The sequence below is a fragment of the Gymnoscopelus microlampas genome (assembly GCF_963454915.1).
Source record: "Gymnoscopelus microlampas genome assembly, chromosome: 13".
Taxonomy (NCBI): domain Eukaryota; kingdom Metazoa; phylum Chordata; class Actinopteri; order Myctophiformes; family Myctophidae; genus Gymnoscopelus; species Gymnoscopelus microlampas.
The window spans coordinates 50,806,363-50,867,310 of record NC_139950.1 but is presented as its reverse complement, the minus strand read 5'-3'; the positions used below and the strand labels follow the sequence as shown (position 1 = coordinate 50,867,310).

The window sequence follows — 60,948 nt, the reverse complement described above, 5'->3', positions numbered from 1 at the left end:
TATTATTATATTAAATACATTATATTATATTATTATTATTATATTAAATACATATTATATTATTATTATTATATTAAATACATTGTATTATATTATCATCACTTTATCCAACTACATTATATTATATTATTATTATATTAAATACATTATATCAGTGGTTCTCAAACTTTTTTGTGTCAAGGACCCCCAAATTGACACTTATTAGCCCGCGGACCCCCATTTGAAAAGATAAGCCAGGGACCCCCATAAGAGAAGATTTTTACGGCTCTATAGCAGTGATTCTCAACCACTTTTCAACCACAAGGACCCCCAGTTTGACATGCATTAGGCTAGGGACCCCCATTTAATGACATTTCTATCTCTGGGACCCCAACTCATATTGTAAAATCAATGTTAACTCTGAGAGTGTACAAATGGAACCAAATGGACCCTAACGGGTCCATTTGGTTCCATTTGTACACTCTCAGAGTTACAGACCCATAAGGGTCCATTTGGTTCCTGTCCATCATTTAGCTGGGTACCCCCTGGAACCCCCTCAAGTACCCCTGGGGGTCCCCGGACCCCACTTTGAGAACCAACGCGTTATATGATATTATCATCACTTTACCCAACTACATTATATTATATTAAATACATTATATTATTATCCTTTATCCTTTACCCTGACATTGACAGTTGCTACCATCATCTGAAGAGTAATTTTGCAATTAGATTATGTTGTCCCTGAACATACAGGAGTGTAAATCTTTTGTTGTTGCCCTACATGCCAGATGGCATAAAGGGCAGTAAATAAGTATATAAGTATTAGAGTAGACTAATTAATTAACTAGAATGTGACTAGAACAATTTGTCACACTGTGATGAAAGATAAGACTAAACTAATGGCAGAATATAGTGAACTAGTAACGAAATAAGTCGTTTAGAAGCATGTTGTTTCAATTATATTTCTTATGAGAAGATGCATGAATGAAAAGTTGAATGGTAGAATGTGCAGTTACTTATAACAATACAAATCCTATCTAACTTCTCAGTTAAGAGCTACGTGATGGACAAAGTTATTGACAGTTATTATCTTATCTCAGCAAACTATCCTGGTTAATTTGAGTGTTGAAGGGATTACATGATGGCACACAGACCAGCAATCTTATGATAATTAATTATTCATAATTCATTCAAAAAAGGAAAAATACTACAATAATAACTTTTCTTTTTATGATTTTATAATTTGTTCAAAAAGAAAATAAAATTACTACAAATATCCTATTTCGTTTTTGAACAAATTATAAATAATCCCTTACAAAAAATAAATGAATAAAAGAACATAAATCCCTTACAAAACGAGGAATATAAAACAGGGCCGTTTCAACGGGGCCAGCAGACGTAGGGTCTGCTGACAGAGAAGGGCTTTGTAGAGAGGAGGCCGAGGGCCTTTTCATCAAGTCTGTGAATCTGAGTCTATGAACACCTGACCCCCCCCCCCCCCCACCCATCAGTGTCGCTTCATATGGAGGAGGCGGGGCTAAGATATATTTATTGAATATAAAATTAGCAATATATTTATCATGGTATGGTGATTAATTGAATCTGCTTTTAGGAACTCTGATAAAGAATTTTTTTTAAAGAACATAGGGACCCCGAATCCCCCGTACATAAACAGCAGATCCAAAACGACAGGTAGTAGCATGGGGTGGTGGAGGGTGAGCAGCAATTTAGCACAGCCATGAACAGCAGCAGGAGGAGCAGCAGCAAGCAGGATGAGAAGTGCAGACTTCCAGCTTAAATAGAGCGGTCTGAGAATGAAATGACTGTGAGTGGATGAGTGGATGTGAACGTGGAGCTGATGCGGTCCAATGGCAGGCCACCAACAACTGCACGGAGTTCCCTGACAGAACGTGCTCTGCGCATCATGTCTGTGACAGGCACGACGCTCATTACTCCTCCTGTGAGAACTCTGCCGATTCGGAGGAGGGGACGATGACAGCGACAGAGGCCCGCATCCAGGCATGGTCGTAGATCTGCTCCAGCGTGGGCCGGTCAAAGGGTCTCGGAGCCATGCACCACTTGATCAAATCCTGGCACTCGGGAGAAACCCTCCTTCTGAAGTGCAGCTCTCCCCTGAGGATCTCCTCGTCCAACTCGAACGGGCAGTTCCCGAACACCATGCTGTACAGCAGCGCGCCCAGCGTCCACACCGTCGCCGAGCGGCCGTGGTATCTACCGTGGCGGACGGCCTCGGGCGGGTTGTACTGCGGCGTGCCGCCGAAATCCGTGTACGCGGTGTCCTTGAGGACCGCCGCGCCGCCAAAGTCCAGCAGCTTGAGCTCCCCGGTGCGGAGGTCCACCAGCAGGTTCTCGTCCTTGATGTCCCTGTGCACCACGTCGCAGGCGTGGCAGTGCCGGACCGCCTCCAGCACCTGGTGGAGGAAGCCCCGGGCCGTGTCCTCGTCCAGGTGGCCCCGCTCGCCGATGAAGTCGAACAGGTCCTTGGACGGCTCCGGCCGCTCCATGACGATGAGCCAGCGGTCGGGCTGCTCGTAGTAGTCCAGCAGGCGGATGACCCCGCGGAACCCCGTGGCGCTGACTTTGTTCAGGAGCAGGACCTCCAGGGGCACCGTGGAGCCGTCAGCGATCGCGCCCCAGTGGTACACCATCTTCTTGGCGACGTGTTTCACCGCGACCGGGGTGCCGTCGGATATCCTGCTGCCCGCGTACACAGTGCCAAATCCCCCTTTGCAGAGCACCGAGCCCATCTGGTAAAGCCTCTCAAAAGGCTCCTTTTCCACCTTGACAGGCTGGACCTGCTGCTGGATTCTCAAATGATCCATAATCAACTTGGTGGCCAACCAACCACTGACCTTCCCTCCTCTGTTCCTCTGTATAGTTTAAATGCTGACATCGTCAGCCCTGCAAGTGCATTTTATAGTCGGTTCTCTCAGCCACGCCCCCGGGGCCTCTGGCCGTGACATCACACGTGTACACACTGTTTGTTGACTACGCTGATTCTGCAGCTTTTAAAGTCTGGTGTGATGTCACATATACAAACGGTTTCCTTGGCAACGCCATTTTGCGCAGACTTCCCGCAGCTGTGGGAAATATTAACAGTTGGCTACTTTCACACAATCTTTGATGTCTTGTCTGTGATTTAATCTGGCATTTAAAACGTAACATTCTCATTTGCAACTTTTGCACGCGTTTTTCTCTATAAGTGGCTCTGCTGGATCCGCTGAATTTGATGACACTTGACTCTCCTGACGAAACTAATGTTATCGGCAAGTTAAGGACGGGGTGCCGTGATTTTCAGTGATCCCCCCCCCCTAAAACATAATCATCAGGTATTATGGTTATACTAGGAGGAAGATTGTTTTCAAATAAGTGTACAGAAATAGTTAAAATTATGTTTTTATGTGGACACGCCTCCAGTTCATTAAGTATACCTGGTTCTCACCTTAGCACCTCCTCCAACACCTTAGCACCACCCACCTGTTATGATAATGAGGGGGAGGGTATGTTTTTACTATGTCACTAAAGCGCTGTTTCTGTATTGGCACGTTTGACCCTGAAGGTTTCAGCCTCCAGGTAGAAACTCAAAATAGTCAGAGAAGACATAAAACACCATAAAAACACCAGGGGGCTTAATGAAGTTCTATCAACCTCATAGACACATGAAAAACAGAAAAAGTGCAAAACCATGGCACCACCCCTTTAACATCACATGGACATGGTAGATCACTGCCAGTGCGAGTGTGGTTCTATGTCGACCTAGTGGATTATTTCTCTGCTGTTCTCTTTCCTTGAAATGAAAGAAGTTTGGATTCATTCATCCAAGTTGGCTAAAGACATGTATGTGCGTCAGTGGGTGATCATGCATTCTGAATTTCTGCAGCAGACAAATCCTGGAATGGCTTTAACAGGTATCCTATTCCCCACTCTTATCCCGGCGTCCATATTCTGGGCACAATTTAGAGAAATAATCCCCCCGCCCCCAAAGGGTAAACATTATGCAAATAGCCTCTCTATAGCTTGTAGACCGTTGTAGATAGGCAATGTTTCACATTGGCCTTTTATAGCGCCACCATGAGGCTGATTTTTGCATATTCCTTTTTTATATATGAGCTTGATTGTATTTGGCTATTCTTTTCCGTCACTAGAGGTCCGGGCCGCTACACAGCCCTCATACCTACGTCGCACCTCCGATCCGACTGATATGCCCATATATGGAGATTTCTGTATCTATCAGTCCATGTCCCTTTATGCCCATATATGGAGATCCCTGCTGTCATCAGTATATGCCCATACTGTATATGGGCACACCCCCTTTGTGCCCATAGGCCTATATGTAGATCCCTGATATCAGTATATGCCCATATATGGGCATGTCCCCCTTTGTGCCCATATATGGAGCTGACCTATTATGACGACACATTGAGATTAGACAACACACTCCATATTTGGGCGTAGCTGCATTGGGAACTCCTTATATGGTTATGGCTGGGTCATGGTGACATGAGCCTGACTGTCCTCCCTTAAACCAAGTTTGATATAGGATTATGCTGATGGTAACTATTTGTAGTGAACATTTTCACAAAATGTTCAAATATTTATATATATATATATAAGTGTTAAAAAAAATCACACCCAGTGTGAAGTGGGCGGTGTGTGGTCATCACAACATGACTCACTTTAAAAAAAAAAAGGTTAAATGACTTTTTTTAAAGTCCATACTGCTATTCATAGGGCTGCACATGTGTCATGTGTTTCGCTAGCCAATCACAGTCCTGAATTTGCAAAGTCAGCCAATCACATTACAGCTAGTGGTGATGACACTAGCTGTAATGTGATTGGGTGACTTTGCAAAAGTATAGATTTGCATTGACTGTGGAAGGGTTAGGGTTGTAGACTGCGTTGTAGACTATTGGCCAATCACGGTGCAGGATTGGTCAGTGTCCAAAACTCACTTATAGGGGGCGGTTACACCGCCCCAAAAATAGCTGATCTACAATCTCACAACCATTGCAATTTGAGCTTGTAAATCGGCTATTTGAGAAAGAATTTTAATAGGGCCTCAAGTGTTTAAACCTAAAATTGTAACCAGGCAATATATATTGTCACAATGATTACATAATAAGTTAAAAGCAAAAGTGCATTACTTATGGAGGTTAGACTACCAGAAGGACATGTCACTATAATACTTAATATGGCTCTGGAGCAGATTATCTCCAATGACTGTATACTATCTAACTATATAAATGGCGAGCAACTTCCGCACCCTGGGTGCGACACCCCACAGCTCTGTTATCGAATAAACAACGCACCGCCAGACCACATGTCGCCAACTGACTCGCCACGGCGGCCGCGCTGAATTTACGCGTCGCGTAGGGGACCTCTCATTGCTCACTACACCTTTTCCACCGCGCAACATAATTAATTCTACTCACCAAATGTCGGACAAAACGGAAGGGGAGGCAGCTTCGTACCGTTTACCGTGCACACCACCGACACCGCACGGCGACGGGTTTCGCCGAAACAACACGAGCGGCCGCCATTGCACTCTGCCCATGTCCTCCACAACAGCACACACACAGCTCCTTTGCTTCAACCCCCCCCCCCCCTTCTTACGTACCTCCTTTGTTCCACCCAGGCCGTTACTTTCACTTCACTCATGTCTCGATCACAATATGTCCGTCCTTCACGTGCCATGTTCATCCCAAACACAAAAACAAACAGCCACCGCCACAGCACAGCACGCTGCCCAGGCTAAGCTGGTAAACAAACCTGCCTAGGTTCATGACACCACAGGACTCGACAGTGATGTCATCATTATGCAACCCGGAAGTACAAATACCAAGGATAGGTCAGTGATGTCAGTCGGGTTGCCAAGTTTGCTGCCAGGTTTTAAAAAACAAGCGACAGAAACAAGCAAACCGTGCATGAAAAAAAAAAAACTGCCGAAGGGGTCCGCCATGTTCCAGGGGGGTCCCCGGGGGTCCCAACACTCACAGGGGTCGGCGGACCACCAGGGGGTCCGCGGACCACCAAAGTAACAATCACTATTAACATTTTTTCCAAATTTTTTTTTTTTTTTTTTTTTTCCTTTTTGGACACTTTTACTCCGGCGATTTGGGTACCCCAATATACACGCACCCACGCTGGGCCCCGTGCGCGGCTGGGGTTGAGGGGGGCGTAGCCCCCCGAAACTCTAGTAGGCTATATTATAACTGGGCTGTATACTCTATGAGAAGAATTACCCCAAGTAAACACAAGAGGCCAGTAATGAACAACACGGAGAGGACACAACTACACCCACATTGATGGCTGGTTGCTGTCACCTGGCTGCCAGCTCAGCTGCCTTGATTACACAGCTTTGTTTTTCATGTTGACATCTTGCCTTCAAAATGTAGACAATACACTCTTGTACTCTTCAAAATAATCCAAAACGTTTTTACATTTTAAAGTGCAAACACAGACATGTTGTGCAGGGATCAATGAATTCGTTTTAACTCACCAAAACAGTTCTGTAGAAACACTAACTGGGTGGGTGCTGCTCCCTAGTCTGACCAAACTCTTCACAATGGTGTTAGACACTCTTTAGGTTTGAATCAAACGTTTTATTTATTTAAAACAGTTTTTTTTATTTTATTTCATGTGATCAATTTATTTACTTTCTGACATTCTCTGTCTCTTCAGCTTCATAAATGACAGCCTCCACACACAGTGTGTTCTTAAAGGGGAAGTAACGTCGCCTGCCTGCCTTAAATGGATGTTTTTTTCTACTATACAGTTTTACTATTGACTCTAAACAATATCAAACCATTTCCATTCTAACCCTTATTTGTCAATTGTGTATTTATGAATTACTTGTGTATCTTTAATGAATTGTTTGTGATTTTAATGAACTATTTATGCATTTCAATCAGTTGTTCATATTTATTTTCTGTCATTATGTCGTTTTAAATGTGGTTATAGGCAAAAGGTTTTGATAGAGCATAAGAAACATTGTAAATTAAGTGAAATACTTTAGCATTAACAGTGACTGTGAGAAGTTTTAATTATTGTTTAAGCAATAATGAAGGACCCACATTAATATGTATTTGTCTGTAGCGCAAGGGTCCATTTGGTCCCCTGGTGGGTCCAGGACCTGAGGATACTGTAGCACCAAAAGAGGTTCCTCTATATGATTATGAACCAAAGAAGCACTTATAATGCTTTAGCACCACTTTAGTCAGACACAAGGCAGTATGAAAAGTACAATAAAATACTAATAAGTAATATTATAACTTCAAACATAAAAATGGCCTCAAGCAGCAGGACAGGCAAGGGAATGTTCATGAATGAGTTTAGAGAAGGGGTCTTCAACAGGGGGTCCGGGACCCCTAGGGGGTCTTCAGAGTTACTACAGGGGGGCCGCCAAATCTTTGTGAGATTGGAACCTTTTGAACCCTATAATTCCTTTTCTGAGGGGACCGTTAGCCAAAAATAGCAGATATACAAGCTCTCTGCTATTTTCACGAAGAAGTTTGATGTAGGGGGGGAAAAGGAGCAGACCAAGTACTAAGTATTGAAGGTTTAAGTGGTTAAATGACGCTATCAATGAAATCTATGAAAAAGTTTAATCTGCAACACAATTGTAAACAATGTTGTGGGGGTCCCTGCTTCATCTCTCTCTCAACTAGGGGGTCCTTGGCCTGAAAAACCTTGAACACCCTTGCTTTAGAGGCAAAGAAAGCAGTCCTTCTTTAGTTGAAGTGAGTGCCCCCTAGTGGTAATAACACTGCATTAAGGGCAGCACTTTTTCCAGAACATAATTATGTAGGCATAAATATCCCCCTTTTTTATTTTTTGTATCTTTCCTGGTTTTCTTTTTGTCTGTTTGTATTGACCCCAGAGATGTTTTAACACCCATTGTAAGCTCATCTGTGAGCTTACAATAATAATAATAATAATAATAATAATAATAATAATAATAATAACATGTAAGCAAAAGACTTTTGCACCCCTGAATGAAGTGAAGTATCTACACCTACACTGAATACAAAATAAAATAAATAGTCTCTCACTAATAAAATAAATAGATAATAGATAAATGACCCAGACATTATATCTATGAGATAAATGACCCATTAATATTCTGTGATGCACATTAATGCTTTTTTCTCATAATACTGCATGTTCCATATATGTATAAAAACACATCATCATTGGTCTTCTAGATGTATTATATTAAACATAATCAGAAACACATAAAGTTTTAATATGAGTTTATTGAGAGGCTGAATATGAACATTATGGGAGCTCTTTAAAGCAGTGGTTCTCACACTTTTACAAGTCAAGGACCCCTACATTAATATGTATTTGGTTGTGGACCCCCAACTGAAAATATGTTTTGCCAGGGACCCCCAGAAGAGAAGATTTGTGTTTTTTTCTCAAAGGTTTCCAATACTTTCAAGATTTTTACAAAAGGTTCAAAAATAGCAGATGTACAAGCTTGTATATCTGCTATTTTTGAACAGTCTACGTATAAAATATGGATGGAGTGGTTAAAATGATTGTGACACTATATTAACTAATTTAGCTGGAGAACCCCTGGACCCCCCTGACCCCCAAGGACCCCTAGGGGTCCCCAGACCCCACTTTGAGAACCAATGCTTTAAAGTAATCAGTCCCAGTGTTACATAGAATAGAGCAGAACACCACTGAATGTGACGTGGTTCTCTGAGGTATCATAGAGTCTGTAGGGAATACCAGGTAAACGCATGTGAACTCTGTCTCCCTGCTCCAGCTCTAGGATCATTCCATTAGACATGTATATATTATAGTTACCATTATTACTTGAACGGTTAGCAATGAGTTTCTGCTCATTTTTATACATGTAGACGTACACAGACTCTGAATTCCACCAGCCAACTGCAGTAAATCTGAACTGATAGACTCCTTTCAATGGCGCTGAGAAGAGACCTGACACACACACACACACACACACACACACACACACACACACACACACACACACACACACACACACACACACACACACACACACACACACACACACACACACACACACACACAGTGAATAATGTGTTAGTAAACCCTCTTATCATATAGGACCACAATGGAAACAAGTCCACAGGACTTTGTTTGTGTTTTATCTTTAATGTCTTACTGTACCACATGCTGTTTACATTTATGACTGATAAAGTATTACATCAATCAATCAATCAATCAATCAATCAATCAATCAATCAATCAATCAATCAATCAATCAATATTATGGACAGAAGCCAGTGGTTTCAACCAATATTTCATTCATTGATCATGATTTAACATTGTGATATTAAAGTTCTCTCATCCTGACTATTAATGTCAATTACACAGTTGAAGATGTATTTAGATTACTGTAATTAATGTATGTCTGATAGCCTGATAGATGAGTTGTGTAATTAGTTAATGGTAATTGATTGTGTAAAGTTAATTAACATAATGTAATCTCCACCTACCTGTAGATGGATCGTATGCGTTGCCGATGTTAGTGTGAACGTTCTTGTAGATCAGAGTGGTTTCAGAACTAAATGGTCCAACTTGTCCATCACCCAAACCAACAGAGAAGGCCACCTTTGGTTTATCTGTCAACACAGAGAGCATTATCATATTGTTAATAATATTATAAAAACATAATAAGATACAATATTATAAAATCATAATAATATACTATTAACCCTACTGTATTATACTCTGCTCCTCTTTTCCCTCAATACCAAATCTCTTCACTGAACATAGCAGATACAAGCTCACAACGAGTCACAACACAATGCACTGTGAGCTTGTAGATCTGCTATTTGTCAGAATGTTTGAAGACACTATAGGTTCATGTGGTTAAGCCAATACACCAAATGTATTAAATCTAGACAAAGACATAATAATAATAATAATAACATTATTATTATCATCATCATCATCATCATCATCATCATTATTATTTTATACACATGTAAACAACAGCATAGGAGACAGAAACCCCACCCCAGCTAATGATTGATGGTTGGGAACCAAATAGACCAATACAGCTCTGTAACTCAGAGAGTGTACAAATGGAACCAAATGGACCCTTACAGGTCTGTATAGGGTCATTCACACTGAACACTATAACTATACAAATATATTTTTGAGTCAAGTGGAATGCAGAGTTCAAACCAACTATTAAAAAAAATACAATATTGTTATAGTGTTCAGTGTGAACAGCGCTTTATAGAATGTCCAAATGGCCCCTTACGGGTCTGTAACTCTGTGTAAAATGTAACCAAATGCACCCGTATGGGTTCATTTGGTTACATTTTGCTGTTTGTACTTATAAGTTAGTGACAAATAAAACCTTCTTGATTCTAAATGTGTAAACTATCAGAGTTATGAGTTGTTGAACCAATCTGGAGTTTTAGAACCACTGAACTGTATGTCAGAGCTAGACCAGAGTGTTCAATGTGATGAGTACATTTTAAATACATTCTAAAAGAGACAGACAGACAGACAGACAGACAGACAGACAGACAGACAGAAGTGCAGTCATGCTAGGAGGAGAGAAATGTGTTCAATTATTTAGTATCAGTTAAAGACAGGCTGTCTGCACACATTTCAGAAAATGAGAGACTTTAGACTAAGACTAGATTCTGGCCAGAAAATATTACATTTAGTCATTCAAGTCTTTTGTATTAAAACTAAACGAGAGACTTCCTTCCGGTGGCATGGACTGAACGCAGCTCGCGTCGTGTCGCAGCAAACCCTCGAATATTATCATTATTCTAAACCCATAAAGAACAAAAAAACTAAGTTGACTTCTCGACGTTTATCAGCTCTTTTTTTTTTTGTAAGCAGATTCGTTCAAAACAATCTAATCGTTCTTGAACAAACACATGTCCACGCGTGCCCAAACAAAGTTCACAATGGAGAACGCTGAAATAGCGACGCTCATGAGAACAATTGTACGAGAAGAACTGGCTACAGGACTCGAATCCAATCTAAAACCGATCAAGGACAATCTAAACAAAATCCAGCTAAAAGTAACATCATGCCTGGACAAGATTGATTCTCTTGAAACGGCTGCCAATGCGACGGATCAAAGGCTGACACAACTAGAAGCGGAGAACAAAGCACTATTTGAGGAAGTTAAATCATTAAAACAGAAGACGGAATCGCTCGAGGATTACAGCAGGAAATTAAACGTGAGGATCTACGGGATAGCAGAAGGAACCGAACAAGGCAACCCGACATTGTTTGTAAATGGAATGCTGAGCGAGCTTTTTGGCCACGATATAGGTCCTCCTCACTTGGTCAATATCGCTCACCGCATCGGAGCAAACAAAGGCAAGACGCGATGCCTAATCGCCAAATTTAACAGCTCTGATATAAGACAGAAGGTTGTACGTCTCGCCGGTGGGAAAGCCAGAGAACCAGGCGGGCTGCAGTATAATGGACAAAAAATCAGCATCGTCCGTGATGCCACAGCAGAACAACGCAAGCAGCAAGCCTCTTTTGACGAGCTTAGATCACTCTTACGCAAGACCGATCTACGTTACGGGGTGGCTCACCCAGCCAAGCTGCTCATTACCTTCAAGGATAAGACCCACTCCTTCACCGAAGCTTCAGAGGCAATGGACTTCTACACAACCGAGATCAAGCCCACGCTGGACGCGGGGCCAAACTCATCATCAGCCTCCACCTAGGACGAGACTGCCTACTACTGTATATACATATCATACAGAACACAGGTATGCCTATGGCCGCGCTGTACACACTGTTCAGCTGAAATAATGTAAACATTGAGAAAAACGTGGCCACATGGACTTGGAGTAACATAAAAACCTCTTCTGTTTGGATTTGCTTATGGGTTTAGAAAAACGAACTTATTTTTTTTCTTTCTAATTTCTTCCTTTTTTTATAATTCTATTTTTTCTCAATTAATGTTTATCATTATTATTATTATTACTATTATTATTATTTGGTTAACTTTTTTTTTTTTGTATTAGTTTCTTATGGTTTACTTTCATTTATATTTTGTGTGATTATTATGATTAATATTATTAGTGATAGTTTGGTGGTAACTGTTAGGAGAATGATTATTGCTAGTATTTTTACTCTCTCTAAAATGTATCATTTGCATCTATTACCATTAGTGCTACAATGGATGTTGTTGCTATCATCAAGATGAATGGGGACGATAATATTACCCATAGCATTACTTCTTTTACCCCTGTTTATCACTGATGCAATCATCATTAGTAGATTATGTTTAATACATAATTTGTTTTAGTTACTTATAGTTTATATACTCATTTATTTATTTTTGTTATTATCATTATAATTAATGTTATCAATGACAGTATTAGTGGCAGCTATGATAGTTGAATTATTATTTCTGGAATTTTTTACTTCCTATCTTTACTACCACTAGTGCGGCTTTGGACGGTGTTGTTGGCATCATGGTTAATGAGGACGATAATATCACCCAGGGCACTATTTTCCTTATCTAATATAATTTATCATAAACTAAAGAAAGAAAGAAAAAAAAAAAAAAAGAAAATTCTCTCCCTCTGTTTCCCTTTCAAAAATGTTTGTTTTTCCTCTTGGTAATACAGATAGTTAATAACACAGGGAGACCAGTAGAGGGAGCTGTTTGACCAGCCAACATGTCACAACTCTGCAATAGGCAGAGAATGGGAGGTAGGAAGGTGGCTGTGTGGAATAAGAATACTAAGGTATTCTATCCACGTGACCGTCTTCGGGGGGGGAGGGTGGTGGGAGGTTTTTGGGTTGATGCCAGACCAGGGAAGAGTTACATGATGTTTATATATTATTTCTGTATTTTATTTCATTTTTTGATTCTATATCACGACATTTTAATGCAAATAGAAACCCCCTTGTTACTGTGTCATGAATAATTCCAAGATATATATAATAATAATTGCCAAAGCAAAATTAAACTTACAGAATATATTATGGCAAAAATAAATGTACTCTCATGGAATGTGCAGGGAATAAACAAGAACATTAAATATAGTAGTTGTCTTGAATATCTTGACAGAAAAAGGATTGATATAGCTCTACTACAAGAAACTCACATAATGTCACAAGACTTGGAAAAATTAGAAAATAATAGATACATGGTTGTTTCCTCATCATCCGCTACTAATAAAACAAAAGGAGTAATAATTCTAATATCTAGAAAACTTAAATTTAACTCTATTGAGAAAGGAAACGATTCAGATGGCAGAATTACTTATGTAAAAGGTATTCTAGGTGACAAAGAGATACTGCTGTTATCAGCATATGCCCCCAACACCTATGACTCTGCTTTTTATGCTCAACTAACAATAGTCTTACAAAAATACTCAGATTGTGGGATTATTTTTGGTGCAGACATGAATACAGTTTTATCACCAGACTTGGATAAATCAGGTCCTACTATAGTTAACTCATCTACTACAGCATTTAAAAATCTGGTGTCAAATCATTCATTGATCGATGTGTGGAGAAATCATAACCCAAGTTTAAAACAATACACCTTCTTTTCAAATAGACATAAAACATTTTCAAGAATAGATTATATACTAATATCTGCTAATATTTTTCGTTGTGTCAAAAAGACGGACATTTTTAATATGTCCCTATCAGATCACCATGCCAATCTGTGTGCATTCATAATTGAAAATTGTCCAAAACGTGCTACTAGATGGAAATTTAATCTAACATTGCTGCAGGATCCATCATTCTGTGAGCAATTTAGATCGGACTTCAGCCCTTTCATTAATATCAATAAAAATAGCGTTACAGATGTAAGATTTTTATGGGATGCAACTAAAGGGTTTATCCGGAATAATACAATATCATTTGCCTCAGCACGTAATAAAGCCCATCACCAAGAAATATCCAGATTAGAAAGTAGACACTCCTTGCTAACCGCAGAACAACAAAACAACTATGATCAAGAAAGAGAAAGGAAGCTTTGGAAAGTGAAGTCCGAACTAAATGCTCTAATGGCACAGAAAGCAGAGTTTCTAGCTCACAGAGCAAGGCAAACTGAGTATCTGAATGGAAATAATCCAAGCTTCGTATTGACTAGGAAAATCCAATATAATGAACAGAAAGCAGAGATTATATCAATCCAAAATAAAGAAGGAGTGATGATAAACGATCCGGTCAAAATAAATCTTGAATTTAAACTTTTTTATCAACAATTGTTTTCATCTGAAGCTCAATTCTCAAAAACTGATTTAGACGCCTTTTTTGAAGACTTGGATCTACCAAAACTAACAGAACAACAAATAACTTTAATGGACTCTCCCTTTACCCTGGAGGAACTATACGATGCACTGAAAGAAATGAAACATGGGAAATCACCAGGTTTCGACGGTATCCCACCGGAGCTGTACTTGACCTTTTGGGAAGAATTGGGCCCAATACTACTTGAGATGTTCCAACAAGCCTTTATGAAGGGGAGTTTTAATAGAGACATAAGTACTGCAATTATCACTCTGATACAGAAAAAAGGAAAAGATGGAAACATATGCGCTAACTATCGCCCACTGTCACTTCTTAATGGAGACTTAAAACTATATGCCAAGGTCCTCGCTCGACGTTTAGAGACGATACTGCCAATAATGGTCCACCCAGACCAAACAGGATTTGTTAAACAAAGATTTGCATCAGACAATCTAAGACGACTTTTACATATTATTGACAAGGCTCCTAAAACATCACCATGTGCAGTGTTGTCTCTCGACGCCGAAAAGGCCTTTGATAGGCTGGAATGGGGGTACTTATGGCACACCTTGAAGAATATGGCATTTGGGGACACTTTTATAAATATGCTCAAAATTTTATATCATAATCCAACGGCCATGGTTATTACATCTAATCAGGTTTCCACACCCTTCCCCATTAGACGTGGCGTCAGACAGGGATGTCCCGCCTCCGCACTATTATTTGCGTTATCTCTTGAACCCTTAGCCCAAAAAATTCGAAATTGTGCGGAAATAAGACCCATAACAGTAAACAACACTCACCATAACATTTCTCTGTACGCAGACGATCTGTTATTATTCCTAGACAATACACCACGGTCCCTACCTGTAGTCCTAGAGACCATTAAAAAATTTAGCTTCATTTCAGGTTACAAGATCAATTTAAATAAATCCATTTTACTCCCGCTAAATACAGCAACAAGTATTTCCCAGTTACACACAGAAATACCAGTGGGTTCTTGTTTCAGATATTTAGGTATAGATATATACCCATCGATTGATAGAATGGTGTCAAAAAATTACAAAAGTCTAAAGAAGGCAATATCTGACGAGCTAAACCGTTGGTCACTATTATTAATTCCATTTTCAGTCAGGCTCTCAGTGGTTAAGACCCATATTCTCCCCAAGATCAATTTTCTGGTAAGCATGATTCATTTACCACCACCCCCAGGATTTTGGGAGAAGCTACAGGGGCGTATATTCAAATTTATATGGCGTGAACAGCATCCACGAATTAGTAACACCACTCTTCAAAACAGTAGGAAGGCAGGAGGGCTATCGGTTCCTAATCTTGAACAATATTATTTCTCCTTTATGCTTAGGCCGTTACTAAGATGGTTCAATAATGATTCTGAAGTACCATGGGTAAATATGGAGAAGCACATTGTATCTCCATATACATTCAAAGATATTCTCTTTTCTGGTCTGTCTCAAGGCCTTTGCCAGACTAAATTTGGCCCAATTATAGCACATTCAATCCATGTTTGGAAATATATTGCCGAAATGGGACAGTGGGACACAAAATGGCACATAGATACCCCTATTTTCGATAACAACTCCTTACTGTTGGGTGGGGAACCAGTTACATTTCCCAATTGGCAAAGACGAGGTATTCACAAACTATCCGACATATTCAGTGAATATGGTCTTAGATCCTTTCAAGAGCTCAAACAAATCTATAATGTCCCTAGTACATCCTTCTTTTTTTATTTACAGTTGCGCACTGCAATGCGCACATATGGGGTCCCATGGAATCAACCTTTACTAATCCATCCCTTGATGCGTATAATTAGAGGCATAAATGTTAAAAGTGGCTTTGTTTCTGGGATATATAATAAAATACAAGAAAAAATAAACAAAATCACAGGTAATATCACTGTCTGGAACATAGATTTAAAAGACTATAATGCCTGCATAAATTGGCAGAATGTATGGGATAATATTCCGTTAACTTCCCGTAATTATAATAACCAACTAACCCATTACAAACTTATACAAAGATTTTATCTGTCACCCAGGAAACTCTGCCAAATCCAACTTTCACAAAGTCCTCTATGTTCTCTATGTCCGCAAAGAGCCATGGGAACATATGTACATATGATGTGGGAATGTCCAGGAGTACTAGCTTTTTGGGCCAAGGTTGCACTATTTCTCACTGATATAACAGAGATAAATATACCTTGTCTGCCACACATTTTATTATTAAATGATGATTCATCTCTAGGATTAACACCTCAAAAAAAGAGAGTGTTTTTGGCTGGTTTAACGGCAGCAAAGAAAATGCTTGTAATGAGATGGAAACCACCTCATAATCTCAATATTCACCGTTGGAAGTTGTCCTTCTACGAAGTCTTGAGATTAGAGGCATCTAGTGCTAGAGCACAGGGCGCAAGGACAGAATCGATTCAAATATTGCTCACTGCGGCCCAGAAGGTTAAATCAGTACTCCACCAGGCTGAAACACATACTGACATCTGAGACTAAACAAAAAATAATGTCTTATTTATTTATTTTTTCTGTTTTCTGCTGTTGTGTTTTTTTTGTTTTGTTTTTGTTTTGTTTTTTATTTAGTTATTTCTGTTTTTCCCTTCCACTCACTCTGTAACAAGATTAGAGGGTATCTAACAAACACAATTATGATTTACTTTGGTCTTTCACTTCATTGCATTATCAAAAAAAAAAAAAAAAAAAAAAAAAAAAAAACTGTATTATTTAAATTGTATTATCTACATGTATACATCATGGTTTTTACCGTTCCTATAATGTCTGTGCGAACCCGGGGGTCTGGTAGGGGGGTAAAGAAGGGACCTGGGCTGTTTAGCAGCCTCAGGATCAGAGGTAACGACTGCCACAACTGCCAACAGGCAGACTATACAGTACACAATAACGGACAATCTATGTACTGAAAAGACACTTTCGTATCCCATTGTGAAAAAATGTATGATCTGCTTGCCTACACAGCAATGTCATGTAATGTCTGTCACCTCTGAAAGCTTGTTTTAAAAAGAAAATAAAAAGTTGGTCACAAAAAAAAAAAAACTAAACAGTTGTTATATTACTGCAGTGTTAAATACAGAGCAGAATATTATATAAACTAAACAGTTGTTATATTACTGCAGTGTTAAATACAGAGCAGGATATTATATAAACTAAACAGTTGTTATATTACTGCAGTGTTAAATACAGAGCAGGATATTATATAAACTAAACAGTTGTTATATTACTGCAGTGTTAAATATAGAGCAGAATATTATATAAACTAAACAGTTGTTATATTACTGCAGTGTTAAATATAGAGCAGAATATTATATAAACTAAACAGTTGTTATATTACTGCAGTGTTAAATATAGAGCAGAATATTATATAAACTAAACAGTTGTTATATTACTGCAGTGTTAAATACAGAGCAGAATATTATATAAACTAAACAGTTGTTATATTACTGCAGTGTTAAATACAGAGCAGAATATTATATAAACTAAACAGTTGTTATATTACTGCAGTGTTAAATACAGAGCAGGATATTATATAATGATGCTGTCAGGTGGAAACGTCATACTGTACTGTATGTCCAAAACCAGAATTCAAGCAACAAAATTAAAGCAGATCTACAATATCACAACATGTTGCGATGCACCACTTTTTGAGCTTGTAGATCTGCTATTTGTGTTACTTTTGTGTGACACTGTAGTATGATCAAATAGTGCAAAAAACATAAAAAGTTAAAATAAGGAGATAAGCTAGTGGTATTCTGATGACCAGTGCTGTAAAGTAACTAAGTACATTTACTCAAGTACTGTACTTGAGTACCATTTGAGGTACTGTATCTTTACTTTACAGGAGTGCTTCCAATTAACAGTACGTTTACTTCTACTCAACTACATCTAAGAGGCAAATATTGTACTTTTACTCCACGACAATTATTTGAAAACTTTAGTTACTAGTTACTTTGTAGAATTTGATTATTATTACAAAACATACATTAACCACTTCAGCCCAATATACAGTTCGGCCATTTGAAAATAGCAGATCTACAAGCTCACAATGTGTGTGACACATTGTGAGCTTGTAGATCTGCTATTTTCAAAAAATATACATTTGAATACTTGAAATCGGACATTCTGCAAAATGAGTACTTTTACTTTTGATACTTTAAGTATATTTCGATGCCAATACTTTTGTACTTTTACTCAACAACAGAGTATATCTACATTGCAGTATTGATACTTTTATCAATACTATATTAAACAAACTGAGTACTCTTCCCACCACTGCTTATGACTTTGAGTTTGATTCAATAGGGTCTTAGTTCACTAAGTCAGGGGTCTTCAATGTTTTTCAGGCCAAGGACCCCTTAGCTGAGACAGATGAAGAAGGGACCCCCACTACTTGTATTACATTCTGTTTGCAGATTAAATGTTTTCATAGATTGTATAGATAGCTTCATAGACTCAATGTGTAGCGTTGTTGGATTCATGGTTACGTGTATTTAAGTTAACCACTCAACAGTGGTGGAAAAAGTACTAACCATGACATTTTTTACTTCAAGGGTATATATATCATTATATCATGTGATCAGTGACATATGCAGGGTGTACTTTTGGCTGAGGGGGCGGAGCCAAAAGTACACCCTGCATATGTCACTGATCACATGACCTCAATCAATTATCCTTTTCTAGGCAACACAGAAGAGGGGGGATTTTTTTCCACACAACAGCTCTAAGGTGTATTAAAGACATAGTTCAATGTTGAAAATGAGTGGTCTACCCCTTTAAGTACAGTATTTGAGTAAATGTACTTAGTTACTTTACACCACTGCCAATCAATACAAATTGTTCCCCCTGCACAAAACCTCTTTAACGAAAATAGCCGATCTACAAGCTCTCAACACCTCGCAGCACGAGGCATTGAGAGCTTGTAGATCTGCTATTTTTGGCTGCTGTTCTCCTCAGAAAAGGGAGGCTAGGGTTCAAGTGGTTCATGTAAAAATATGTTCCTAGCACACAATGATCCCCCCCTCCCCCTGTAGTAACTCTGAGGACCCCCTAGGGCAGTGTTTATCAACCCTGGCAAAGGGCCCAATTTTGGGCCGCGAGTACTGCTGAGGTGTGCCGCGACGTTTGAAGATAGTGTGAACCCAGCCCCTTGAGAACAATAGCGGTGATTGTCCGTCAATCGATACGGCCATTCAGTGTAGCGACCATCACCCATAGGAATGCAAATATGTTGTCCTACCTGGTACTGTATAAAAGGGGCACAGGGTACATGCTTTGGCACTCAGTATTATTACTACAAGATGATGAGAGCTCCACCAGCAAAGAAGAGATGCACCCAGGGCCAGCCGCTAAATTCTAGGTGTGCCCTGGGATATTTTGGCTATGCCAGGTGTGCCTTGGCACCAAAAAGGTTGATAAACACTGCCCTAGGGGTCCGCGTACCCCCTGTTGAAGACCCCTGCACTAGGTTCAGAGTGGGACAGGCATTCTGATATACTGGATGTGGGGATAGATCATTCAAAGCTTCAATCAACTAGGATCTTTGAATGTTTTCAGTTTTTTTAATACAACCCTTCTGCATCTATAATCTTAATGTGTGTTAAACATACTTACTCAACAGTTCCTGAACTTGACCCTCAGCAGCAGTCAGCCTGGTTTCTACGGTGGACAGCTGAGCATGGTGGGCTGAAACCACAACATTAGCATTAAGTCTGATCCATCACAAATACTCCTGCTGTTTCATTTAAAATACATCAACAAATACAGTGAATTACATCAAAACAGCATCTAGGGTATGGGCACTGATTACGCGGAGGAGAGGACACGCCCCCAGCACCCACAGCACCCCCCCTGCGGGAATTTAACCCAGGACCTTCTAGCTGTGAGGCGACAGCACTACCGACTGCGCCACCGTGCCCCCCATTCTGAATTATCAGACTTTTACTTGTAACAATGAATTTCTACATTGCAGTATTGATACTTTTACTTCAGTAAAAAAATGTAGTACTTTTTCCACAACTCTTCAACACCATCCTCTCCTAGCTGCATTCACTGAACATCTCCTGTTCAAATTACCTTGGATCTGAACCTCACTGGCACTGATTCTGGTCTGGTGGTCTTGGATCTGAACCTCACTGGCACTGAGACTGGTCTGGAGCCGTCTGACCAATTCAGTCAATTGGGCAGCCATGACTGAAAGATATCACAGAGAAACACAAGTTAAACTATGAAACATTTTAAACACATTTCATCCTGTACCTTTACAACTTCTTCTTCAAAACAGATTTAGAACATCCTAGCCTGTCACTGACATCCTAACTCTAAAGGGCCGTTAACACTGAACACCATAACTATAAAAAATATAGTTTTAAAAATGGTTCTAAGTCAAGTGGATGGCAGAGTTCACAACAACTATAAAAAAATACAATGATGAATGATATAGTTATAGTTATCGTTATAGTGCTCAGTGTGAACAGTGTTTTAGAGTGTTCAAATGGAACCAAATGGACCCTTACGGGTCTGTAACTCTGTGGAAAATGTGACCAAATGCACCCGTGTGGGTCCATTTGGTTACATTTAGCTGCTTGTACTTGTATAAGTTAGTGACAAATAAAACAATTCTTGATTCTACATGTGTCTCAGAGTCATGAGGCTGTGTTGGTCCTGAACTGAACTGTATGTCAGAGCGAGACCAGAGTCTTCAATTAAGCAATATTACACGAGAGGGTGTGCTTTACCGTCATTATTGGCACGACAGTGATGCGGTCAGGAACGAGGCGCCAGCCGAGTTCCGCCAGCATCACTGAAGTGCCAATAATGACGGTAAAGCACACCCTCGAGTGTAATATTGCGATTATACAACAGTTACCAACAAAACACATCCACATGTATTCATATTGTGGGGCAATTCATAATAAAAATGTTTCGCTATTGTCCGTTTCCCTGTAAAGAGAAGAGTTTTTGACTGAGAGACATTAAATAGTCCCTGTAGCAGTGCTTTGAGTTTGAGGCACCATCTCATCAACACAGCTGAGCTATCAATGCTTGCGCAGTGGAATGAATTCCAGTAGGCTATATGCTCCGTCGTACGACCGTGTCACGCGGCCAAAATAACTGATCTACAAGCTGACAACGCGTCGCGATGGCGACGCGTTGTGAACTTGTAGATCGGCTATTTTGGCCGCGTGACACGGTCGTACGACGGAGCATATAGCCTACTGGACTGTTAACGAAATGGGAGTCATTTTACTTTACACAGGAGGATATTTATAACCTTCTAACCATTGATCAACCGTAAATCCACCAAATTAACAACATAGTCCATTTTGCATAGCTGTTTGTTCTCCGGTGGCGGCGGTGGGTCAGGCTACTGTCTGTTTGTTTTCCTACCGTGGGACAGAGTGACTTCACAGCACAGCTGTGCCATATAATGGTCTAATCAGGTGCGGACTGGACTGCACTGCGGAGTGATTTATTAATGTGATTAGGCCCGTGCTATGATGCTGGTTTGAAGCACGGCTAGAAAGCTATTTCAACCAATCAGATTGCTTGGTCGGAACTACCTGTTGTATAATGTGTCTTCAATGTTTTTCAGGCCAAGGACCCCTTAGCTGAGACAGATGAAGAAGGGACCCCACTACTTGTATTACATTCTGTTTGCGTATTAAATGTTTTCATAGATTTTATAGATAGCTTCATAGACTCAATGTGTAGCGTTGCTGGATTCATGGTAATGTGTATTTAAGTTAACCACTCAACAGTGGTGGAAAAAGTGCTAAAATGTTTTAATAAAAGTATCAATACTGCAGTGTAGAAATACTCTGTTACAAGTAAAAGGCTGGTAATCAAAATATACTTGAGTAAAAGTACAAAAGTATTGGCATCAAAATGTACTCAACGTACCAAAAGTAAAAGTTCAACATGTATACAAATGTTTAGAAAATAGCAGATCTACAACATTTGTAGTGGAGTAAAAGTAAAATAACTGCCTCTGAGGTGTAATGGAGTAGAAGTAAAAGTACTGAAAATGGGCAATAAAGTAAAGTAAAAAATCCTCAAAAGTGTAAAAGTACAGTACTTAAAATAAGTGTTAATAGCTCTATATTCTGATGGTACTCATTGCTATAGAGTGTTAGCCTGATTATCAGACTGAGGCTCAGAGAGTGGGTGGGGTCTATGGTCTGGAATCAGGCTAATAGAGTGTTTGTTCAGTAAAAGGAGTCTCTCATGTCTCTCCAGCTCTTTATTAAAGGAGACACACCATGAATTTCACTTTTTTTTATTTTTTTGGTATTTTTTGGGCTCCCCAGTGTCTCTTGTACCCCAAAAAATATTTTTTGTTAACATTCAGTCATTCATTCTCATTTCAGAGATTTTCAGAATGGGCGTGTCTAAACAGGCCATCTCAGAATGGCAAGTTTGCTTACCTCACCAAACTTTCTGCCCATGTATTTTGCCAGACAGAATTGCTCAGTACCGCAGTACAGCACCCCCCTGCCCAACAGGACGTTTTGGTATTGCAGCTGAAAGTGCTTTATAAGCCTGAGAGAATTGACTTGGGATGAGTATATCTGAGTGTTGATTTAGGCTCAAACCTTTTGAAAATGGTTTGAGGGACATACACCATATGATATTAAATATCAAATATTTTTTTTAAATTCATGGTGTGTCTCCTTTAAACATTTAATGCATTTTCAGTGCTCTCTCCTGATTGGCTTAAATGTTGTCACCTACCTGAAAATGTACTATATTGTGTTTACTAAAGAGCTGGAGAGACCCCTGTGACCCAACAAACACTCTGTAGCAATGATTACTATCACAATATAGTACTTTAACCTTTTTAACAACAACCTAAAAAATAGCACTTACCCCACCTTTAAGTACAGTTTTGAGGTATTTTTACTTTACCTGGGTAATTCCAATTTTCAGAACTTTTACTTCTACCCCACTACATCTCAGAGGGGGGGGGGGGGGGGGGGGGGGAGAGAGAGTGGCGAGCGCAGTCAGCGCACAGAAGTCAAGGCACAGGGCCGTTCGCTTCTGATACACTGAGGGGATAGATCATTCAAAGCTTCAATCAAGTAGGAGGTCTTTGAATGTATTTATTTTTCAATACAACCCTCGATCCGGAATCTATAATCTTAATGTGTGTTAAACATACTTACTCTCAACAGCAGTCAGCCTGGTTCCTACGGTGGACAGCTGAGCATGGTGGGCTGAAACCACAACATTAGCATTAAGTCTGATCCATCACAAATACTCCTGCTGTTTCATTTAAAATACATCAACAAATACAGTGAATTACATCTAAACAGCATCTATTCTCTGAGCTCAACTCAAGTAATTAACACCAAAATAAATAGTTTTTCAACACCAGTGGTGTATAAATAAGTACATTTACTCAAGTACTGTACTTAAAGGTAGGGTAAGTGATTTACGTTGGTTAAAATAAGTGTTAAATAGCTCTATATTGTGATAGTACTCATTGCTATAGAGTTTTTGTTCAGTAAAAGGAGTCTCCATGTCTTTACAGCTCTTTAGTGAACAGAAAATGCATTTTCAGTGCTCTCTCCTGATTGGCTTAAATTGTGTCACCTACCTGAAAATGTACTACATTGTGTTTACTAAAGAGCTGGAGAGACCCCTGTGACCCAACAGACACTCCGTAGCAATTTTAACACATTTTTAACAACAACCTAAACATATCACTTACCCCACCTTTAAGTACAGTTTTGAGGTATTTTTTACTTTACCTGGGTAATTCCAATTTTCAGAACTTTTACTTCTACCCCACTACATCTCAGAGGCAAATATTGTACTTTTACTCCACTATAATTATATGACAACTTTAATTACTAGTTATTTTGGAGATTTTGATTATTATTACAAAACATATATTAACCACTTCAGCCCTATATACATTTGGGCCATTTGAAAATAGCCGATCTACAAGCTCGCAATGTGTCGCGATGCGACGCATTGTGAGCTTGTAGATCTGCTATTGTGAGCTTGTAGATCTGCTATTTTCAAAAGAGTTTTCATACATTTCATACTTTATAGTTTCAAATTTGAAAACTTATGAAATGGGACATTCTACATAATGAGTACTTTCTACTTTGGTACTTTAAGTACATTTTGATAACAATACTTTTGTACTATTTCTGACTTTTACTTGTAATGGAGAATTTCTACATTGCAGTATTGATACTTTTACTTAAGTAAAAAAAATATCTTTTTCCACCACTCCCCACCACACACTCAACACCATCCTCTCCTAGCTGCATTCACTGAACATCTCCCGTTCAAATTACCTTCACTTTCTTCCTTCAAGACTTGAATCTGGCCCTCACTGGTACTGAGGCTGGTCTGGATGCTCTGGATCTGGTCTTCGCTGGTACTGAGTCTGGTCTGGATGCTCTGGATCTGGTCTTCGCTGGTACTGAGTCTGGACTGGATGCTCTGGATCTGGTCTTCACTGGTACTGAGTCTGGACTGGAGTTGTTTGACCTTGATCACGGAGGCAGTCAATTGGGCAGCCATGACTGAAAAATATCACAGAGAAATACAAGTTAGACTATGAAACATTTTAAACACAATTCAGCCTGTACCTTTACAACTTCTTCAAAACAGATTTAGAACATCCTAACCTGCCACTGACATCCTCAGCTTCTTTGATCCTTCCTCGCTGGCTGCCAGTCTTTCCTCGCTAACTGACAGTCTTTCCTCGCTAACTGACAGTCTTTCCTCGCTTGCTGCCACCTTGGTCTCCATGTTCCTGATCTTCTCTTGCTGCACTACCACCATATCTCTCAGTTCTTTCATCTCATCCCAGAGGTCAGGTTGTAAGAGGGTATCTGCTTTTACACTACTCTCTCTCTCTTTGACCGGTCCATTCTGTCCCTGAGCCCCGGCCTCAGACAGACAGAACAGTAAAACAAGCAAAGCCTCACAACACTTCATCCTGAAAGCGAGTAACTAAGGCTTCCTCGCAGCCGCCTTTTATCCTCTCCCACCTCCTACAGGAACACTGGACACGTGATTGTGACCAGTGGAAAATTAGGGTACTAACTGGACACTAAATAAAGTCAAGGACCACCTGAGAACTCCAACATGTGGCATGGTAAGAGCTGCCAACGTGGAATATCCTGACTCTGAAAAGAGCCAGTGTGAATATATTTGATGTAATCAGCTGTCGTTATTTAAAAAAACAAAAATGTTCCAAGGTTGTTCTGCTGGTGTGATGTGCCTCACTGAGTGGAGAGTGTGCCTTAGATGTTCAGATAAATGATATGATCACTTAAACATAGAATGATATTTATTCTACAGATATAAACCACATATTTATGCATTTATATTCATGCACATTTTCTCTGTCAACATGTGTTTGTGTCAAGTCCAGCATTTATCACTGATCTAAGAACAAAGCATGTCAGACAATGTAAAAGGTGCATTTTGTTCAACTTTAATTTTACTAATGTCTGCCAGTCTGTGTCAGATCAGGCTCTGGTCTACTCTTTGCCGAAAATAGCCGATCTACAAGCTCACAACGCGTCGTGCTGTGTTGCACTGTGAGCTTGTAGATCGGCTTTTTTCGGCGATTTTCCCCCTCAGAATAGGGATAGAAAGGTAAGTGGATGAGGAATTGGTTAAACAAGTGGTTAACATCAGACTGCTGTCAGATTCACCTGGTTCCCAGGATAAATACTAAATTACTGCTACTGTAAAGTAAGAATTATATTAATACTATATATATCACTACTATTAATACTGCTACTGTATATATAAATACTATTAATAATACTACTGTATATCACTGCTGTAGCCCCTCAGTTTGGCCTTCTGCCCTTCAAAGATTGAGCTGTCCTCATTTGCCCTGATCTGCTCTGTGCAGCACCCCCCCCCCCCCCACACACACACACACACACACACACACACACACACACACAGCTGATTGCACAGTTTTCTCCTCTGCCTCTCTCCTGTCAATACAGTTTTTAAACTCCATTTTCTGTGATATTATGAATCTTTAACTCCTTCTGACTCCTCAGCTCTGTCTTACAATGAGTCCAGTGACTATGATTAGTCCAGATCAATGAGTCCAGTGACTATGATTAGTCCAGATCAATGAGTCCAGTGACTATGATTAGTCCAGATCACTGGCCCTCATTTATCAACACGGTGCAGCCCAAATAATGAGCGTACGGCGAGATCACCGCACCTTTCGGAATTTATCAATATATCCTAACGTGGGCTTCATCCTACGGTACGCTGAAATCTCACGTCTGGTCGAGACCAGTTGTTGACGTTGGCTGCACCCGTTTATTCCATCCTAGACCTGCGGAGCAACATTGTTTGACTGTCTGAGAGGCATCTGGACACATAATCCACTCCTAAATGTATATCTACAATAATAAATAATCGCTGTGAAAATATATCATTTTATAAACTAATTTAAACAAACTGCTTTAACAGTCATTCGGTTAAGCTTGCAGATCTGCATGGCTGCATTGGCTATTTGAAAATAGCAGATCTACAAGCTCACAACAGGTCGCATCACGACGCGTTGTGAGCTTGTAGATCTTTTATTTTCAGCGCAGCAGTAGAGTGTACCGTTCCGCTACGGTACATGAAAGACAAAGTTGGGCGGGCGGGCGGGCGCGCGCGTGCGTGTGTGTGTGTGTGTGTGTGTGTGTGTGTGTGTGTGTGTGTGTGTGTGTGTGTGTGAGAGCGAGAGAGAGAGGCGTGTGCGTGTGTGGCGAGGCGAGCGGGGGAAACTGTTTATTTTTGGCTTTTAATGTTTTTTTGGTCGTATTCTGGTTCTTCATGTCGTGAAGTCGGGCGTTTTGTGAATATTTAAGGGCGTGTTATTTAAATGACGCTCGTTTTCAGACTTGAGATTTATCAAAGCTCCGACCTGATATACGCTGTGTAGGATCCTTTGATAAATGTTACTTTGACGTTGGTGTACAGCCGAATATATGGAAAAATATACGCCGGTTTATACGCTGCGTTGATAAATGAGGGCCAATGAGTCCAGTGACTATGATTAGTCCAGATCAATGAGTCCAGTCGCTATGATTAGTCCAGATCAATGAGTCCAGTGACTATGATTAGTCCAGATCAATGAGTCCAGTGACTATGATTAGTCTAGATCAATGAGTCCAGTGACTATGATTAGTCCAGATCAGAGCATGTATGAACTGTTGACTTTTATACAAATATTGGTTGTTTCGAAAAAAGAACACAAAACTTTAAAAAATATATAATATATATATATATGAATTCATTATTTCTGTGGACTTAAAAATCATTGTTTCATTTGATGGCCTTTCTAGTACCTGTCTCTGTCTGTCTGTAAGAGTGAAATGAGGTCATGTCGCCCCATGTTATGCAAGGCAGGCACACACACACACACACACACACACACACACACACACACACACACACACACACACACACACACACACACACACACACACACACACACACACACACACACACACACACACACACACACACACACACACACACACACACACACAGAGATTATGGTCTCCATTTAGAATGTGTATTTACAATAATAATTTTCTTAAAGTTTCTGTTCTTTGTATAATCACTGGAGACTTCTGTTGACCACTGGTTGAAGAGAATGATGATTAATGTGTTTTGTGTTATTTTAAGAGCAGTTAAAACAGGACCGGGAACACTGAAAAAAGGGGAGGGGGTGGGGTGGGGGGGGGGGGGGGGGGGGCAGTGAACACTGCAGAGGGTTAAGTGATCAAACAAGATACTGGTTTACATAAAGTAATGTGACAGCTACTAAAAAATGCTGTTGGTGTATATACTATAGTATATATACCAAGCTCATGTGCATGTGGACACACTCTCTTTTTTGCTCTTTTTGCAATCTCTCTCTCTCTAGCACAACCTCACACACACGCACGCACGCACACACACACACACACACACACACACACACACACACAGACACAGACACAGACACACACACACACACACACACACACACACACACACACACACACACACACACACACACACACACACACACACACACACACACACACACACACACACACACACACAAATTGGTTAAAAAAGTGGTTAACATCAGACTGCTGTCAGATTCACCTGGTTCCCAGGATAAATACTACATTACTGCTACTGTAAAGTAATAATTCTATTAATACTATATATATATATATATATATATATATATATATATATATATATATATATATATATATATATATATATATATATATATCACTAATATTAATACTACTATATATATCACTACTAATACTACTACTGTATATATCACTACTATTGATACTACTACTGTATATATCACTACTATTAATACTGCTACTGTATATATCACTACTATTAATACTACTACTGTATATATCACTACTATTAATACGGCTACTGTATATATCACTACTATTAAAACTGCTACTGTATATATCACTACTATTAATACTGCTACTGTATATATCACTACTATTAATACTACTACTGTATATATCACTGCTGTTGCCCCTCAGTTTGGCCTTCTGCCCTTCAAAGAATGATCTGTCCTCATTTGCCCTGATCTGCCCTGTTCAGCACTGCCCCCCCCCCCCCCCGCCCACACACACACACACACACACACACACACACACACACACACACACACACACACACACACACACACACACACACACACACACACACACACACACACACACACACACACACACACACACACACACACACACACACACACACACAGTGCCAGCTGATTGTACAGTTTTCTCCTCTGCCTCTTTCCTGTCAATACAGTTTACAGTTTTTAAACTCCATTTTCTGTGATATTATGAATCTTTAACTCCTCCTGACTCCTCAGCTCTGTCTTACAATGAGTCCAGTGACTATGATTAGTCCAGATCAATGAGTCCAGTGACTATGATTAGTCCAGATCAATGAGTCCAGTGACTATGATTAGTCCAGATCAATGAGTCCAGTGACTATGATTAGTCCAGATCAATGAGTCCAGTGACTATGATTAGTCCAGATCAATGAGTCCAGTGACTATGATTAGTCCAGATCAATGAGTCCAGTGACTATGATTAGTCCAGATCAATGAGTCCAGTGACTATGATTAGTCCAGATCAGAGCACGTATGAACTGTTGACTTTTAGACAAATATTGGTTGTTTGGAAAAAAACACAAAACTTAAAAAAAATTATTATATATATATATATATATATATATATATATATATATATATATATATATATATATATATATATATATATATATATATATATATATAGACCCCTTAACAGACGACGTCACACTGATAAGAACCAGTATGCGTGCAACCAGTATGCGTGCAATGAAACCCATTCTATCAGGTCTCGCTAGGACGCACCTCACTGAGCCAACACACAAGAGGGGGTTGGGGTGTGCTGAAACCAGCGCGCCCCAAAACAACATGTTGAGAATTGATTGCGTGAAACAATCACCTGTGCATCCAGTCTCAATGTTAGTAAACAAATAATTGGTCTCTATATATATATATATATATATATATATATATATATATACATATATATATGAATGCATTATTTCTGTGGACTTACAATCATTGTCTCATTTGATGCCCTTTCTAGTACCTGCCTCTGTCTGTCTGTAAGAGTGAAATGAGGTCATGTCACCCCATGTTATGCAATGAATCCACACACACACACACACACACACACACACACACACACACACACACACACACACACACACACACACACACACACACACACACACACACACACACACACACACACACACACACACACACACACACACACACACACACACACACAGTTTATGGTCTCCATTTTGAATGTACAATAATAATTTTCTTAAAGTTTCTGTTCTTTGTATAATCACTGGAGACTTCTGTTGACCACTGGTTGAAGAAAATGATGATTAATGTGTTTTGTGTTATTTTAAGAGCAGTTAAAACAGGAACACTGAAAAAAGGGGAGGAGGGCAGTGAGCAGTGCAGAGGGTTAAGTGATCAAACAAGATACTGGTTTACATAAAGTAATGTGACAGCTACTAAAAAATGCTGTTGGTGTATATACTATAGTATATATACCAAGATCATGTGCATGTGGACACACTCTCTTTTTTTTGCTCTTTTTACAATCTCTCTCTCTCTAGCACAACCTTGAACACACACACACACACACACACACACACACACACACACACACACACACACACACACACACACACACACACACACACACACACACACACACACACACACACACACACACACACACACACACACACACACACACTTCAATCTAGCCCTTAATGTATGTTAATAATATTTAAAATATTCAACGTAACTAAAGTTTTCAAATAATGTTACTGGAGTAAAAAGTACAATATTTGTCTGAGATGTAGTGGAGTAGAAGTAAAAGTATTGAACATGGGAAATACTCCAGTAAAGTAAAAAAAAAATCTAGGTCTTTTTCAAGTATATACAAGAAGCAGGAAATGACTAGCCTGACACTCAGCCTGAATGTTCATGTGGTTTCACTCCATCATTCAGTCTGAAAGCCCTCTCAGTGCAGCCGCTTTCTGAGATCGGGGCGTGGGCAAAGTGGGACTCTTTAGCGATTGGTTCATACTGGATTAACTCAATCCCGATCGGTCCGGGCCGCCGGTTAGATTTTCAACCGAGAAAACTGCGCCTTTTACAGCGTCACCAGACCCTGAATGCGAGGCTAGCAGTGGCGTGCACAGACATTTTGAAGGGCAAGTGCTCAAGTAAATTATACTTTTTTTTGTTTACTTGGTCTGCTCTTTTTTCCCTCTACACCTATACCTCTTTGCCAAAAATAGCAGATCTACAAGCCCACAACGCCTCGCAGCGCGAGGCGTTGTGGGCTTGTCGATCGGCTATTTTTGGCTAAAGTTCTCCTCAGAAAATGGATGCTAGGTTTCGAGTGGTTATGGTAAAAAGAAAAATCATATCACATAAAGATTTGGCGGACCCCCTGTAGTAACTCTGAGGACCCCCTAGGGGTCCCGGACCCCCTGTTGAAGACCCCTGCTGTAAACTGGAAAAAAAAAGCTTTTTTTTTTTCTTTTTTTCAAAAGGGCACTTCTGGTCAAGAGGGCAAAGGGCAGGTGCTCTAGCACCACCTAGAGTCTATCTGTGCACGTCCCTGGAGGCTAGCGATTTCAGGGGCTGGAGCCAGGCTAGGAAATGACATCTTTTTATACAAAAAAATTGAATCCAATTTATTCACTTATTTGTATAAAAAGATGTAATTTCCTGCTTCTTGTTTTTACTTGAAAAAGCCTGGAGGGGTTGAAAGTCATATAAATCTGCTTTTTGTCACAATCACAAATACATAAAAGACCTTTGGAGCATTCAACAAGTGAGTTGCAAGCCCCGCTTTGTTCTTAGTATCACATCTAGCCATGTTGTGCTGTCTCTTTCCACATGGCTTGACTCGGTGTGACTTGCTTCAACATCTAAAGCAAAGCAGCACTAGGTTATGGGGGTAGAAGTGATAACTCATGTAATGTGACACACACACACACACACACACACACACACACACACACACACACACACACACACACACACACACACGGGGAGGGGGATATAAACTAGGCCATACATTCCTGGCCGGTAACTCAATCTCTCTCCCTCTCTTTCTCCCTCTCTCTCTCGCTCTCTTTCTGAAAGCAACGCACTTTTTTCCTGGAACATTACCGAAGCCTGTGAAGCCAGATTGGAATAGATCTGAGACGGTTTTCTTTTCATTCTTATATTTAGTGAGATCCGGGGTTATTGATAAAACATTCAGGGCTGTAGTGCTGGTCATCCAGGCCTGAAAACAGCCATCCTGAAGTTTTCCATCTGAAGAACAGAATGCAGACCGCCATGTTGAAACCAGCCATCGAGTCACACAGAATAGGTATGTACTGATTTAGCTACAGTTTACAGTATTTAGTAAAGTAGATATGTACTGTTTAACTATATTAACCCATTAAGACCTGAAGCCGATTAAAAAAAAGCACCCTAATAAAATATCAAGCCAGGTGTCCGTGAGATTGACAGCGTCACTGAGTCACGGTGGCACCGGCGACCTCATCCAAGCAAAACACTCAGCATATAGCCAACACAGAGGCATTCCATCCCCTTCTATGCCAGATCAACACGGATCATCATCACACACACACACACACACACACACACACACACACACACACACACACACACACACACACACACACACACACACACACACACACACACACACACACACACACACACACACACACACACACACAAATGTTTCAAAAATGTCTCAGATAGCTTTTGCCTTCCGAGCCCTGACCATGTTCAACCTATCTTCATATAACTGTCCTTTAAGTGCAGTACTACTCTAGTAAATGTACTTTGTTACTGTCCACCACTGCAGTTCAGACAGATTAAAATCCATAGACACATCCCAATACTCAAATGTCTAGCCTGTTTCCAGACATATCTGCCATATTGCAAGTCTGGCCATGCCAGGCTATCAAATGTCTGCCTCCTCAGTCCTCCAGCATTGTTACAGTGAAATTCGTGACCCAATGAAATGTGTTACTATCTTGTGGACTCTACTTTACATAATGTTACCGTTCGAACGCAACTATTTTAGTTATCCACAAGATCTCCACAAGATGGTCACATATTTGGACAGGTCACCAGTTTCACCATAAAGGTGGCTACACACTTTTTTACCAGCTTGCTCGAAGAGCAGCTGGTCTATGTTTAGATGTAGATTTCTCATCTCAGCCAAGGAGGGCTCAATGTCCTCTCAGAATATGGCATCTAAAGACCTACGGAGCACGATGCAATACTGCGTCCATATCAGTGTGGTTTGACTTGTTCATTTTTACTGGACATGGAACTGTAACAAGACAGTTAAACACACATAAACATGAATTAGGCACATTTCTGTCCAGTCCGCTTCCATTACATAACAGGATGTACTGGCTTCCTCATTGACTGACAGGAATAGAAAATACTATTTTAGTAAAAACATTAAATAAAACAATATGACAGAAATGAAATACACTTATGCATGAAATCTCTCTTTTTAACTATTTCACTTGTAATACCACGAAATCTACTATGAACTCAGATAGGAATGAATTACAAGAAATAAACAACAAAACATACTGTAGCTCAATAAACACAAAAAAAAATAGGGGGTGGCTTAGGCTTATCCTACATTTTCAATGGTTTAGAGCAGTGGTTCTCAAACTTTTTCATGTCAAGGACCCCCCAATTAACACTTATCAGCCCGCGGACCCCCATTTGAAAAGATATGCCAGGGACCCCCCATAAGAGAAGATTTGTAAGGCTCTAGCAGTGATTCTCAACCACTTTAATTTCAAGGACCCCCAGTTTGACATGCATTAGGCTACGGACCCCCATTTAATGGCATTTATACCTCTGGGACTCCAATTCATATCGTAAAATCAATGTTAATCTAACTCTGAGAGTGTACAAATGGAACCAAATGGACCCGTTAGGGTCCATTTGGTTCCATTGTACACTCTCAGAGTTACAGACCTATAAGGGTCCATGGTTCCTGTCTATCATTTAGCTGGGGACCCCCTGGAACTCCCTCAAGGACCCCTGGGGGTCCCCGGACCCCACTTTGAGAACCAATGGTTTAGAGAGCATTGTTCGTCAACCTATGAGTGATCCTATGACTTCTGGAGAACAATAGACCCGGAAATAATGTGATCATAACAAACCCAGCCCCGTCCGATCTAATGTTAAAGGATTTAGAAAAATACAACTTTCTCTGCATTCTGTGCTTTTTGGCGAAAACAACCCACTTTAAACTGCCCACAACTATTGAATGGATTATCGCAGCGGCACAATTATTTTTCTCAGATTCTACGAGACTCTGCTACGTCTTTTAAAGGGATCGGCGGGTGGATCTTTGTGTAGAAAAATATTCTATGATTTTTCAAAGGTTAGTAAAACGCTCAGAATCACTGGCAAGGGCAGCAATAGATGATATTTAACTCGGGCAGTCAATGAGTTAAAGGACTACTTAAGCTCCTATATACTTCATTATACATCAAATAATGAAAATATATAGGCTGCACAACCTCATCAAGACAGCTTGTAGATCGGCTATTTTCGCTATTAAAAACATTTTATGGAATTTAAAAAATGCTATTAAACATTGTGACCATTATATTTTTTTATACTAATTATTTGTGAAGTCCGCTTATGGGTGATCTATTTTCCTAGGCCTAGGCCTATTTGTGGAATATATATAACTGTATGCCACCATCCCTGGAGTTAGGCTACGCACAGGAATATCGATCAATGAGTCATTATACAGTGAGATTTATATTTTCACTGTCGAGTTGTGGATTAGCTCTTGTCAGATTATTTCCTGGGCTATATGATTCTTTATTGATCTATCCTGAGGAGTTATTGGATTCATTTTGTTCATTTGGTTTGAGTTATGAATATGTGGAGACACAAATGGATGCGTGCGTACAGTAAGTACAATATTGAGCGTCACAGAGATGTCACTTGAATTTAATCACTGACCACGTCGGAGTGATCTATTCAAATAGATTTATCCAAAACTAGGCTTGATCTTCAGAGCTTGATCGTTTGTCCTTTTATTTTTCAAATCATGCAATTCGATACAATTTAGGAAACATAACAGTTTAATCTCAACCACTTAAACCCTCAATTAGTCAAACACACCACTGTACTACACTCTTTTTTCACTTTTAGGCCTACACCTACAGGCAATCTAGTCGATCTACAAGCTCACAGCGCGACGCAACGGTGAATGTTCCCCCAGAATAGGTTTGCTGGGGTTCAAGTGGTTAGGGAGAATCAAATAGGCCTACATCCCATTTATTTGTTCATTTTTGTAAAAATGAATACTTTACTAAATGTTACTGTTACTGATCGTTATATAACATATTTTCATGGCGAGAGAGTATGTTTTACCCCCTGTCCGTCCGTGTGTGTGTGTGTGTGTGTGTCCGTCATTCTGTCTTTTGTCTGTGTACAGCTAATCTCCGGCACCGTTAGCTTGCTCGCAGCGAGACTGTGCACACACACACCCTGGATGCCAGAGCAAAACCTCTGCCCCAAATTTTTCACATGGGCCTGTTATAGCGCCACCAAGAGGCCGATTTGTGCAAAACACATTTCTGACAGTACTCCTACAGATTTTGTCCAAACGTCACGCAAATCGGTACACAGTATCTCTATAGTCATAAAACAAAACGGGTCTTTCAGATTTTTCCTACTCCATCCTGATTGGCTAAAAATGGCTACCAAAGTTTGCAGGAGTGCTCCATTTTGAACAAAATGCCTCAAATCATGAACACAGCATGCAATTTCCGTGAAATTTTGCATGCACATTCCCACTATGCCGAGGAAGAAATGCCACTTTTTTTTTTTTTCAAATCAGCCTCATGGTGGCGCTATAACAGGCTGATTCGTGTTTTTACCTACAACTGAACCAATCTGTGTAAAACTTTGTATGTGCACTCCGTAGAGGTCAAGGAAAAACCTTTGCCCTGCATTTTTCACATCTGCCTTTTATAGGGCCACTAGGAGGCCGACTTATTTAAAACTATTTTTTTTTATATTACACCTTCCAATTTTATCCATTTTCCAATCCGATTCCAATTTAATGTTACGCAAATCGATACAAATGATCTTCTAAAGTTTGCAGTAGTGGCTTGTTTTGAACAAAATGCCGCAAATCATGAACGCAGCATCCGATTGTGGTCAAACCTTGACCTTGACCTTGACCAAACCTTGCACGCACATTCACACTATGTTGAGGAAGAAATGCCACCCTTTTAACATTGGCCTGTTATAGCGCCACCAGCAGGTCTAATTTAGCAAAACACATTTCTGGAATAAAATGCCTCACATCTTGAATCCAGTGTCCGATTGCCATGAAAAGCCTAAGAAAAAAATGGCACCCTTTTCACATTGGCCTATTATAGCGCCACCAGGAGGCCACTATAGCCTACCTGACCTGGCGGAGACCTCTGCTCCGAGGAGCACTTTTTCTAGTTATGTTTTCAGTTTTCAAATATAGCATATATTTTGGGGGTACATTCAGTCTATCCACTATTGCAAATGCTCTCTCTGTTTTATTTCAGCAGCAGTATTTATTTTAGAAGCTTACTTCCTGGTAAGCACTTCAGGATTAGTAAATCTGTTCTCGACCTCATGGTCTTTTAAAGGAAGTACGTGAACGCACATTCAGCCTAGCTTGACCATATCCTGGCTCGACAAAGTCTCTCCTTCTCAGCCTGGCTTGGCGTTAGTGGAACGGAATAAAAAAGGCTGTACTGAGCAGACGTATCCAGACCAGTCTATGGAGTCCAGACTGCAGGTGGAGATGAACTCTCCAGACCCAGCCAGCAGTGGTGAAAAAAGTACTATTTTTTTTTACTTAAGTAAAAGTATCAATACTGCAATGTAGAAATACTCTGTTACAAGTAAAAGTCCGGAATTCAAAATTTTACTTGAGTAAATAAAGTGCAAAAGTATTGTCATCAAAATGTACGATACCAAGAGTAGAAAGAACTTATGTTTTCAAATGTATGACTGAGACACTACTGACTTTGGCTCACAAGTATATAGTTTTCATGCAAACAGGTGGACTATTCTGCACCATGCATGACACAAATCTGGAGAATGGAATGGATGAGGAGGAAACGATGCAAGGCACCAACCTGCTCATCGGGAGCAATGAGGGGTTCAGCGTCTTGCTCAAGGACACTTCGACACCAACTCTGGGGGAGCGCCACAGCCCGGGATCGAACTGGGAACCTTGCGGTTTCCAGTTCACTCCAACCGGCCACTCTTCCTATATTTAAAGCGCTTCTGGGGGTCCCTGGAACAAAATATTTTGCTTCTGGGGGTCTGCAGCTAAATGCATATCATTTTGGGGGTCCTTGACATGAAAAAGTTTGAGCACCACTTATATAGCAACATTTTTCAGAAAACTGTTAGACATTTGTAGAATGGGCCTCAGGCCTAATTGGGTTACTGCACTAATTGTGTTGAATCCAGTCTGAAAACTGCTGATGGTCACTTTGAATAACAGAACAAGCATGTAACACTTATATTCTGGTATGAGTAGGGGAGAGCCGCTAAGATTGTAACGCGCCATGGTTGCAACAAGCATGTTTTCTCTTGATTGGTCAATTTTATCATAACGTCATCACCATAGATATGGAAACCTAGATACCTCATTGGCCTCCATGCAGTTCGTTGGAGCGACCTGTTTGGTATGGTGGCCGCCATATTTCCTGGGGAACGGGCACTGGCCAATCAGCGTGTTGACAACTGACCAACCATAGCGCGTCTTTTCCGGGACTTGTCAGAATCTAGTTGTCCCGCCCCCCACCTGCCTCTGATTGGCCTACTGAACGCCCCCTTCTGTGACGCACGTGGAAATTTCCAGCTGCCCCCCAAGGTAGCAGAAGCGTGTCCGCCATACAGGCGCTTCAGAGCCAGAGGAGGCGTCTACCTTTATATGTCTATGGTCGTCACGTCAGTATGTGACCAGTGCTGTAATGGACGTGTCCAGGAAGTAAATAGTATTTTCATACAGGCTAGAGAAAGTTGTCACAGAAGAACTGATTTATCTCGAAGTTAGTAAAAAATCACACCCTGTGTGAAGGTAGCGGCGCCTTCGATACATTTTGTCATCGATATGTGTTTATAATGTGTTTATAGCCATGTGTCACGTGAAGCTTGACCAATCACTTTGTTGACGGATCTGACCAATCACAACGTTGGCGGTGAACACGGACAAAGTCAGGTATAGAGCAGGATCCGCTCTATACCTAAAGGTATAGAGCGGCTAGCGCCGCTAAAAATGTCACTGCGCTTAAAATGTAACGTCGGAACAGCGTCCACTTTCCGTTTAATAACTCACAACCTATGTTATCAATTGAAAAACTTTAAGTGGCCTTTGCTTGAACATATTACATACGTAGGTAAAAAGATCGCAGAGTAAAAGAGTGTAAAGTGAAAAAAGTTACAATCTTGGCGGCCCTACACTACAATTATAAATATATTTTTTTTTGCTTCATTTGTCCTAAACAGATAGTGACACTGACACAACATTTTGTTTAAACATCCCACCCTTGGTCTTAATGTAAAAGATGACTGATGTTGTGCTTTCTACTTCAGATACCTGTCCTGCCCTGTCCTCAGTTAAACCAAGATGTTGCTGCTGTGACCAGTGTGGAAAGAAATTCACTTCAGTTTATAAACTCAAGATACACCAAAAAAAGAACACTGGAGAGAAACCTTACTGCTGTGACGAATGTGGGAGAGGCTTCCCTGTAATGTCTAGCCTGGTGACGCACAAGAGAATTCACACTGGAGTGAAGCCCTACTGCTGTCACCAATGTGGGAAAGGCTTCACTTCAATGTCTGGCCTGGTGAGGCACAAGAGAATTCACACTGGAGAGAAGCCTCACTGCTGTGACCAGTGTGGGAAAGGCTTTGCTGAAATGGGAAACCTTGAGAAACACAAGAGAATTCACACTGGAGAGAAGCCTCACTGCTGTCACCAATGTGGGAGAGGCTTCACTGTAATGTCTAACCTGGTGACGCACAAGAGAATTCACACTGGAGAGAAGCCATTTGGGTGTGAAATATGTGGGAAGTGTTTCAGTCAGTATGGAACATTAAAAACACACAAGAGAATTCACACTGGAGAGAAGCCTCACTGCTGTGACCAGTGTGGGAGAGGCTTCACTCAAATGTCTAACCTGGTGACGCACAAGAGAATTCACACTGGAGAGAAGCCCTATTGCTGTCACCAATGTGAAAAAGGCTTCAATTCAATGTCTGGCCTGGTGACGCACAAGAGAATTCACACTGGAGAGAAGCCTTACTGCTGTGACCAATGTGGGAGAGGCTTTGCTGAAATGGGGGGCCTTGAGAAACACAAGAGAATTCACACTGGGGAGAAGCCTTACTGTTGTGACCAGTGTGGGAGAGGCTTCACTCAAATGTCAAATCTTGAGAAACACAAGAGAATTCACACTGGAGAGAAGCCTTACTGCTGTGACCAGTGTGGGAGAGGCTTCACTGCAATGTCTACACTGGTGACACACAAGAGAATTCACACTGGAGAGAAGCCTTATTGCTGTCACCAATGTGGAAAAGGCTTCACTTCAATGTCTGGCCTAGTGACGCACAAGAGAATTCACACTGGAGAGAAGCCTCACTGCTGTGACCAATGTGGGAGAGGCTTCGCTGAAATGGGGAACCTTAAGAAACACAAGAGAATTCACACTGGAGAGAAACCTTACTGTTGTGACCAATGTGGGAGAGGCTTCGCTGTAATGTTGGGCCTTGAGAGACACAAGAGAATTCACACTGGAGAGAAATCTTACTGTTGTGACCAATGTGGGAGAGGCTTCGCTGTAATGTCGAGCCTTGAGAAACACAAGAGAATTCACACTGGAGAGAAGCCTTACTGCTGTGAACAATGTGGGAGAGGCTTCGTTCAAATGTCTCACTTAGAGACACACAAGAGAATTCACACTGGAGAGAAGCCTTTTGGGTGTGAAATATGTGGGAAGTGTTTCACTCTGTATGGAGCATTAAAGACACATAAGCGCATCCATGCTGGAGAGAGAAGCCTTTCTGCTGTGACCCATCCAGGACCATCTCTATCTAACAGGGGGAACCTGAAGACCACCAGGACCTCAGTAAGTTTAATTCTCTGTGTCTTTCTCTCAGGTCCAGGCTGCAAACAGTTCCACTATTAGACCAGTGATGGGTGTCAGTAATGTGAAAATACAATCCAAGGGAGTGTGTATTTCTCAAACAGCAATACACCTTCCAAGTGTGAAGTCGATCGTATTAGTGGTTTCCAGTATATAGTAGTTTCAAGTGTACATGTCTAGAATCGGCCTCAGGTCAGGTCACACAAAAATGTCTATCAATTACACACAACGTGAAGCCTTGAATTCATGGAGATTGTTTAGTTTTTGTTGTATTCCTATAAGCCAATAATTTGATGACCGGGTGGCTGCTCAGAGTCTCCTACCGAATAGACTCCGTGGGTCATCGCCGGTCATCAAATTATTGGCTTAGGAATGCGACAAAAACGGGAAAATCTCCATGAATTCAAGGCTTCATGGGGTTTGTAATTGATAGCAAATAAGTCAGTATTTTGGGTGAACTACACATTTAATGGTTTACTTTGACATCAACCTGATGGACTTCAACATGTTCCTCTCTCTCACAGGCTCTACTGAGCAGCTCTGAATCATCTGATGAGTGATGTCCACCTGGCAGGAGGATGAAGCTGTGTGTCTGATGTGTCAACAGGAGGATGAAGCTGTGTGTCTGATGTGTCAACAGGAGGATGAAGCTGTGTGTCTGATGTGTCAACAGGAGGATGAAGCTGTGTGTCTGATGTGTCAACAGGAGGATGAAGCTGTGTGTCAGTCCTTTAAAGCAGCACTATGTAGTTTGGGGTATCAGTGATCACTTTGGACACAAACAACATGGCAGCCAACGTCTTTGACTTCATTACCCAAGAGTCTCTGCAAGCATGTTCAGCGAGGACGCGCTGTGATTGGCCAGTCTGCTTTGACTGGCAGTTCTGCCTTGGTGCCTTGGCAAATGCCAGGATGAAACTCACTGTCTTTCCTATAGTACAGTAAAGCCCCTAGCAGGGATCCCCTGAGTCTATACATAGTAATACAGTAAAGCCCCTAGCAGGGACCCCCTGAGTCTATACATAGTAATACAGTGAAGCCCCTAGCAGGGACCCCCCTGAGTCTATACATAGTAATACAGTAAAGCCCCTAGCAGGGACCCCCCTGAGTCTATACATAGTAATACAGTAAAGACCCTAGCAGGGACCCCCTGAGTCTATACATAGTAATACAGTAAAGCCCCTAGCACCTAGCAGGGACCCCCTGAGTCTATACATAGTAATACAGTAAAGCCCCTAGCAGGGACCGCCCTGAGTCTATACATTTATGGAAGGATTATAGTTATTGCTTAAACATGCTATATAGTTGTTAGAAAGTTACATAGTGCGGCTTTAATGCCCTACTTTTTCATACAAGAGCCTTTTACATGTACACACTTAATACTATATGTCCCCCTTGTATTACTGCATTTATTAGGTGTGTATAATGTGTCATTTTCCTTTTTGCTTTTATGCGATTTTAATGTTCTTATTGTTTTGTATGGCATTTGCTGTACCTTACTGTATTTTTTCACTGTAATTGTGGTCGTTACAACTAGGCGTTTTGAGGAGTGATTTTTAAATCTATTTTCCATATTGTCCTTTGACATTGTACTATGGCTTTTTTTCTATAGGGCATACTGTAGCAGTGGCGGCCATTTTGTTGTTCAACTCAAATTCAATCCATTAATTTTTCCCATAGAGATCTCCACAAATATTTATTATCAATTATTTTAAAGCCAGAATCAAGCCATTCACGGTCCTGGTGAATCGTGACCAACAAACATTCAATTCTATGAAGAAGAAAAAATGAATATTTAATTTTATGATATACTATATTTAATAAATACACTTTGTTCTTTTTCAAAACATATTTCTCTCAGAATCTTAATGTTTTATTGTCATGATTCACCAGGACCCTGGATGGCTTGATTCTACGCCTAAAACAATTGATCAATAATAATATATATTTTTTTTAAATCTCTATGGTAAAAAAAATTAATGGAGTGAATTTAGGTTGAGGAACAAAAATAGGGCTCGCAACTCACTTTTATGTTCCAAGGTTTATTCAAACATACAGCAGATACTATTTAGGTGGAACCATAAAATGGCCACCACTGCTTTGCCCTATACTGATGGTCCTCTAACCACCCCACCCTTGACACCCCAATAGTGGAATTGTTTCTCCATCTGAATGACAGTAACCTGAGCTTGTAGATCGGGTGGGTGTGTCAGTAGTTACTCATTCACAACAGGTGTTAGTAATTGCGATACTGTCCTCTGTTTGTATATAAAACGCCTATTGCCTGTATTGTATCAACGTTGTACCTACTTTAAATAAAATTCCTGGGAGCTGATATACGGTGTGCAGTAGTGATGAGCGGGTCGGGTTTTTTCATGACCCGCCCCGCCCCGCGACGGAACCCAACCCGCCTCAACCCGCCCCGCGAACCCATATATAAATCTATGGCTCAACCCGCCCCGCGACCCGCGATTTTTTTTTACTTCTGTAAAATCATGGTTAGAAAATAATTCCCAAGTGTATTCAAACTTTTTTATTGTTATTATTCTTATTCTTATTAGGAATAAAGACAAAACAAGAGCATGTGATCTGTTTTTTTTTTTTGCGTGCGAGAGCGGCTGACCCGCTCACCCACAGCCCGCATAATTGCCTCTGAAATTCTGACTCGACCCACCCGCGCCGCGGGTTGACCCACGGTTCCCGCGGGTTACGGGTCAACCCGCTCATCACTAGTGTGCAGACTTTCCTTCCTCTCCTAAATGCACATTTTCCCCAAATGAATTAATTCATTATAATTACTTAAATCATCATAATTTGGCTTGGTGGTTTTATAACATATTATTCTGTGGTCTGACAAACTGTGAATACATAATACTGCTTATAGGCCTACTTCATGTTTATAGGCCGACTTCCTGTTAAACGTACACAGGGGCTTTTACAGTATAGAATGGGATCACAGACTGTGATCCCATTCTATACAGAGATACACAAAGCCTCAAATAGTGGACTTACCACCATCCGTGGTTATAGGATCCAACCAGGTGTGGACTTCCTGCATTGTAGTTTCCAAACTTTCCACCTTAGATTGGAACTGAAGATCAATCCATAGATTGGTGGCAGAAGAGAAGTCCTGGACTAGCTGACAGAGACGCTCTCCTCTTGGAGGGGGGGGGCTGAGCATCGTCTGTAGAAAAGATGTCAATAAATTTGTTCATTACCTAAAGGCAGCTAAAGGCAAATATTTAAACCAAAACATTAAGAGCACCAAGAAGAAACAGATTATAAAAGGACATTTGAATACAATTTTAAACAGTTCAGAGAATATAACATATAAAATCATTTGTACATAGTAAAATCTAAATCAGTAGTATGTGATTTTTATACATTGAGTATTAGGCCCTTTTAATATTTTGTTTAAAAGTTGGTAACAGTTGTATATAATGTTACTTTTTACATTCACTTTTTTGCTAAACACATTCACTGCCAGGGGTTTTCTAAAACAGGCTGTAGCTTCTACCAGCATTTTTAAGCATTCTGAATAATCTGTCAAGAACCACAGAATATTTATCTCCAGTATGATCGATCCCCTGATGGTTGCTAATCACTGAGGGTTTCACTGTGCTTCTGTGGAAAAAATATATACATGTATACCCAGTTGAAAATAGCATGTTTCACCAAAAAATACATAGTAAAACACAGGAGCCGATACACAGAATATTTCCCAAATACTTAACCAGGATGTGAATGGAGCAGTACTTTGGATTGCGTTCTCCTGGTTCTGTGTGAAAGACTAAAAATATATATGCCGATGCCGATTTCACGATACGATGGCCGATATCAGGCTCATGATATAGATACATGGCACTTTTTTATGAAAATATATGGGGGGGGGGGGGGGGGGGGGGAACCATATGCAGCGATACAACGTGGGACGATATATCGGCACACCTCTAATATATACTTTTTTTTAATGACAGATCTTCGTCAATGGCAGTGAATGTGATATACTTTCAATGTGCCATCCTTTATTAGGTTTCGAGAGCCTGTAAGGCTTCGAACCCTATTACATCTCTACACTTTCACTATTCTTCCGCCGTTTTTGCCAGTTCTGGCCTAACCGCCTGGTCACTTCTTATGAAATTCGGCAATATGGTAGAGGGCTATGCCAAACGGCGAAAACCCGAAACTCACAACCATTGGCCAAAGGGTGGCGCTGTAGCACTCAATTGAACATGCCAACTTTGAACAGGTACAGCTCATGCCCTGTTCGACCTACAGCCATGAAACTTCGATACACACATGCGTCTCCTCATGCCTAACAACTTTCGCTGTTTGACTTTTGACCTCTGACCTTTAGATCTCCCACCATTTCGAATTCTATGAAAAGCAGTAAAAAGCAGTAAAAAAATCACTTCTCCTGGGATTTATGAGCAATCTGTACGAAACTGTATACACATGAACTTTGGACCAATGCCGACAAACGTAACTTAGCGGATTTTCCATAAGTGAAAACGTTAAGCTTTTATAAGCCAATGAAAATTGCAGCTTTTTTTAAATTATTCATCTGCCCCTAACACATACATGCAGACTCACATTTGTTTGACACTTTGCAATATTGTAGAGGGTCCTTCCAAGTATCACTGAAACCAATCTTACTCCAATTGGTCAAAGGGGGGCGCTATAGCAATTTTTTGAAAATGCAAACTTTAAACAGGCAAAAGTCATGCCTCGTTTGGCCGACAGCCGTTAAACCTGCTTACACATGTGCCTTGACTCATGAGGAACACATGTATCACTTTGACCAGTAAGCTCTGCCCTTAGATTGTCTGCAATTTTGAGCAGTTTGAAAAACATTTAAATCCAGGATTTCTGAGCAATTTGCATGAAACTGTGTCAAATACATGTTTGAGGCCCTTTTTCACAGGTTCAGGTGTGTTGGTTCAATAGCTTGATCGCTTAATCATCTGCCTTGAAACCATAGGGTAGCCGGTTCGAATCCCACCTCAGGTAGACTTAATTATAATTGCATTGCACACAACATGACTATACCAATGAATACATGTGCAATTGTTAAAGATGACGAGAAATGCATACTTGAAAGTAGTTCTTTTCAATGTATGACGTACTTCATTCGCGCTTTTGTTTTGTTTTGTTGGATTCTCCCTTTTCACTGTCTAAGGCTGTGTATTGGATAGCTCCACCAGTAGAGTGTGAGTCTCATGTGCCGAAGGTCCCTGGTTCGAATGCCACTTATTACAGTTCACATTTAAATTGCATTGTACAAAACATGACCCTGTTAATTCAGACAAGTGCAATGTTTAGACAATAACACGAAATGCTTTTGAGAGTAGTTTTTTTTTATGTATGACATACTTTCTTGTGAAAATAGCCGATCTACAATCTCACACCTTTTTAGATAGCAACGCGTTGTGAGCTTGTAGATCGACTATTTTCCACTAGTTTCCATTCCGAAATATATTGAGCAGTTTGAAAAACATTTAAACCAAGGATTTCTGAGCAATTTGCGTGAAAGTGTGTCATGTGTGTGAACTCCCTTTTCACTAGTACAGGTCTGTTGGCCCAATGGCTTAATCATCTGCCTTGAAACCACAGGGTTCCTGGTTCGAATCCCACGTCATGTAGAATTCATTATAATTGCATTGCACACAACATGACTGTATCAATGAATGCATGTGCAATTGTTAACCAGTAAACTCCGCCCTTAGATTGTCTGCAATTTTGAGCAGTTTGAAAAACATTTAAATCCAGTATTTCTGAGCAATTTGCGTGAAAGTGTGTCATGTGTGTGAACTCCCTTTTCATCAGTTCGGGTCTGTTGGCCCAATGGCTTAATCATCTGCCTTGATACCAGAGCGTCGCCGGTTCAAATCTCACCTCATGCAGACCTCAACTCAATTGCATTACACACAACATGACTGTATCAATGAATAAACATGCAATTGTTAAATGAAACGCTTATTGAGAGTACTTGTTTTCAATGTATGATGTACTTCATTCCCTCTTTTGTTTTGTTGGATTCTCCCTTCTCACTGACCAAGGCTGTGGATTGAATAGCTTGATCAATACAGTGTTAGTCTCATGTGCCAAAGGTCCACGGCTCAAACCCCACTTGTCACAGTTTACATTTAAATTGCATTATGCAAAACATGACCCTGTTAATTCAGACATGTGCACTTTTCTCTCTCTCTCTCTCTCTCTCTCTCTCTCTCTCTCTCTCTCTCTCTCTCTCTCTCTCTCTCTCTCTCTCTCTCAGTCTGCCACAGTCTGTCTGCCAGTCTGCCACAGTCTGCCAGTCTGCCACTCTGTCAAAGTCTGCCAGTCTGCCAGTCTGCCAGTCTGTCAAAGTCTGCCAGTCTGCCACTCTTGTCACAGTCTGCCAGTCTGCCATTATTCTCGAAACCGCTAATTGCTGCTTGCAGCTATATTTTTATACATTAAGTTTGATTTAATCTTTTATTTTGTACATTAGGTTTTATTATGCTTTTATATTTTGATATCTTTTCTGTAAAATAAACCATAAATGTGTTAACATTTTGAGTAGCAGTTTAAAGGTTGTGTAATAAATGACATATTTTATGTGATAATCATATATCAAGCTTCTTTAGTGTGAAATATAAGCTATGAAAAGCTCTTCAAGTGTAGAACAATGTCTGCCTGAGATTTAACCGTATACTGTTTTCATGCAGGCCTGAGTATGAGAGTGAAATAGTAGTGGATTATACTATATGAATGTTACCAATGAAATGTACATGTTAATGAGGGGTTTTGAAATGAGGCTTTGAAGCAGAAATGTGAAGGAAGGATTTATATCAGTGTCAGCTGAATGTTACACCCTTTGACACCTGAAGGACTGAAGAATGTCAAATATTGAAGGAAACCAAAGGCAACTAGTTTCACTCTTCTGTCAATTTGATGGAAGATGGTTTAGCAAAGGAAGAGAGAGATTGTGACATTGTGTTGACTGTGTTTGTCCACACAATGATATAAATGAGGAAAATCCAGTCCTATGACAATTACTTTTTATTGGCAGTTGGTATGTTTGAACATAATGTACATACGGAATGTCTCTGTGAGGTCTGGAAGCAACAGAAACATTTACACTTATACTGTAGCTGTATAGTTATGAACCTGACCTGACGGTCTGGGGACCACCAGGGGTCCACATGAGGGTACCACTCAATAGACATTTAGATACAAATGTTATGTTTTATAATCTGTAACCTGGTGTGGCTAGGAGTTTACTTTTATTTAGCATCAAGAAAATTAAAATAAATGGGGTTCCCCAACAATGAAAAAATTGGCCAATGAGGTTTAAGACAAGAGTTTTTCCCCCAGAAACATTTATGTTTTAGACAGAACAGTATTTCAGTTTCAATACATAGATTTATTAAATGCCTACTTAAATAGCAATGCAGTGCATACACTCAATTCATAAAAAACACATAGTCACAGTATACTAAAATAATGCACTGAATGTTGCAACCCCAAATAGAAATAGCTCAATAAATAGAAAACAACGATAAAACTCAGGCTAAACAAAACAGCCGTGGTGAGAACTAAGGAAGTGGAAACAACAAACATTAGTACAGTAAACAAACAATCACCACAACAAATCATTTATATACCTTGGATTGTCTGTGTTCTTTCATATCATCCCCCTCTCTGCACATGGACTCATCACTTCAGGACTCGAGACACATCACCTCAACCTGGGTAGTTACAAAATAATGATTAAAAATACTGCTTTAGTATGTTTAGTACAACCATCAAAACAACATCCATGCCTCATGTTACTCACCCAGGCAGGGAAAAAGATAAAAACATAAACATGAGACGCAGGTCACATGACCCACAGCCATCAGCCACCAAGCAGCCTATGTCTATGTAGACTGCAGGGCCTTTAAATACTCACACTGATTGTCAATTAGGAAGTGACAGTGCAGCTGTCCTACGGTGGCCCCTGAGGCTCAACTCTGACTGGCTACACATCCAACTCTCTTCAATGAACAATTAAATAAATACACAAATTATTATATTGTTGCTGTCGGGCAGAAACCTCTTATCTCCATATTATAACTTTGTGTTTTTTTTGTAAATGTATGTCCTACAAACTGTACAATGATAATAATAATAATCAAGTCGTAAAATATATCTTTCAGGAGCTGCTCCACTCCTCATTTTTCCTGGGCTTGATGGCTTATAGCAAAGACCCACTCGAACTATTTACCAAGTACAACAAAATGAATGAAGTCATGCCTGTGCTCTATAAGGATGAAGTTTTCGAAGTAATTTTTCAAATTACACCATGATGAGTCATCACAGTGTAATTTGCAATGTTAAACCCACAATCAATCCTCCAGTTCAAGGCAACACAGAAAGGGGGGAACTTTTTTCTTATTTCCACACAACTCCTTTATGCTATATTAATGACATAGTTAAATATTGAAAAGGGGTGGATTTCCCCTTTAAACGTTGTAACAGTTCTTTGCCTCGGCGGTGTCCTCTGAAGTGCCTTCTGGCCATGATATTGTATTTGCAGCCAGAGTCTGTGACCAGAGACGTGGACGCTATAAGAAAAATCTTAAAGGCTCTCATTTCAAAAAACAATTGGGGGCAATTTGTTAGTGTAATGTCTGTCTCGGAGGTTAAAAATAATCCAAATGGTAAAAAATACTATGGGCTCACACTATGCATCAACGTCAATCATAGAACGTCAAAAGAAACAAGGATAAGATGATTCAAAAACATTATCAAGACATTATCGTGACAAATTTGGACGCTATGGATTGTTTGACTCTCATTCAAGATCTGCAGAGGGTTTGCCAATACCTGACGGAAAAGCAATTCTGTTGTTTTTCCCTAGTGTGCATGAGTTGGTCTGCCACTTTTACAAGATTTTAGAAAACCATTCTACTGAGGCGCGATATGAGTTCCTGCCTGTTAAGTAAGTCTGGTAAAAAAAAACGCCAACCAGCCAGTCACTTACCATGCAAGGAAACAAGAAGATGGTAAAACGAAAACGAGAACCTTCTGTCGATTCTAACCCTCCAGAAAAGGTGAAAAAATATGATAAAGAAGAGTCAGAGAGTGTCTGACTCTGAAAGTACTGAAAGTAGTCTGAGTACTGAAAATTGGAAATACTCCAGTTAAGTACAGTACTTGAGATCATGTATTTAGTTTCTTAACACTTCTGGTGTGTGTGTGTGTGTGTGTGTGTGTGTGTGTGTGTGTGTGTGTGTGTGCGTGCGTGCGTGCGTGCGTGCGTGCGTGCGTGCGTGTGCGTGTGCGTGTGCGTGCGTGTGCGTGTGTGTGTGTGTGTGTCAGGGACGGATTATAGCTTGTGCACAGTGTGCACAGGGCCCGTCCGTTGCGATTTTGTGCACAGGGCCCATTTTCACTTGAATCCGTCTATTGTGTGTGTCTCACTCTCTCACTCTCACACACACACACACACACACACACACACACACTCACACTCACACTCACACACACACACACACACACACACACACACACACACACACACACACACACACACACACACACACACACACACACACACACACACATATACATTAGTACCAAATCAACAGAAGGGTGTTTCCAAATAGCAATGACCTTCAGTAACCTCTCTCCAACATGCTGCTGTGTGTCTGTTGATGCTCTGTCCTGCTGCTGGAACACGATACTCTTCTCTTGGTGACTGTCTCCCTCTAGTGGAGAGCTGAGCTCGGTGCAAGTACAGCGAGAGGGCAGTACTGAATATACATAATTATATATTCACCTTCAGGAGGCTGCAATTCGAAAATGGCACCTGTCTAAGTCTTAACCCCCCCCCCTCACCCCCTATTTATTTTTCTTCTCTTGTACAATTGTTTTCACTCTTCATACCAGTAACCTGTAAGCTGCTAAGACATTCTGTATAGTAGTGTGTATATCTGTCTGTCTCTTATATGTCATCATGATTTGTGTGCATGGGGATCTCATCTTAAACAAGCTCAGTGCTTAATGAGTCTCCAAGTTTAGTAGATCTTGTATTTTGAATTTGTACTCTTCCATGTACTGATGTTCTCATGTCTTACTAAATAAAGTACATCAATCAATCAATCAATCAATCAATCAATCAATCAATCAATCAATCAATCAATCAATCAATATAGATCATATACATACCTGTATAATACAGGTACTTAGACATTTGCAGGCTCAAACTGTTACATCCGTGGCTTGGGGGTTCAGCACTTTATATTGGAAATTTGAACGTTTATGTAGATGTAGCAGAAAATCAGGAAAAAGTGGTTCCATGACGTGACAGACGAGTGGCATGTGAACCATGGCTAAGCACAGGTGCAATGCATCATTCTTAATTAGCAGCAGTAGAGTGTTTTTTCAAGTCGTTGGCAGACAGTTGTTTACTTTTGGTAAAATAATAATATTATCCACTGATGGACCAATTAATCATCATGCCTGTTTTCATTAAGTTCATCTTTAAGGTGTAGAATATTTTGTGTAACACACCGTGGTTAAATAACGTGGAATAAACGCAAGCTTTTAGTGGGGTTGCAGAACAAAGGAGACTAGTCCGTGGTGATAAGGTTCCTCCGTGTCTTTATTTGTCGACAAGGAGCATAAAGGTTACTGCCAGAGGGTCCAGAATTTAGCAGCACCCTGCTTTCACATTCAACAGGCGCATATATACTCTAGATTTCAAAATAGGCTCCTTGGTTTCAGAGCCCCTCCTGTCCTTATTTTCAACCAATCACAGGCTGATCCGTCATGGCCGAGCGGGTAGCCCACTGCGCATTTTAATAGGGTCACACAATGCATTAGAATCAATTCAACAATCATATGCTTTCAGTACAGAACCACATTTCACAATTAAGTTTCATTATGAGATTAATACTCTGCACATTATACACTTTAAAATGGTACCAAGAATCATGTTCTCATTCATCTGTAAACAATAGTTACTCAATGAGGCTTTTAATAACGCAGGAATCCATTCAGAGTGGAGACTTTTACTTCTCCTGGCTTCTACTTTAGTTAAAATCACATAGGCCATAGATAAAGACTTTGTTCATTTTACTTCAGTATATGTTTTCACCCAGAATAAATAATCTTTTAGGAGTAACTTTGTGCTTTAAGCCAGTTGCTAAAAACCTGTACGATTATTCACACAGGTATGCAAAATGAATCCGAGCAAGAGGTGACTTCACAGCAGTTTCCCAGTTGCCTTGTGGCCACCCGCCTTATCACAGGGGAACAATGGTTATTGAAATTCATTCAAATTAAGACAAAAGAATGGCTTGATCCCTTGTTTTGGGTTCACACTCAAGACCTGTAACTTCTGCTTCAGAACAAAAGGCAGGAACTTCAAGGTGTGACTGATTTAAATCAGACTGTCTTCAAATCTAGACAGACTGGCACCCATTTTGTTACTGGGGCTGTCTCTCCAAGCAAATGGTCAACCTTTTGCTCATTTTAACCTTTTAAATAAGTCAAGTTCTGGCCTATTTTATGTATGATTATGTTATGAAATATACAGCATAACCCCTCTCAGAAGACTTATAACGTCTTCTGTAAATCAGAGCTTTAGGATATATTTCAGCACAAAATCATAATCCAAACCTCTGCCTGGGAAACAACCTGCAAAAAGTTAGTGTATGCAATACCCCTCTTGATTGTAGAATGGTAACCTATACAAATCAAAAAATAAAACCAAAACCTTAATTTTTAAAATCAGCTCCATCTGTATCTCACTCATTGGCTTAGTTCAACTGAATAAGATGTCTATCAACCAAGGCACGTTTGTGTCGCGAACCACATTCGTTTCCTCAATAGCTAGAGAATCATTTGACAGATCCAATATATATAGTCGCGGCATGCCACTCCAGTCGTGTTCAATCTCAATTTCTCCCCGAAAAGAATACGAACGAGTTCGCTTCTTGGCCAAAGTAGCGACTCTCCCACGCGTGCACTCGTGGGTCGTAATCTCTCAAAGAAAAACCTTGATCTCAACACAACCGGGTCAGCACATCACAACAATACACTAGAGACCAGTCAAATTATTAAACCGCCATGAATGAAGCACAAATCAAATTTAACCTTTGTAATAAAATAAAACCAAAACAATTCATCCAATAAACCAATTAATATCAAGCATAGTCTGTACCTCATTACAACCTGCAACAAGCATAGTCAAAAAAGACATCAGGAATACATTACGACATGTGGTTTACCAGAGGCTCACGCGCTTACAGAAGGAACTTCTGTATTTTTTCTTTTTTCGCCTATACTAACAAACGCAATCTTCTTCTTGTTCCTGTATTTATGGAATGTTCAGTCATTGAAGCAAAAAACTGTTCACAGCTTGGGACAAGGGAAAAAGAAAAGGGGGGTTTGTGAAAATGATGAAGCGTGGGGGTGTAGTGTCATTTTCCAATGACACCTGATGGGGCATGAGTAAGAGGAAAGTGTGGTATGGATTTTATATGGGGAGGTGGCGTAGTAGTTGGCAACTGCAGTGCGGCTTCTCTATAATGGCATCAATAAAAAGGCATATCAAACATGCACGGGCTTCCAGGGATTAACTCTCTGTGAGAGAGCATACGACTTTCACCTGGACACAGCAACTTGGTTGAATCTCCAAGGCCTGCAGATCTGGACTCTGGGACCATCTAGCCGTCCGCTTGACGTCTCCTCCTGCCGTCCTGTAGTTCGATCAGTAGACAGATGAGACACATCTGGCCCTCCTCTCTGATGAGTGACGAGCTGATGAAGATTCACACCACCCCTGGTTTGCTCCTGTCGTCTCCTGGTTCACTGCCTGGGACGATTTGCAGAGCTGAGTTGAAACGGTAGACCTTCTCGTTTTTTTTTTAGTCGTCTCCTAGATCTGAGGCCCCGTCCCCTTCTGGATCGCTATGAGGCCACACCCTGGTCTCCTGTAGAGCTGATGGCGGGGGTAGAGTCCCTTCCTGGTGTAGCTGTCTCACTTTTGGCAGCAGGAACAGTGATGAGTCGAGGTTGTCACTTGTAGCCGCTGTCATCCCGTGTGGACCTCCGCCGACATGATTCGTTTGACCTCTCCTCGACACTCGGTTCTGACAGCCTGATTCCTCTGACAGCTTATCACCTATCCGTTCACCTCCTCCTCAGCATCTCCCATTCTTCCTAGCACGAGAAGATTTTGGAAAAAACGTCCCTACACTTTCCTAAGAAATAAAACATGCACCCCTTCAAGTCAATACACTCACACAAGAGGTGTTTCTCATTCACTCAATTTAGTTCATGCAAAGGTATTAGTGTAGGTCACAAAAAACTCTTAATTAAATATTGATCTGGCCTATGAACTGGTCAGTTTGTTCCTAAAAAATACTATGTCCAAAACCCCAATTTTAAATGTTCCCTTTTATACCTCCCCTCTTGAGACATAAGGCCATACTAATGGACATCATGTCTCATTAAACCCCAAAAGATCACACTGAAGTCCTAAAATTACAAAAATGTTATACTGTGCACTGTAGCCACAGCTAAGTTTCTCCACGGTGTCTCAGTACTGACAACAATTTACCATTCGTGTATGACGCTCACCGAACCAGTTTACTGGATCCGTCCCAATCCACACCTTACTGTGGAAAATGGCCAAACAATTTAGTCCTAATTATTCTTATGATCGTACATTGTCCTATAGCTATACTCGAAATGAGCAGGAAAAAAATATCAGTGTAAAAAAAACTAACAGCATCTCTAGCTCCTTCCAACAAACCATCCTACAGGTTAAAATTTTGTCAAATTTAGTCAACCACCTGAAAGCATATTAGACTCTATGCTAAATCTCAATTAGAATATTGACAGTGATCACCATTATATTTCAAAATAGGTAGAAAATAAAATTGTGGCTTCGCTTCTTTTTTTTTTTTTTTTTTTTTTTTTTTTTTTAAGGTCAAGTTCAATGGTGACTCAGGGTTTTCTTTTCTTGTCAACAACGGTTTATGTATTCCATCATTGCCCTACGTCACCTGTTCCAATATGTCCAGCTAAAGTAATGTCTCTGTACGTTTCAACTTTTGAAATGTCTCTAGCCATATATCTTCTTGTCATCCATACGGCAGGGAGCAATAACTGAAGTGGGTTGCCCGGATAGTGGACAATCTCGTGCAAAATGATTCACCTGATAACATCTGTAACACTGCTTGCCCATGGCTCTAGACCATCGTTTGGACATCCGTCGTAGTCGACTTGCACCTTGCGGTGTAGGTACAGGGGGCACCCGTGGCACAGACTCTGAATCATCCGAATGTATGTAAGGGATGAGAGTCTGCTGTGGTGCAGACTGGTAGCCTTCTGGATGGGGGACCCGCTGTTGATAAACGATGTGACCCTGCTGCACACAGTCAGGGAGTCGCCAGGTGGGGCTGAAACCTGGTAAAATCTGTGGGGTACCTTGTAGAAGAGCTGGGGCTGCCCGTGGAGCAATGGGGTTGACAGCCGGTGGTGTCTGGTTACACTGCCGCCAGGAATGTCCATGTCTCTGACAGATGTAGCATGGCCCTCTGACTGGACTTTCATGATGTCGTCGTAACGGCTTTGGGCTTGCCTGTCTGTCACCTGCTTCCTGGGCACCTGCTGTACCTCTGCTCTTCGGGTCTGGTCTCGCCAAATCAACCACTGCTCCAGCTCCCAGCCCGTCTCGTAGTCCACTGTCACTGCAATGCCCTGTGTCCAGGGCTGACAATTGGTCGATAGGTTCCTCATCCAGTGATGTAGTGGAATCAGAAGATATGGCATTCTTCCCAACCGGCTTCTTACTGGACCGCTCTATGGCAGCCAACCTGGCTCGACTTTGTGCATAAGCCTTGTTCAATTTTTCACCTCCTTTGAAAAATAATTTAAAGACAACATTCTCCCTTGTCTCCATGTCTAAGCAATCCTTCTGATATGCTCTAGCAAGCATTCCGAATGTGCCAATAATTGTTGGGTCAAATATGCTGTCTTGTGGCCAAGGATCTAAAGGACGCAACAACTTGTTCTCCCATATTCCCAAAATTGTGCTGATCACATCAATAAAAGAATCCTCTTGTTGCAAGGAGTGTTTCTGCTGTACTGATACCATAATCGTTGATCAAATATCCAAATGATATTAAACCACAATTATTATCACGTTACTTCAACCTCTATAGGTATTCCCCTCTGGAATCAGATTTTACTTACACTATACTATGTTTTATATCAATTTTTTCTTCTAAAAATCACACACAAATCATAAATGTCTCGAGTCCACAACGGACCTCTGTCAGTTTCTTAAGAACAGTTTTGAAGGAGAAATAATATGGGAATATTATAATGCAAGTGTGATGTGTCTATACCACTCAACACACACGTGAGTCAACCCAATAGTGTTGCTCCTATATCCTAAATGTTTGAATTTGTATAAATGTGTAAGTCTGGTCAATACATTACTTTAATCCCAGACATGAACCGTCCTCTATTAGCCAGGACTGGAAACAACCCAACCGAATTTGGCGCTCCCCTCCCACGGAAAACTATGGACAGACATGAACAGATTAAATTAGGAACAAGGAAGTTATTCATGCAACACAGACAAACAATATTAAATCATTCAGCACAAACAAACAACATTAATCAAGCATACTTAACAGTGAACTCACACACAAGAAACACCATAGAACACCAATAGGCTGAATAACTGTTAGACAACGACTGTTAAAAGAAGAAGGTAGGTTCTATAAGTCAGAAATGTTAAAACACAAAAGAACACAGAACCTCTCAAACTTCTCATTCATACAGTGAGCATGCAACCTTTGTGTCGACCACCAGGTGGAGTCAGTCCAGGTGTTTGGATGCGTCAACCACTGGAAGGGGCAGGTTCATAAATAGAAACCACTCCCACTGGAAGATGCGTCACCAGACACTAACCTAAATATATCTCTTAACCACCAGAGGGCGATAATCGACAAACTAAAATGATAACCCAATGTTCTGTAGTTCTGAGTTCTACCACTGTGGCGGAAAACTACAACTCCCAAACTGTCTACTTGAATTAATAAACTAAAATTGAATTCACTTTAGCAAAATAAGAATCACCAATATCTCCCCGTTGCAGTAATTCAGATGCTTTTTGGAATAAGCCCCCAAACCCCTGCAATTAGAAAGATTGAGAAACTTCTACTTAATCGTCCTCCATTTTAGCCTTCTATTATAACCAAACCCTAAATACCCCCCTCTGTATTCAATCACAAATATAAGCATCACTTACGATCCAGTAGCCAACCAAAATGTAATACTTCCATGAATGAAAACACACAGATCGTATCACACTTATAGTTTGACCTATAATTAACATGATGTGTCCAAATGTCGCTACAAAACGTTACCCCAATAATCGACCCTTAGCATTATCAAAAAACAACAATGACCCCGTCGAGTCCCCTAGCGTCCTAGGTTTGTTATTTCTCAGAAAAATAGCCTTACGTCAATAAGGAGGAACAAAATTATAGTACTTAAACAGTTAGTTAAATTAAATCTGTCGTGTATAAAACACAAAACGGACCGAATTCAAATCTTTTTAACAAATCTTTTCCTTTATATTATCTTAGTATTATTATTATCGTAATACTAAACACCATACTTTAGCACGAATTGAAATAATTATAATTAATCTACTCCTACATGCCATTATTACACTAACAATTATTTTCGTCCCTTTTTTCAACTATATTTAACACTCCAAAAAGATCATCTTCATTGATTTTAGGCCTAAATAATCATATCTGTGTAATTTCAACCTAAGTCCTTAGATAATTATTTCATACTATTTATTTCAGCTTCATCATCCCCTCACGACACATAAAACAATTGAAATGTGTCGGTAACGAATTCCAACTTGCCAATAACTCACAAATACAACCTATTTAAACAATTTACAATGGAACAAGCCATCTCCCTCAATACTGCTAATAAACTCCTTTCACATAAAAACAACTTCAAGCCTCAACCTTTTTGTCAAAACGTACAACTATAAGTGCTTCAAATCATCACAACAGACACAACCTTACTCAAAACATCAAACATCAAACACGTACTTGAACACACCTACCCATGGGCTAACAAAATCAAATCCACAGAACCAAATTATCTACAAAAATGGAAGTACTACGAAATCAAATAAAGACCACATCCCTCCTCATGCATAATATCGGCCAACAATAAATTAACGAAATACACTGCTACCACGAAAGCAGAATAAACCGCATAAAAGAGTTATTGCATAAATGTAAAAAGTGTAAAGAAATAAAGAAATCCAATTTAAACCACACAAACCATAGCCGTGCCAAGCTAATCATCTTCCCTTCTGCAAAAACTCAGCCAATTTCTCGTACTTAGCATCTTGCAAACATATTAGACTCCAACCCCTATATGCCTCTTCAAAAATGGCAGCTGAATGCGGTCAAAACTACAGCGCCTTGTCAACATTTGTTATTTGTAAGGTTCCTTGCTTATACTTCCGGCAATGGGTCTGGAATATATTCACTACTAACTGTCTCGCAATTGAACTGAAGATTTAAAGAACATCAAGATAATTAAGCGTAACTTGTTTAAAAGTTTGGAAAACGATTATGAGTGCAGTAAAAACAGCCAAAAAGAGAACAAAGGAAACAAAAGAAGATTTTCAGACTTAAAGGGAACCACAAAGCGACTCCCAAAAAACTACAAAGCAAGATGGCCGCAAAACCGCTAGACCACTGTAGCCAAAATACTTAGAATTCGATCTCAGCACCAAATGTAATCACCAAAGGACAATTATTACACGTTGAAGCCCCAATAACATGCCTCACCCGTGTGACTAAGAGAGGTGAAAACGATCGGGCCTACTACAAATCTAATCATAATAACCCAACAGACCAACGTGCACAAGCACCACACCACAGTGCAATCATGAATGGGATACGTAGAAAGAGAAACCTATTATTGTCGGTCACTGTAACATGAAGTCCTATGATATTGTTATAAATCCAAACGGGTACGGTAACCAGGCTAATTATCTTCCCCTCTGCAAATACTCAGTCAACTACCTGTACTTAACATCTTGCAGATATATAAAAATATATCCACTATTAACTGGCTTGCAATTGAACTGAAGATTTGCAGAAAATCAAGACAACTAAGCGTAACTTATTTAAAAGTTTGGAAAACGAAACAGCTCCAGATATAGTCAATTACCACAGGACATTGTATAGAAAAACTACAGACTAGCAAAAGCTAGTTTGAAAGAGAAAGAGAAAAAAAAAAACAATAACAGAAAAGATACAGACATGAGCTGTATTTCACCAAAAAGAGCACAATGGAAGAAGGAGAATTAGCCAGCCAAATTTACATGCTGAGAAAAGATAAGCCTTAGTGACATTCACAACAAGAGCAAGTTTCAGCAGAAACATAAAAGTGTTTGCAGAGCCACTTAGCCAGCCCCAATCATAAACGCAACGCATTTCGCATGTACTCCTAAACAGAAACCAAACCTAATTTCATCAAACAGCATTCCCAATGCTACACATGGCCTACACCAACACTTTCCCCAGGGATCAAGACCGGGCTTAACGAGTCGTTAAAAAACACATCGCCACATTTTCATCCATCGCCCTTTACCTCCAACAAAAGTATCACCTATAGCCGAACGAACGATTCATGCCTCTTAGCATTCCATATGCTACTACACCTCTAGTCATAGACATTTTACGGGCGTCTAGCACTCGTGGTCTAGCGCGCGCCGGCGTCTCCATGCGCCTGTACAAACGCACAAAGCTGATAACCGGGATCCATGTAAAAAATAAACATGGCATTTCAAATGCCACACATAGGTATAACGGAGCTGACTTCGTCCTCTCACACCCGGGTACATTCCACCGGGGGTCCAGCTCATACGCTAGCGTGCCACTACATGAGCACGTATTGAGGACAACCCAAATTGCCACTAAGTCCCCATACCATTATTACAGCTACATTTTCACGGGAAGGCTATAAAAGCGAAGCCCCAACTTTCAATGCCTCAGTTCTCAATATCGCAACAAGGTACGTTTAAGCCATATTACACAAGAGGTTCTGCATCCTCTTTATGCGCATAACCAGCATACCAAATTACACATGTGTTGTACTGCCGCTAACAAGCCGTGAGCCCATATAGAGCCCCTAAACCTGTATTATTGTACTTCAAAGTACCCATTATCCTCACGGCCTCCCCAATCCATACATCCCCCATAAATGCGCACGTTGCCACGTATGTGTACACAGAATACAAGAAAACAACAGGATCTTTAACGAGTACCCCCTCAGATAGAACCATTTCACAGAAATGTGGCTATAGTAACACTCACCGTTTGAGCAGCACAAAACTCCACACATCCAGAAAAAGTCCCCCTAAGGCGGATAGTTAAATCGTCTGCCGAACAACGCCAACTGTAGAATATTTTGTGTAACACACCGTGGTTAAATAACGTGGAATAAACGCAAGCTTTTAGTGGGGTTGCAGAACAAAGGAGACTAGTCCGTGGTGATAAGGTTCCTCCGTGTCTTTATTTGTCGACAAGGAGCATAAAAGGTAACTGCAGAGGGTCCAGGATTAGCAGCACCCTGCTTTCACATTCAACAGGCGCATATATACTCTAGATTTCAAAATAGGCTCCTTGGTTTCAGAGCCCCTCCTGTCCTTATTTTCAACCAATCACAGGCTGATCCGTCATGGCCGAGCGGGTAGCCCACTGCGCATTTTAATAGGGTCACACAATGCATTAGAATCAATTCAACAATCATATGCTTTCAGTACAGAACCACATTTCACAATTAAGTTTCATTATGAGATTAATACTCTGCACATTATACACTTTAAAATGGTACCAAGAATCATGTTCTCATTCATCTGTAAACAATAGTTACTCAATGAGGCTTTTAATAACGCAGGAATCCATTCAGAGTGGAGACTTTTACTTCTCCTGGCTTCTACTTTAGTTAAAATCACATAGGCCATAGATAAAGACTTTGTTCATTTTACTTCAGTATATGTTTTCACCCAGAATAAATAATCTTTTAGGAGTAACTTTGTGCTTTAAGCCAGTTGCTAAAAACCTGTACGATTATTCACACAGGTATGCAAAATGAATCCGAGCAAGAGGTGACTTCACAGCAGTTTCCCAGTTGCCTTGTGGCCACCCGCCTTATCACAGGGGAACAATGGTTATTGAAATTCATTCAAATTAAGACAAAAGAATGGCTTGATCCCTTGTTTTGGGTTCACACTCAAGACCTGTAACTTCTGCTTCAGAACAAAAGGCAGGAACTTCAAGGTGTGACTGATTTAAATCAGACTGTCTTCAAATCTAGACAGACTGGCACCCATTTTGTTACTGGGGCTGTCTCTCCAAGCAAATGGTCAACCTTTTGCTCATTTTAACCTTTTAAATAAGTCAAGTTCTGGCCTATTTTATGTATGATTATGTTATGAAATATACAGCAAAGGTAAAACAGCACGTATCATGTTTTTGCTTCCTTGTTGTGGATGTCTGTGTGCCATCAAATGTGCATTATGCTCACTTTTAAGGCAGAGGTCTTCAACAGGGTGTCACTTAATGTGGACCCTCCCAGAGAGAGAGAGAGAGAGAGAGAGAGAGAGAGAGAGAGAGAGAGAGAGAGAGAGAGAGAGAGAGAGAGAGACCTCAGGAAATCTTTGTTACTTAACAGCCATTTGGAGCCATTTAAAACAGAGTTGGCAGCTACTTTC

At 40.4% G+C, this 60,948-nt stretch overlaps 1 protein-coding gene and 1 long non-coding RNA gene across 2 annotated transcripts; both read right to left on the bottom strand.

Annotated features, from left to right (window-relative positions):
• Nucleotides 1–1,931: 1,931 nt before the first annotated feature.
• Nucleotides 1,932–2,825, bottom strand: LOC311058730 (serine/threonine-protein kinase pim-3-like; the record flags this gene model as incomplete). The annotated part of the gene is made up of 1 exon (XM_084076193.1): nt 1,932–2,825. The coding sequence occupies one exon, from the start codon at nt 2,823–2,825 to the stop codon at nt 1,932–1,934; it is 894 nt and encodes a 297-aa protein (XP_083932319.1).
• A 5,848-nt stretch (nt 2,826–8,673) lies between these two features.
• Nucleotides 8,674–24,644, bottom strand: LOC311059045. The gene is made up of 4 exons (XR_014602120.1): nt 24,596–24,644; nt 19,899–19,970; nt 9,495–9,620; nt 8,674–8,952 (listed from the first exon to the last, which is right to left on the bottom strand). It is a non-coding gene; the product is annotated as an uncharacterized lncRNA (long non-coding RNA).
• Between the last annotated feature and the right edge of the window lie 36,304 nt (nt 24,645–60,948).